This window comes from Mercenaria mercenaria, chromosome 4 (assembly GCF_021730395.1).
Source record: "Mercenaria mercenaria strain notata chromosome 4, MADL_Memer_1, whole genome shotgun sequence".
Classification (NCBI taxonomy): Eukaryota; Metazoa; Mollusca; class Bivalvia; order Venerida; family Veneridae; genus Mercenaria; species Mercenaria mercenaria.
Window position 1 is genome coordinate 46114351 of NC_069364.1, and position 72089 is coordinate 46186439.

At 34.5% G+C, this 72089-nt stretch overlaps 1 protein-coding gene across 1 annotated transcript; it reads left to right on the forward strand.

Moving 5' to 3' along the window:
• Positions 1–13307: 13307 nt before the first annotated feature.
• Positions 13308–41318, forward strand: LOC128556343 (arylsulfatase B-like). The gene is made up of 3 exons (XM_053541082.1): positions 13308–13507; positions 38074–38185; positions 39744–41318. Exons 1-3 carry the CDS (start codon positions 13382–13384, stop codon positions 39848–39850), a joined length of 345 nt encoding a protein of 114 aa, XP_053397057.1. The 5' UTR covers positions 13308–13381; the 3' UTR covers positions 39851–41318.
• The last annotated feature ends 30771 nt before the right edge of the window (positions 41319–72089 follow it).

The following is a 72089-nucleotide window of genomic DNA, read 5'->3' on the forward strand; positions in this document are numbered from 1 at the left end:
TTTATCCGTTAAAGTCATGGTTTTTTCCCCAAAATTTTTAAGATTGATCGCTAAAGTGAATTTTTTCCTACTCAGTAAAGGGACGAATTCAGAAACAAGTAAACAAATTTGTATCGTAATATACGAGAATAAGGTACATAATTTTAAATTATTCATTTTGGGTTTAAATAGCATGTTTCGTTTAACTTCTTCGAAAAAAAGGACACGTAGGAAGTGTAAGTCCCAAAAATGTAAGACAAAACTGTTGTTGAAAATTTTATTTTGACGAATTGAAAATTAAAACATTATTGTTAAAAATACTTTTTTTTGATGTGCAATTTGCTTTTAGGATTTTAAAAAATTTGGGCGCGCGACTAGGGTTTATTGAAAATTCAAAAATTTAAAAGTAAGTAAAATAATTAATAAATAGCCGTAATGTGCTTCTGTCAAGAATATTCTTTTACTCTTAATCGAAGGTATGTTAAATCCAAAATGTCTATAAAAGCAAACAAAAAAATAAAAAAAAAGCAATTGGACAACAGCTTCGAGCCATTAGTAGCAAAAAAACGGTGAAATAAAAAAAAATGGTGGAAAAAAAAACATCAAACTGCTCTCAAACTATTTTAAAAATACAGGAAAAATGAAAATACAAGTTTCCCCGTTTTTAAAATGAAAGCCCCAAAAAATGTTTTAGAAACAAAAGTCTGGCCCTACAAAAAAAATTTTCCCCCTTTTAAAATCTGAATAAAAAATACATAAATAGCCAAACGCTGTATACAATTTCTTTACTAAGGGGAAAAAGACAAAAAAAAACACATTTTAAGCGGTGAAAAAGGGAAAAAAAAAACTTCGAAATGTATCGGTCCAATGGACACATCAAAGTTTGTCTTATTTTTTTTTTTGATTATTATTGGGTAATTAATATGAACTGTTTCCCTGCCTTCCTCTTTTTTGGAATTGAAAGGTTGCTTTAGAATTAAAAAAATAGGTATAGAAAATAAATATTTTTCCCTAAATTTTCTATTTGTTCAAATTTATATGTCAAACTCAAAAAAATACAAAACCTTTTTGTCCATATTTTCTTTTCGAGTTATTAAAAATCAAAACAATGTACAAAGAAAATGTTTTAAAAGATTCAAAATTTTGGGGGTTAATGTTAAAAGTATTCAAAAGCTGTCAGGTTAACTCATTTTGTTGATATTTTAAGGGCAAGAAAAGTTTTTTCCATTCCCGCAAGTGAAATGTATTAAAAATTGAAAAATTATTTGGGTATGAATTTAAAAAACTTTTTCTTTGTTTTTTTAAGGTTTACTAAAATCACAATAACAGAAAAATGAAGTAAGCTTCAGCAAACTTTAGGTTATACGCGAAACATTTATAATAACATGTTGGTCTATGATAAACAAGACTGCTTCGTCTACTTTTAAACAAATACGGTGCGTGCGATAGAATTTGTGTAAAATTAAAGTCAACGTTTGAAATTTTGTTATTTGATTTTTGCCTAATAATTTCTGACGAATCGGTTGAGTCTGATAAAAAAGAAAAGCAGAAATCAAATTTTGTATCAATATGTTGAAAACAAAAATTTTTTATCGTGCGTGTATCTTGATTATTTCCATAATGTACCTTTTTTTTTTGGACCAAAAGGGTTCACTTTTCCATCCTTCTGTAATTCCGTCCATCCATCCGACCGCAGCTTCATGTCCGTCCATAACTTTGTCATTCATCAAGTCATTTAACTTTTACTTGCCACAAATGTTCCCCATGATGAGACGACGTGTCAAGCGCATGCTTAAAGGTCAAGGTCACACTTTGTTTAACATGGCTTTTTTCCATGAAGGGATTTTATGATATGTCGCACAAATTTACTCCATAATAAGACGATGTATCATGTACAACTTTCAGACCCATAGCTTAAAGGTCTAGGCCATACTTAGCAGTCAAATGTTAACATGGCACAGTGTCTGTTTCGTGTCCAGTCAAGAGCTCTGTGATCCAACAAAGGATAACAATATAACTTGGCATACATAAGTACATAATTATATTGCAATCATGCGGGATGTGGGAAAATGGAAGATAGTAACTGAAGTTATTGGGAATAAAGTTGGGTGTAGGATTACTTATTACTGACATTTTCAAACAAAGTTAAGCAGGTTGATTTGTAATGCCTATTTTACGTTTCTATTAATAATTTGGTTGATATACAAATGTATACTAAAACTTTGCTCTAAAATGTAAACAATACTGATACCTTAAACTTAATTAATGTTAGCATGGAAACGAACCCCTATTCCCATATATCTGAATAAAAAATTCAATTGCAAAGACACTGTTCTACTTAAGCAACACAGTTTCAGCTCTTTTTCTGTATTCCATGAGAATAATAATTGCAAGGGTAATACTTTGTCCGAGAAGTAGCTGCTGTACCTATCTAAACTTTGATATTTCTTTGAATATAGGGATATAAAATGAACATATTAATTACTTTAGAATTGAAATGTTTTGAAGCTACATTAACTTATCTAATTTGTTTTCTAAGAAATAACGATTAAAAGCAAGGCAAAGATCCTGTTGCGCTGATACCTTTAAACGTTAATATAGACAGGGTAACATGCAATACATTTAATATTCTGCCAATGAAATTAGTACCCTAACCTTCTTAATTATTACTGAAGCATTTAAAAACCCCATTGTTATACATAATTGTTTAAGAATGAGAGAAAATGCGTAACCACAGAAATACGAGTCCCACGGCATATACAATGTACATTTTAAGCTGGTATTAGACATCTAACGCGCATGCTCATAAAATTATCAACAACACAAACTTCTAAGGAGCACCCTGAAACCAATATACCAATATAAACCTTTGTATTACTTGTTAATATAATATTTTATTTATTTAAATATTTAAGTTGCACAAGCAGGCGTCAAAAGATGATAAAATTAAACAGAAATATTTTAGCTAAGGAATGGAAAGCTAAAACTAATGTGCTGCAGTATGTTTTCGTTCCTTTTGGATCATGGAGTCCATTCAACGGTGCTAGGGGGCATGAGATATGTAGCACATTTCATTACCTCTCAGAAACATGCTCAGTCTAGCATATTATGCTTCCAAAAAGATCTTTTTTACAGATTTTGTTATTTGAAAAGAGACAGTCCTAAAGATTAATGTGAAATGTGCCTGATGACTTAACATCTTATCTGTACTCGTTCCTAAGTAAGGAACTGGAACCCGTTACCTAGGGTCTAAGTGTCAGACGCTATAATCCTACACCACTGTGCCGCCCTATCATGTTTTGTTATTGCTTGCTTTAACTTTATCATATTGCAAACAACTTTAATAATGAATATTTTTTGATGATGTTATGCTAGTTAACTTTGATATCTTTTGTTAGGATTTCTTAGTGGTCATTCCGACTACTACACACATGTTACAGGAAACTACCAGGAGAAGCTTATGATCGGGTTCGACCTTATGGAAAATGACCGACCTGCAAACATATCGAAATACAATGGTACTTACTCAACACATTTATTTGGCTCGAAAGTAAAGATATCATAAATGGACATGGCCTTGAAAGGTAAGAAACAATAGTTTTCGTACAAGATCTAAAATACTAGAACCAGTTTTTTATAAGTGACCCCAGAAATCTATAAACAACTCTGACATGATATGCAGAGCTTATAAGTAATTATGCTGAGCAAGGATATCTGGTAGAATATTCAAAGAGCTAAATTATTGAAATCCAAAGGTATTTAAGAAAGCAATATTTCTCCTGCAGTAATAATGTTGACTTTTAATTTGTTGTTATTAATATACTCCCCGAAGGGCTTGCATACAGTTGCCGCTTTGTCCGTCCTTTCGTCCGTCCGTCCGTTTGCCTAACTTATGTCCGGAGTATAACTTGAAAAGTATTAATGCCACTTGATTGAAACTTCACATAATCATAGACGTCATTGAGACAAAGTGCAGTGTTAAAGAATCATAACTCTATCTTACCTAGTTTTTGAATTATCTCCTTTTATCAAATAAGACTTGTCCAGAGCATTAATTGAAAAATATTAATAGCATTTCATTGAAACTTCACAAAATGATAGAGGCTATTAACGGAAAGTGCAGTTTAAGAACAATAATTCTACATTACCTAGTTTTTAATTATCTCCCTTTGCTATACAAATAAGGCTTGTCCGGTGTATAACATGAAAAGTAATAAAGATATTTGATTGAAACTTCAAAATCTAAGAAGTTGACGAGAAGTGCAGAACAAGGCTATTGGCGAAAAGTGCAGTGTCAATGAACTATAACTCTACCTAGTTTTTTTAATATGTTATTCCCCATATTAGGGCAAGGATATGCATCGGGGAACATCATTCGGTTTTACCGATTGCTTGTTTTTTATTGTTCTCATTATTCTTCCAATTCAAAAACAATTAATAATAGCTCATACATAGATTGTTAAATATTATTATGTTTCATAATTGTGCTGAATTTTCGTGCTTTTCAAATAAGTACAATCACGGCAGTATTTTGTATGTGCACAGCCTTTGGATATAAGAAGTTCAGTGTTTGTAACATATTCCATTTTTATCTGATAGATAGAAAAGCTGGTGACCTGAATAAAAATTACTCTTAAGGTTCCGAAGCTGGAATATTTAATCAAAATTATCCTGGCCAAACAATCCTAAGCCATTCTCGTCCATCGACGATTGATTACGATATCGATTAACCAAAGAAACTGATCCGTTAAAGTCATGGTTCTTACACAATTTGATAAGATGATCCGCTAAAAGTGATTTTACCTACTCAGTAAGTGCACGAATTCAGAAATCAAGTAAACAATTCAGTATCATAATATACGAGTAATAAAGGTACATAATATTTAACATTATACCATTTGGCTTGAAATAGCACCTGTTTCCGTTGAACTTCTTCGACGAATGTACACGTCAGAGAAGTGTAAGTCCGAAAGATGATAAGACAAGACTGTTAGTTGAGTTATATATTTGAACGAATATGATAATTAATACATTATCTGTTAATAATATTTTTTATCGATGTGCAATTTCGTATTTGATGGATTTAAAAATTGGACAGCGCGACTAGGTTCATTGCAAATTCAAATAATAGAGTAAGTAAAATTAATTAATAAATACGCCGTAAATGTAGCTTCTGTCAAGAACATTCTTTTACTCTTAAATCGAAGGCTATGTTAAATCCAAGGTGTCTATAACGCAAACAAATAATAAAAAGAACACAATTGGACAACAGCTTCGAGCCATCAGTAGCAAAACATAACCGGTGAATATAAAAGAATAATGGTGCGAATAAAACATCAAACTGCTCTCAAACAATATTACTAAAATACAGGAAAGTGAAAATACAAGTTATCCCTGTTTTAAGATGAATGCTCAACACATGTTATAGAAACAAAAGTCATGCGCAGTACAAAACACAATTGCTCCTTTAACAATCTGAATAAAACATACATAAATAGCCGAATACGCATGTATACAATGCATTTACATAAGGGAAAATGACAAATAAAACATCATTTAATGCTAGATGAAACAGGTAAAAAAATCTTCGAAATGTATCGGTCTCAATGGACTATCATCAAAGTTTGTCGCCATCATGTCATATTTTTTAATTTTGATTATTTATTTGGGTAATTAATATGAAGCATGTTCCATAGCCTTCCGTACTAAATTTGGAATTGAAAGTCGTTGCTTTGAGAATTAACAAAATACCGTATAGAAAACAAAATATCCATCCGTAAATATTTCATATTTAGTTCAACTTCATATGTCAATCTCAAAATAATACAAAGCCTTTCTGTCCCATATTTTCATTTTCGAAGTTATTAAAATATCACAAACAATGTACAATGAAAATGTTTAATAGCATTCAATTTGGTGGGTTAATAGTTATAAAAGTATTCCAAATGCTGTCAGGTTAACTCATATTTGTTCGATATCTCTTAAGGGCCAAGAAACGTATTTTTCCATTCCCGCAAGTGAAATGTATTAAAAGTTGAAAAGTTATTGAGCATATGAATTAAATAACTTTTACTTGTGTTCTTTCTAAGTGTTTTACTAAAGTCACAATAACAGAAACTGAAGTAAACTTCGGTCCAAACCATTTAGGTGTATACGCTGAACACATTCATGAATAACATGTTGGTCTATAGATAAGCAAGACTGCTATCGTCTACTTTCAAGACAACATACTGGTGCGTGTCGATAGAACTTCTGTGTAAAACTTAATGTCAACGTTTGAAATTATGTTATTTGATTGTATGCCTACATAATTTCTGACGAATACGGCTTGTAGTCTGCATCTAAATACGAAAAAGCAGAAATCAAATTATGTATAGCAATATGTTGAAAACAAATTTTGTATCGTGCGTGTATCTTGACTTATTTCCATAATAGTCACCTTTTGGTTTTTTGGACAATAGGATTGCACTTTTCCATCCTTCTGTAATTCCGTCCATCCATCCGACCGCAGCTTCATGTCCGTCCATATTTTTGTCATTCATCAAGTCATTTAACTTTTACTTGCCACAAATGTTCCCCATGATGAGACGACGTGTCAAGCGCATGCTTAAAGGTCAAGGTCACACTTTGTTTAACATGGCTTTTTTCCATGAAGGGATTTTATGATATGTCGCACAAATTTACTCCATAATAAGACGATGTATCATGTACAACTTTCAGACCCATAGCTTAAAGGTCTAGGCCATACTTAGCAGTCAAATGTTAACATGGCACAGTGTCTGTTTCGTGTCCAGTCAAGAGCTCTGTGATCCAACAAAGGATAACAATATAACTTGGCATACATGTTCTCCATAATCAGACAATGTGTCATATGTAACACTCAGACGCATAGCTCAAAGGTCCAAGTTGCGCTTGGAGATTAAAGGTCAATAGGATTTTCTTTTGTGAATAACTTGTCATGTGCAAAACCTAGACCCCTATCTAAAGGTGACATTTAGAGGTCAAAGATCAATAGAGTTTTATTTTCTTGTCCAGTCCATAACTCTGTCGTCTATTCAGGGATTTCAGTTTTACTTGGCAAAAATGTTTGCTACATTAAGACAAGGTGTCTTGCGCAAAACCCATATCCTTAGCTTAAATGTCAAGGTCACAGTTAGAGGTCCAGTGTTACACGTTTTTTTCTCCTCTTTGGTCCATAACTATGTCAAATATAAGGGAATCTGATAGTACTTGAGATAAATGTTCCTCACAATGAGACGATGTGATATGTGCAATACCCAGGCCCCTTCTTAAAGGTCAAGGTCACACTTGTGGGTCAAAGGTCAAAATTGATATTTTCTTGCCGGGTCAAAAACATTGTATGTATGCTCATGTGTCATACGAACTCGATAAAAATGGTATTGTATTTTCCACGGAAATACTTCAATATGATGCTTTCTTACATTTTGTCATAGTTTCCCAGATTTTCAAAATGATTTCAAAATTGAAATTTAATTACTTTTTTATATTTATAGATGGTACATGCAATCAACTGCTCTAGATTTGTATGTACGCGACTTTCAATCCAAACTTTGTGCTATAATATATTGGATATATAGTGCGATATTGTTTATACATCATTAATAGATATCAGATCATTATATCATTACAGTATACAGCAGTAGAGAAAAGTAATTGCCTACAGGAAGAAACTTTGTATTGCAAAACTTCATTCACTTGTTGTTCATGACCCAGTGTAACAGAAGAAATCCCTCCCCCTCCCCTGAAAATACCCCCTCATACAAAACTTGTTAAGTCAAAAAGAGCCATAATTTAATAAATTTTAAAATGAAAATTGACTTATTATTGAATCTGGGTACTACATATCAGATCATCAAAGTGAACCCGTGTTTCAATCAAGTCCCATAAACCAGCCTACACACAAAACCAAATAAAAAATTACTTAGTCGAAAAAGTGGACTTTGTAAAAATACAAAACAGATTTATGGAACCTGTGCAGTGCCAGCCATATCATCACAATGAAACAATGTGTGGAGCTGCAATTCATTCCACATGTTGTTATGAGATACCAATTAACGGTGGAACTTTCTGGCTGGGGGGAGAATCCTTGGAATTTCCCCTAGGAAGGAAAATTTTCAGGGGTAATATTTACTGTTACACCGGTTCTTCTGAATGTAGTTCAGACACTTTGTAAAATGAACAGCTTCTCTGTCGCTATCCTTCTAACCATGGAATCTGTTCATTAAGTTTAAACACATAACTACGCTCCCCAATCAGTGAACCTCATCTGTATATGAAAAGCAGAAATTTAATGTGCATTAAGAAAAATGGCATCATGACGTTCTAAAACGTTTAATTAATGTTAGGAGTTCATGAAATGAGTATTGCATTGTCCTACAGTAGCTTAATCTAGAACAATGAATTCTGTTTTCGTAGATTTTACCAGAGCGAATCTAACTCGGCGTTTGCGCAGCTCGGGGATTCCATAAGAGTAAACGACAACATTCTAGCGAAGCTTCTGTTCCGATATCGCTATCATACACATTGGTTGACGCTAACGATAAAATAGAGCAATCGGTTTGGAATAACGTGCACAAACAAAACTAAAATCTGTCACATCCCAGAGGTCATATGACAAAACTACGGCTCTTTTCGGCAAAGTAACCATGGTTTGATGAATTAAAAAGGTCATCCAAAAGAAATTTACCATTTCTTTTCTGTCTTGCCAAATATCAAAATAAACGGCAACTTATGTCTCCCACCACACAGTTGTGTGGGAGACATATTGATTAACTCCAGTATGTGTGTGTGTCGTGTCTGTTACAAAGCTTGTCCGCACTCTAAGTCAAACATTTCTCATCTGATCTTCACCAAACTTGAATACAATGTGTTTGACTAATAGACCTCGGCAAAGTTTGATAACTGGCCAAATCCGCCCAGGCACTTTTGAATTATGGCCCTTGAATTACTGATTGGTTCCACTCGCCCAGACTATCTAATTGGATCCACTCGTCTAAACCATCTGGAGAAACTAGACATTTGCCATAGGGGCAGTTGTGGGGGACATGCGCTTTTCTTAAACCTCTAGATTACATTTCAAACGGTAGTCTTCCATTGTAATTGCTTGTCGCCATTGGAGTTTGCCTTCTAAATTTGAAGTATTACGGGAAATGTTTCACGTGAATTCTATCAGGAGTGACTCAAACTCATTTTGTTTACATGCGAGTGCATGAGTGAACTGTAATTTCGTCATTTTTGAAGGAACAATGAGCAACTTATTTAACAATAAATGGTAATTGACTCACTGTTAACCTATGAAAGATGTAGTCTCTCTCAAGTAATTCCAAGTCTCCAGCAGCTCTATCTGTATCGACAAATAAAATCCGCGATAAATAGGTTGTAAACAAACAAATCTTCACTGTTTGCCTTGTTCTCGGTGCTTCAGAGGCATCTACTTTCTAGATTTTAGTCTCTTTAGGCACCAATCAGATCATGCCCATAAAACGATGATTTGTTAAATGAAATATCATTTTCAAAAGCATGGTTTAAAGATAACCTGTATTTTTAGTATCCTTATTGAAGTATTTTCAGTCCGCTATATCCAATTCCTTTAACATCATCAGACAGTTTTCAATGAAAATATTTCTTTTATCGCGCCCTGTTTGTGAAAGCAAGAACATTTAAATTATTTTCTCGGAAACAAACGTACGACACGAATGACGTAAGAAAGCCATGGTCAATTGCAAATATATACGAGGCGCACAAGAGAAACAGTACCATTCACAACCTTTCGATATAAGATTCATGAATCTTTTCGCATACTGTGAAAGCATTTAAATTCGTCGGCATGAAATTTCGTGGTTTTGGCTAATACGGCTGTTTCGTGGGGACGTAAATCCGTTGATTTCAAATTTTTGATTTTTTCTTTTTTTTTTTTGCTTAATTTCCACAGGACTAGATTTAGTATATTATTTCGTTCTTACATGTGAAACCTACACGTGTCAAACTGCGCAACCATGGTTACCAAATTTGCAAGATATGCCGCAGGAGATTAGCAAGTGATCATGTGCCAATTAACGACCGCGTTATCTTATACAACCCCTAATTTGCAAAACTTAATGAAACTAAGAATAGTTGGTGCCAATTAAAAAGTGTCAACACTGTAGCACCCTGGATATAGTCTGGTAAGAGTGAGATTAGGTGCACCATAAACCGGTTCAAACTCCCCAGTGGTGGTTTTGCCACTGATCGTTCCAAGGCGGTGTCCCACTGTGTTCCTGTATTTGTTTGTTTTGTCCTGTGGTGTGCGAGTGTTGTTCGTGTGTGTCTTTGGGGAGGCTGCGTTTTTTGGAACGTGGCTTTCCCTGTTGGATATTCTTCTTTGTTTTTTTGCACATTAAGCATTCATAATCGAAACAAATATCCGACTGTTTTTTTTTTTGCAAAAAGAATGCGCATCTGCATCTGAAATAAGAAGCTGTTTAACTTGTGCATGTGTTATTTCCTGCCGAGAAACGTGTAAAATGAATTGGGTAATAATGCATCGGACACAATTCTAGCAGTTAATTTATAATATTTAATACAGTTCCAAAGAACTAGTAGTTGACTACACAAAATCCAGGAAAATTAAACCCCACGATATAAGACTTCACAGTACATGGGTAGAAAGGATTTTATCCTGTGACTATTTTCACCGCAGTTATAGCGTTTTGCTATATAGAATATAGAGAAAAATCTTATGTGTCCAACTCCTCAAATTCTATGAAAGGATATGCTTGAAAATTTCACAAATAAAGGACATTTTTGTAAAGATGACCATAAATAATGTTTTTTTGTTTTTGTTTTTTTTGTCTGTGGCTATTTCTTCTAGAATTATTTTTTTACAAAAAGGAGCATAGTGAAAAAATGCAATGCTGAACTTCTCATACACATTTTGAAGGAATGGAATCAAAGTTGTTCAGCTGCACAACCTTATCTTAATACGATTTGCCTAAAGCATTTAGCTGAACATCCTTCATATGAAGATGGTCTGTACTTACAACGTTGCTAGTTGGAGGATGGCACAGTATGTGGGAGTATATAAATAAAAAGATAAGATCACTTTCGCTGGTAAGGACAATTTAATTGATATAATACCAGTAACTAAAGGATTTATGCAAAACATGCTTAAAATTATTGTTATCAGAAATTATGAGATGCACTTTACATACTCCGTCTTTCATCTAAAACGAAAGTGTTGAAACTCGACAGTCAATTTACATGTATATGCATTGCATATATATCATTTTTATTGTTATTATGCTACTTGTAAGTCGCGGCGATCAACCGCAATTCACCGCGAACCAACGGCAAATCACCGCGATGCGCTGCAATTTGTTCTTGCAACACACCGCAATCGATTTATTGCTTTTGGTCACGATGGAATTTGTGAAATGTTTTACGGGAATGCATGAAGAAATTTGCATCCCCATGACTCGTAACTCGTAAGCATGGACATCGAAATGACCGCGAGCCAGGGACTGTATTTTGGAGTTTGTTTTTCTTTTCTTTGATGAGACACTGTACGGTTTTACTTTCAAAACATATATTTTATGAGGTAAACAAAACCTTGATCAGATATTTCTCGACAATAAAGTCATGTTTAATCTACTTTATGTTATATATTTCTCAGATCTATGTACTTTTAAACTTGATCGGGTCTACGTCAGTCACATTCAAAGAGGTTATATTATGGTTCCTGCTAATTGATATTTGATGTTTCTGAAACAGGTTGATCAATCTTGTAAAATATTTGCCATCTTGATATGATAGTCCACTTAAACTCATTTAATAATAGCAAAAATGTTTAGTTTGCAAATAAATAATATATGCGTTAAAGCGTGATCCTAAACTAGCCGCCAAAGGGTTTTTGCGAGAAAAATATGAGACAAATCGTTATGTAGTGAAATTTTGAAAAGGACCAGTACATAATTATATTGCAATCATGCGGGATGTGGGAAAATGGAAGATAGTAACTGAAGTTATTGGGAATAAAGTTGGGTGTAGGATTACTTATTACTGACATTTTTAAACAAAGTTAAGCAGGTTGATTTGTAATGCCTATTTTACGTTTCTATTAATAATTTGGTTGATATACAAATGTATACTAAAACTTTGCTCTAAAATGTAAACAATACTGATACCTTAAACTTAATTAATGTTAGCATGGAAACGAACCCCTATTCCCATATATCTAAATGAAAAATTCAATTGCAAAGACGCTGTTCTACTTAAGCAACACAGTTTCAGCTCTTTATCTGCATTCCATGAGAATAATAATTGCAAGGGTAATACTTTGTCCGAAGAAGTGCTGCTGTACCTATCTAAAACTTTGATATTTCTTTGAATATAGGGATATAAAATGAACATATTAATTACTTTAGAATTGAAATGTTTTGAAGCTACATTAACTTATCTAATTTGTTTTCTAAGAAATAACGATTAAAAGCAAGGCAAAGATCCTGTTGCGCTGATACCTTTAAACGTTAATATAGATAGGGTAACATGCAATACATTTAATATTCTGCCAATGAAATTAGTACCCTAACCTTCCTAATTATTACTGAAGCATTTGAAAACCCCATTGTCATACATAGTTGTTTAAGAATGAGAGAAAATGCGTAACTACAGAAATACGAGTCCCACGGCATATACAATGTACATTTTAAGCTGGTATTAGACATCTAACGCGCATGCTCATAAAATTATCAACAACACAAACTTCTAAGGAGCACCCTGAAACCAATATACCAATATAAACCTTGGTATTATTTGTTAATATAATATTTTATTTATTCAAATATTTAAGTTGCACAAGCAGGCGTCAAAAGATGATAAAATTAAACAGAAATATTTTAGCTAAGGAATGGAAAGCTAAAACTAATGTGCTGTAGTATGTTTTCGTTCCTTTTGGATCATGGAGTCCATTTAACGGTGCTAGGGGGCATGCGATATGTAGCACATTTCATTACCTCTCAGAAACATGCTCAGTCTAGCATATTATGTTTCCAAAAAGATCTTTTTTACAGATTTTATTATTTGAAAAGAGACAGTCCTTAAGATTAATGTGAAATGTGCCTGATGACTTAACATCTTATCTGTACTCGTTCCTAAGTAAGGAACTTTGCGGAACTGGAACCCGTTACCTAGGGCCTAAGTGTCAGACGCTATAATCCTACACCACTGTGCCGCCCTATCATGTTTTGTTATTGCTTGCTTTAACTTTATCATATTGCAAACAACTTTAATAATGAATATTTTTTGATGATGTTATGCTAGTTAACTTTGATATCTTTTGTTAGGATTTCTTAGTGGTCATTCCGACTACTACACACATGTTACAGGAAACTACCAGGAGAAGCTTATGATCGGATTCGACCTTATGGAAAATGACCGACCAGCAAACATATCGAAATACAATGGTACTTACTCAACACATTTATTTGGCTCGAAAGTAAAAGATATCATAAATGGACATGGCCTTGAAAAGGTAAGAAACAATAGTTTTTCGTACAAGATCTAAAATACTAGAACCAGTTTTTTATAAGTGACCCCCAGAAATCTTATAAACAACTCTGACATGATATGCAGCTTATAAGTAATTATGCTGAGCAAGGATATCTGTTAGAATATTCAAAGAGCTAAATTATTGAAATCCAAAGGTATTTTAAGAAAGCAATATTTCTCCTGCAGTAATAATGTTGACTTTTAATTTGTTGTTATTAATATACTCCCCGAAGGGCTTGCATATAGTTGCCGCTTTGTCCGTCCTTTCGTCCGTCCGTCCGTCCGTTTGCCTAACTTATGTCCGGAGTATAACTTGAAAAGTATTAATGGCACTTGATTGAAACTTCACATAATCATAGAGGTCATTGAGACAAAGTGCAGTGTTAAAGAATCATAACTCTATCTTACCTAGTTTTTGAATTATCTCCTTTTATCAAATAAGACTTGTCCAGAGCATTAATTGAAAAATGTTAATAGCATTTCATTGAAACTTCACAAAATGATAGAGGCTATTAACGGAAAGTGCAGTTTTAAGAACAATAATTCTACTTTACCTAGTTTTTTAATTATCTCCCTTTGCTATACAAAATAAGGCTTGTCCGGTGTATAACATGAAAAGTAATAAAGATATTTGATTGAAACTTCACAATCTAAGAAGTTGACGAGAAGTGCAGAACAAGGCTATTGGCGAAAAGTGCAGTGTCAATGAACTATAACTCTACCTAGTTTTTTTAATATGTTATTCCCCATATTAGGGCAAGGATATGCATCGGGGAGCATCATTCGGTTTTACCGATTCCTTGTTTTTTATTGTTCTCATTATTCTTCCAGTTCAAAAACAATTAATAATAGCTCATACATAGATTGTTAAATATTATTATGTTTCATAATTGTGCTGAATTTTCGTGCTTTTCAAATAAGTACAATCACGGCAGTATTTTGTATGTGCACAGCCTTTGGATATAAGAAGTTCAGTGTTTGTAACATATTCCATTTTTATCTGATGGATAGAAAAGCTGGTGACCTGAATAAAAATTACTCTTAAATTTATAGGTTCCGAAGCTGGAATATTTAATCGAAATTATCCTGGCCAAACAATCCTAAGCCATTCTCGTCCATCGACGATTGATTACGATATCGATTAACCAAAGAAATTGATCCGTTAAAGTCATGGTTCTTACACAATTTGATAAGATTGATCCGCTAAAAGTGATTTTTACCTACTCAGTAAGTGCACGAATTCAGAAATCAAGTAAACAATTCAGTATCATAATATACGAGTAATAAAGGTACATAATATTTAACATTATATCATTTGGCTTGAAATAGCACCTGTTTCCGTTGAACTTCTTCGACGAATGGACACGTCAGAGAAGTGTAAGTCCTAAAGATGATAAGACAAGACTGTTAGTTGAATTATATATTTGAACGAATATGATAATTAATACATTATCTGTTAATAATACTTTTTATTGATGTGCAATTTCGTCTTTGATGGATTTAAAAATTGGACAGCGCGACTAGGTTCATTGCAAATTCAAACAATAGAGTAAGTAAAATTAATTAATAAATACGCCGTAAATGTAGCTTCTGTCAAGAACATTCTTTTACTCTTAAATCGAAGGCTATGTTAAATCCAAGGTGTCTATAACGCAAACAAATAATAAAAAGAACACAATTGGACAACAGCTTCGAGCCATCAGTAGCAAAACATAACCGGTGAATATAAAAGAATAATGGTGCGAATAAAACATCAAACTGCTCTCAAACAATATTACTAAAATACAGGAAAGTGAAAATACAAGTTATCCCTGTTTCAAGATGAATCCACAACACATGTTATAGAAACAAAAGTCATGCGCAGTAAAAAGCAGAATTGCTCCTTTAACAATCTGAATAAAACATACCTAAAAAGCCGAATACGCATGTATACAATGCATTTACATAAGGGAAGATGACAAATAAAACATCATTTAATGCTAGATGAAACAGATAAAAAAATCATCGAAATGTATCGGTCTCAATGGACCATCATCAAAGTTTGTCGCCATCATGTCATATTTTTTAATTTTGATTATTTATTTGGGTAATTAATATGAAGCATGTTCCATAGCCTTCCGTACTAAATTTGGAATTGAAAGTCGTTGCTTTGAGAATTAACAAAATAGCATATAGAAAACAAAATATCCATCCGTAAATATTTCATATTTAGTTCAACTTCATATGTCAATTTCAAAATAATACAAAGCCTTTTTGTCCCATATTTTCATTTTCGAAGTTATTAAAATATCACAAACAATGTACAATGAAAATGTTTAATAGCATTCAATTTGGTGGGTTAATAGTTATAAAAGTATTCCAAATGCTGTCAGGTTAACTCATATTTGTTCGATATCTCTTAAGGGCCAAGAAACGTATTTTTCCATCCCCTCAAGTGAAATGTATTAAAGGTTGAAAAGTTATTGAGCATATGAATTAAATAACTTTTACTTGTGTCCTTTTACTAAAGTCAGAATAACAGAAACTGAAGTAAGCTTCAGTCGAAACCATTTAGGTATATACGCTGAACACATTCATGAATAACATGTTGGTCTATAGATAAGCAAGACTGCTATCGTCTACTTTCAAGACAACATACTGGTGCGTGTCGATAGAACTTCTGTGTAAAACTTGATGTCAACGTTTGAAATTATGTTATTTGATTGTATGCCTACATAATTTCTGACGAATACGGCTTGTAGTCTGCATCTAAATACGAAAAAGCAGAAAACAAATTATGTATAGCAATATGTTGAAAACAAATTTTGTATCGTGCGTGTATCTTGACTTATTTCTATATTAGTCACCTTTTGGTTTTTGAGACTATAGGATTGCGCTTTTCCATCCTTCTGTCCGTCCGTCCGTCCATCCGTCCGCAGTTTCATGTCCGTCCATAACTTTGTCATTCATCAAGTCATTTAACTTTTACTTGCCACAAATGTTCCCCATGATGAGACGACGTGTCAATCGCATGCTTAAAGGTCAAGGTCACACTTTGAGGTCAAAGTTTAACATGGCTTTTTTCCTATCCGGTTTGTAACCCAACAATCCATGAAGGGATTTTATGATATTTGGCACAAATGCACTCCATAATAAGACGATGTATCATGTACAACTTTCAGACCCCTTAAAGGTCTAGGCCATACTTGGCAGTCAAATGTTAACATGGCACAGTGTCTGTTTCGTGTCCAGTCAAGAGCTCTGTCATCCAACAAAGGATAACAATATAACTTGGCATACATGTTCTCCATAATCAGACAACGTGTCATATGTTACACTAAGACGCATAGCTCAAGGGTTCAAGTTGCGCTTGGAGATTAAAGGTCAATAGGATTTTCTTTTGTGAATAACTTGTCATGTGCAAAACCTAGACCCCTATCTAAAGGTGACATTTAGAGGTCAAAGATCAATAGAGTTTTATTTTCTTGTCCAGTCCATAACTCTGTCGTCTATTCAGGGATTTCAGTTTTACTTGGCAAAAATGTTTGCTACATTAAGACAAGGTGTCTTGCGCAAAACCCATATCCTTAGCTTAAATGTCAAGGTCATAGTTAGAGGTCCAGTGTCACACGTTTTTTTCCTTCTCTTTGGTCCGTAACTCTGTCAAAAAATAAAGGAATCTGATAGTACTTGAGATAAATGTTCCTCACAATGAGACGACGTGATATGTGCAATACCCAGGCCCCTTCTTAAAGGTCAAGGTCACACTTGTGGGTCAAACGTCAAAATTGATATTTCTTGCCGGGTCAAAAACATTGTATGTATGCTCATGTGTCATACGAACTCGATAAAAATGGTATTGTATTTTCTTCGGAAATACTTCAATATGATGTTTTCTTACATTTTCTCATAGTTTCCCAGATTTTCAAAATGATTTCAAAATTGAAATTTAATTACTTTTTTTATATTTATAGATGGTACGTGCAATCAACTGCTCTAGATTTGTATGTATGCGACTTTCAATCCAAACTTTGTGCTATAATATATTGGATATATAGTACGATATTGTTTATACATCATTAATAGATATCAGATCATTATATCATTACAGTATACAGCAGTAGAGAAAAGTTATTGCCTACAGGAGGAGACTTTTTATTGCAAAACTTCATTCACTTGTTGTTTATGACCCAGTGTAACAGAAGAAACCCCTCCCCCTCCCCTGAAAATATCCCCACATACAAAACTTGCTAAGTCAAAAAGAGCCATAATTTAATAAATTTTAAAATGTAAATTGACTTATTATTGAATTTGGGTACTACATATCAGATCATCAAAGTGAACCCGTGTTTGAAGTTTCAATCAAGTCCCATTAATGAATACTTAGAAACCAGCCTACACTCAAAACCAAATAAAAAATTACTTAGTCGAAAAAGTGGACTTTGTAAAAATACAAAACAGATTTATGGAACCTGTGCAGTGCCAGCCATATCATCACAATGAAACAATGTGTGGAGCTGCAATTCATTCCCACATGTTGTTACTGAGATACCAATTAGCGGGGGAACTTTCTGGCTGGGGGAGATATCCTTGGAAATTTCCCCTAGGAAGGAAAATTTTCAGGGGTAATATTTACTGTTACACCGGTTCTTCTGAATGTAGTTCAAACACTTTGTAAAATGAACAGATTCTCTGTCGCTATCCTTCTAACCATGGAATCTGTTCATTAAGTTTAAACACATAACTGCGCTCCCCAATCAGTGAATCTCATCTGTATATGAAAGGAGAAATTTAATGTGCATTAAGAAAAATGGCATCATGACGTTCTAAAACGTTTAATTAATGTTAGGAGTTCATGAAATGAGTATTGCATTGTCCTACAGTAGCTTGATCTAGAACAATGAATTCTGTTTTCGTAGATTTTACCAGAGCGAATCTAACTCGGCGTTTGCGCAGCTCGGGGATTCCATAAGAGTAAACGACAACATTCTAGCGAAGCTTCTGTTCCGATATCGCTATCATACACATTGGTTGACGCTAACGATAAAATAGAGCAATCGGTTTGGAATAACGTGCACAAACAAAACTAAAATCTGTCACATCCCAGAGGTCATATGACAAAACTACGGCTCTTTTCGGCAAAGTAACCATGGTTTGATGAATTAAAAAGGTCATCCAAAAGAAATTTACCATTTCTTTTCTGTCTTGCCAAATATCAAAATAAACGGCAAATTATGTCTCCCACCACACAGTTGTGTGGGAGACATATTATTTTATTATTATTATACCAGATTTATATAGCGCCCTTTTCATGATCAATTTCACGTTCAAAGGCGCTTTACATAGTTCAAATGCAGCCACACAGGGCGCATAATTCATCCTCTACTAGTACAGACACAGAGCGATCTGACCAGAGGGACAGAGTGAGACAAAGCCCCCACGACAGAGAGATCAGAAATCAGATACAGGCTTGTCCGGCTAACTTAGCCTAGCTCGTTGCGAATAGACAGCCTGGTTCTTTAACGTGCCCAGTGTATAGCACTGATACACGCAAGGATTGCCTGGGTTCCTGACCAGTACACCTCTAGTTGGGTGGGAAACACTGAAAAGCGTTTCTGAAAATTCCCGAGTAGCTGCCGGGGATCGAACCCCCGACCTCAGGATTGGAAGGCCAGTGTGCAAACCACTGAGCTATCCGTCCACCACATATCGATTAACTCCAGTCTGTGTGTGTGTCGTGTCTGTCACAAAGCTTGTCCGCACTCTAAGTCGAACATTTCTCATCCGATCTTCACCAAACTTGAAAACAATGTGTTTGACTAAGAGACCTCGGCCAAGTTTGATAACTGGCCAAATCCGCCCAGGCACTTTTGAATTATGGCCCTTGAATTACTGATTGGTTCCACTCGCCCAGACTATCTAATTGGATCCACTCGTCTAAACCATCTACAGAAACTAGACATTTTCCATAGGGGCAGTTGTGGGGGACATGCGCTTTTCTTAAACCTCTGGATTATATTTCAAACGGTAGTCTTCCATTGTAATTTCTTGTCGCTATTGGAGTTTGCCTCCTAAATTTGAAGTATTACGGGAAATGTTTCACGTGAATTCTATCAGGAGTGACTCAAACTCATTTTGTTTACATGCGAGTGCATGAGTGAACTGTAATTTCGTCATTTTTGAATGAACAATGAGCAACTTATTTAACAATAAATGGTAATTGATTCACTGTTAACCTATGAAAGATGTAGTCTCTCTCTAGTCATTCCAAGTCTCCAGTAGCTCTATCTATATCGACAAATAAAATCCGCGATAAATAAGTTGTAAACAAACAAATTTTCACTGTTTGCCTTGTTCTCGGTGCTTCAGAGGGATCTACTTTCTAGATTTTAGTCTCTTTATTTCAAACATGGATGAAATTTTAGGCACCAATCAGAACATGCCCATAAAACGATGATTTGTTAAATGAAATATCATTTCCAAAAGCATGGTTTAAAGATAACTTGTATTTTTAGTATCCTTATTGAAGTATTTTCAGTCCGCTATATCCAATTCCTTTAACATCATCAGACAGTTTTCAATAAAAATATTTCTTTTATCGCGCCCTGTTTGTGAAAGCAAGAAAATTTAAATTATTTTCTCGGAAACAATGTTTAGGGGGTTTGCGGGTGTCCGACCACAGCCGATGGTTCAGAATGCCTCATGAGGGCCCCGTGCCAAGTTTGAGGTAACCTCATGGGTTTAATCTCACCCAACTCTTTAACGTGTATTTTATAATATATATCCCTGTATGTATGCATACCGCTGACACGTTACTATATATTGTAATTTAAATTTTTGCGGTATTTGCGTTGTCAATTAATGACGTATTTTTTGTCAATTGCTGACGTATTTTTCCATAGTATGAGCAGTTGTATCGTTTTATAATTGATACACTGGTATAGGATTGGAAGATTTTACCAGGAAAACAATATCCTGACGCAAAAGCGCTTTCGACCCGAAGGTCTTCTTCAGTTGCTATAAAATCTAAGTCCTACGTTAGTAGAATCTTATGGATTTGTATTAATATTTGTATTCATTTTTCATTTAAAATTATTAATCAATATATTACGTGGATTCACGTTAGATCTTATTAAAGCCTGTTATTGTGTTAATGCTCTGTCAGGGTAGGTTCCTGAATATCCAGGTGAAACCTGGTGTAAGTGAGCTCCGCTATGTACGAGGTAGGTTCTCATTATTTTGTATAACGTGTAAAAATGAAATAGTAATGAAGGCTTTTTTGCATTGTTAGTAAGATCTAACAAACAATAGATTTACTATCTCCAAGGCATGCTTTAAAGAAAATGTTAGCCAAAATAATTTAGCTAGTACACAGTCTACATTAAAATATAGAACTGCGAGTATTCCTTGAGACTCTGGCATATTTATCTAACGGTACCCACATAAATTGATACCTAGGGATGTAACATTTTAGCCATGGTGAGATATTCCTTTCAAGATCATACGGTACAAATGCAGACTAATTGGTGTTATTAATCAGCACCCTTGTATTTGTTTAGGGGGTTTGCGGGTGTCCGACCACAGCCGATGGTTCAGAATGCCTCATGAGGGCCCCGTGCCAAGTTTGAGGTAACCTCATGGGTTTAATCTCACCCAACTCTTTAACGTGTATTTTATAATATATATCCCTGTATGTATGCATACCGCTTACTACTGGTAAAATCTTCCAATCCTATACCAGTGTATCAATTATAAAACGATACAACTGCTCATACTATGGAAAAATACGTCAGCAATTGACAAAAAATACGTCATTAATTGACAACGCAAGTACCGCAAAAATTTAAATTACAATATATAATAACGTGTCAGCGGTATGCATACATACAGGGATATATATTATAAAATACACGTTAAAGAGTTGGGTGAGATTAAACCCATGAGGTTACCTCAAACATGGCACGGGGCCCTCATGAGGCATTCTGAACCATCGGCTGTGGTCGGACACCCGCAAACCCCCTAAACATTTTGTATCAGGGACCAAGATTATCCCGAGGGCGGGCACCCCTTAACCTGTTACGCAGGGGTTGATGACCCTCAGAATGCTATTCCTTTTTAATCATACTAAACAAACTTCGACACACTGCCTTAAAAATACCATAAAATCAAAATCCGTCTTTGAACAGTTAATTCTGTAGCTCTTATATAAACAGTGGAATGTCGAGAAAATGATAACAGACATGAGAAAAGAGCAATACCTCCTTAAATAAAGGAATGACTAAATAAAAGATGGCCAATTGATTGATAAAATGATTGATTAACAGATCGATTGACTGATGATCGACTAATTAATTGAATAAATGAGCATTTTGTAAATGACAGAACACAACGGAATGAATAGAAACTATTCAAACGAAGAACGATACTAGTTGACAGACTAATAAACTGATTGATTGATTGATTGATTGAGTCGCTGATTCAAAGAATGAACGAAAATCAACAAATGGCACTATATGAATAAGTAAACGATTAAACAAAGCATTGGCATTTTTGTTGGTACTAACGGATTCAGTAACTGAATGAATAAATGATGATTGATCAAAAACTTGACTGACTGACTAATAGAATGATTGATTGAATGAATAATGATGTAATATTAAATGAACAATCATCAAGTGCATGTATAAGCATAAGTCAATGCAGAAGTGACTGAATGATAAAAGTGCTGACTGATTGATTGATTGATTGATTATTTGATTGATTGATTTCATCAGTAAATAAATATTCACAAGTTGCTATAAATAAAAAAGAAAACGAGTCAACAAAGTATTAAATTCATTCCTGTGGCAACGAACCCAAATACAATACAACTAAATCGTAAAGATAGAATCTGTTTAATAACTAAATAAATGACAATTGTCATAATTATGAAATGAATATGGAGGGAATAAAATAGACAATGTCAATAAATCTATCAAAATGCGATTTTATTCAAAGTATAATACAATGTCTAGACTGATAAAGTCTTCCTCTTACAGTCAAAGATTATGAATTTAAATAGTTAAATAAGACTTTATTTAAAGTATAATACAAAGTCAAAACGGATAAAAGCTTCTTCTTACATTCAAATTTAATATTAAATATTTGAATTAGAGCGCGAAGGAAAAATATTTAAGTACAAAAACAATATTCGATATGCGTAGTAAAAATCGAAAATGAGCATTAATTCATCAATTAATTACGGCCACCTTTGAATCTCTTTGACAAGGGTGCTGATTAATAACACCAATTAGTCTGCATTTGTACCGTATGATCTTGAAAGGAATATCTCACCTTGGCTAAAATGTTACATCCCCAGGTATCAATCTATGCGGGTACCGTTAGATAAATATGCCAGAGTCTCAAGGAATACTCGCAGTTCTATATTTTAACGTAGACTGTGTACTAGCTAAATTATTTTGGCTAACATTATTCTTTAAAGCATACCTTGGAGATAGTAAATCTATTGTTTGTTAGATCTTACTAACAATGCAAAAAAAGCCTTCATTACTATTTCATTTTTACACGCTATACAAAATAACGAGAACCTACCTCGTACATAGCGGAGCTCACTTACACCAGGTTTCACCTGGATATTCAGGAACCTACCCTGACAGAGCATTAACATAATAACAGGCTTTAATAAAATCTAACGTGAATCCACGTAATATATTGATTAATAATTTTAAATGAAAAATGAATACAAATATTAATACAAATCCATAAGATTCTACTAACGTAGGATTTAGATTTTATAGCAACTGAAGAAGACCTTCGGGTCGAAAGCGCTTTTGCGCCAGGATATTGTTTTCCTGGTAAAATCTTCAAATCCTATACCAGTGTATCAATTATAAAACGATACAACTGCTCATACTATGGAAAAATACGTCAGCAATTGACAAAAAATACGTCATTAATTGACAACGCAAATACCACAAAAATTTAAATTACAATATATAATAACGTGTCAGCGGTATGAATACATACAGGGATATATATTATAAAATACACGTTAAAGAGTTTGGTGAGATTAAACCCATGAGGTTACCTCAAACTTGGCACGGGGCCCTCATGAGGCATTCTGAACCATCGGCTGTGGTCGGACACCCGCAAACCCCCTAAACGTACAACACGAATGACGTAAGAAAGCCATGGTCAATTGCAAATATATACGAGGCGCACAGGAGAAACAGTACCATTCACAATCTTTCGATATAAGATTCATGAATCTTTTCGCATACTGTGAAATCATTTAAATTCGTCGGCATGAAATTTCGTGGTTTTGGCTAATACGGCTGTTTCGTGGGGAGGTAAATCCGTGGATTTCAAATTTTTTATTTTTTCTTTTTCTTTGCTTAATTTCCACAGAACTAGATTTAGTATATCACTTCGTTCTTACATGTGAAACCTACACGTGTCAAACAGCGCTACCATGGTTACCAAATTTGCAAGATATGCCGCAGGAGATTAGCGAGTGATCATGTGCCAATTAACGACCGCGTTATCTTATACAACCCCTAATTTGCAAAACTTAATGAAACTAAGAAAGTTGGTGCCAATTAAAAAGTGTCAACACTGTAGCACCTTGGATATAGTCTGGTAAGAGTGAGATTAGGTGTACCATAAACCGGTTCAAACTCCCCAGTGGTAGTTTTGCCACTGACCGTTCCAAGGCGGTGTCCCACTGTGTTCCTGTATTTGTTTGTTTTGTCCTTGTGTGTTTGTTTTGTGTGTGTGTGTGTGGTGTGCGAGTGTTGTTCGTGTGTGTCTTTGGGGAGGCTGCGTTTTTGGAACATGGCTTTCCCTGTTGGATATTCTTCCTTGTCTTTTGCACATTAAGCATTCATAATCGAAACAAATATCCGACTGTTTTTTTTTTGGCAAAAAGAACGCGCATCTGCATTAGAAGCTGTTTAACTTGTGCATGTGTTATTTCCTGCCGAGAAACGTGTAAAATGAATTGGGTAATAATGCATCGGACACAATTCTAGCAGTTAATTTATAATATTTAATACAGTTCCAAAGAACTAGTAGTTTACTACACAAAATCCAGGAAAATTAAACCCCCACGAATAATAAAGACTTCACAGTACATTGGGTAATAATACATCGGACACAAATCTAGCAATTAATTTATAAGATTTTTAATACAGTCCCAAAAAACTAGTAGTTTACTACAAAAAATCCTGGAAAACTAAACCCCCACGAATAATAAAGACTTCACAGTACATGTCACGCTATTAAAATGTGATAAAAAGTATGGTGGTATAGCTATGCTTTACATTTTACTTTTTGAAATATACATTTGAACAATATTTGGATATCATTTTATCAATTACTAGAATCCATATGTTTTATTTCATTTTTTTTTAAATTCTGCTGTTTATATGAAGGCATGACCCTTCAAGAGCCCGACTGACTTGATCCGAAGGTTGCTGATTCAAATTTCTTTGAAAGCGAAATCTGACCGCGAACTCATTCTCTCTATTTGAAATAAATAACTGGTAACAAGTCCAGAAAGCAGTCATAGAGCGTAGAATATTTATTTATTTATATATAGAAACACTGATCTATCATTTTGTCAACTTTTATTGTCCATCAGACCAGACCTGTGTCCAATATATCTACATTAATATAATGCAACAAATTTTGAAATATATAACAGGGTAACTTTTTATAAAAGGAGCTTGATCTGCGATGATAAAAGATTAATTGCCAACTGGACAATGCTTAATATACTCCTTGTACAGCTCGTACTCTTGCAAGAACCGATAAATACGCCATGTACTCATTGCTTTCAAAGACATACATGTACAAATTGCGAATCAAATCGGATACGATTAACAAATATCTCTATTGAAAATTATTTCTTCGGAAGAAAGACTATGGCCCATTCTACATTTTATGCTCAGTGATGATTTGCGGAACTACATAATTTGTAACTTTACATTTGAAATGAAAAAAATGTTTTTAAATTCAGTTTTTTGTATGTTGTCCGAATACTCGTCTAGGGCAGGTACCTAAAAACTGGACATTTCAATAGGACGTTTCCTGAAACTGATATTTCATTATAAGATCCTAAATGTATATTAAAATACAGAAATATTAACAAGTTTATTTAGGAAAACACTACTTCTATTTCCAGTAGATCAGCATCTTGTAAACGGTCACGAGGGCCTTTTTCAGTATTGAAAAATGTCCAGCCAGGGCTAATATTTCGAGTAATAATCGTTTTTATACTGTCATATTCTTATGTTAAAAAGTAAATTATAAATGCATTTTCCTTTCCATTCAGATTAATTTGATTGGAAAGGAAACATCCAGATGGACTTCGAAGTTAAGTTTCCGCTTTTATTTAAAACGGGTGATGTCAAGAATCCCTAAAAATACTTCAAATCCCGATTTGGCGAGGGGTAATATTTAGGTTACATCAACTGAAATGAAGAAAACTTTTGAAGTTAAAGAAAATGCCGACGTGTTATCAAAATAACGAGGCGTTCGCATGCACACATTTTTGGAGATTTCTTTTCGTTTACTCCTTGGGGTTTTCTGTTTATTTATTTATTTATTTTTTCATTTTTGACGTTGAGATGGCCTGTACATAAAGTCCAAAGTATTAACTCGATATGATAATGTAAATTCCCAAACTAACACAGTCTTGTCAAATATGAACTCGGGCATCTTAATATGGAGTTGACCCCTAGTTTATTGCGCTATGGGCGCTGCCATATTGGAAAGCTGACGTAACGTCATTTAGCATTACGGTCTATGGGGAAAAAAGCAAAAAGTAAGATTATTTTTTTGAAGACTGACTTCATTGAGAAAACTTTTTAAAAAGGTCTAGATATATTGATGTATGGTATATAAAAATGCTTTCTAGGACGACTTTACCGACACGGATAACTCAGAAACGAGGTAAACGTAATGGATGGGACAGTCTTTAAAACAAAGGATACTTTTATCACAGATACTTTATTGCATAAAGAAGTTCTTAAATAAATCTTGTGAATTTTATCCTAATGGGCGATATCGGTCAGTTAATTCCCCTGATAAAACAGGTGCGCGTATAGGTGGCGCTACATGCGAATAGGTCCTAGAAAAGTGTGTATACATTATTTACATCGTTATACAGTCGCTGACACTTCAAAATATTAGTAGATTTGGAAAGTATCCGACAAAGTCATCAATGTTAGTTGTTTATCACTTGAGCAAAATTTTGATTGAAGATCTTTATTCATATCTATGGATATTCTATGCTGTAGACTGTTTTAAAGTACATTTTCTGTGTGCCAGTTAATTCATGGACTGTATGATTGTCATATTTGTTAATAGTGGCAATAAGTGCTTTATTTAGCTTTAAAGTATTTTTTTTTCAATATTAAATGCCCTCCTTGGAAAATCCATTTATCATTTTGCAAGTATTCAGACTATATTCTTTAAATAAGGATCAGTATAGACAGTATATAGTTACAATTTAATCGGGAAGATCTGCATACTCAGCTTAATGCAATGAGGTCTTGAATAATATAGAAATTATAATAATAATTACTGTAAAACGTTAAAATATACGCCCTTGTGATAAGATGTCCCTTCAATTTTCCATTAACCCAGTTAATTATCACAGTTGTTTTCTCATATATTTTATGAAAATATCATCCATGAGGCATAAATGATCTCTATTGACAAATCAACTTATCTCGTGTTAATTTAAATTTTATGGTGCTGCTTCTTTAATTTTCAGTCAATTCAAATTCACAGCAACTTGCCCACATAAAGTGAAAAACAAATTTCCAATAAAATGGTCATTGGTTCAATCTCAAATTTTTGTCTGGCCTAAAGCATCGCCTTTTGAGATAACACCCTAACAATCAGTTGAAATGTTTTTAATCAACAAAAAACCCTGACACGTTTGTTTCTTAGGCCACACCAAACTGATTACCTGTTCGTCGCATTTCCCGCATCAATTTGACGGGAAATGAAAAAAAAATAATTTGTTTTTGACCGCCCGCACCATGCGTATTTTTTGCGCTGGGTCGAAATCAGTAGGAACGAAAAAAAGTGGAAATTCCGAAGTTTAAACGCACCTTGCTTGTAATTTATCGGAGCATCGGAAGAACATGTTCTCTAATACAGTCACCGATTCGACTACGTAGTCTCCCTACCGCACAGAAGGGATACCTACCCCGGTAATATCAGTTTATTCGATTAAAATTTAGTAATATTCTATCACTAAAACAATCGGGCATAACAAAATGGCAGCCCCCTATGTCTTTTTTGTCTCATGCCGAGATGACGAACGGCAGGTATTTTCAGCAACAGCTGTTGAGATTTCCCCGAGCTGCAGTTTTACAGAGTTGTTAGGGCTGCTGCGCTATACAATAAGATGAATCTTTCCGCAGATACAGTCGTGTAAAACCCGCCGGGGTTATGTGTGTTTCTCAAACGCAGGTTTTTGTTTTTGTTGATTGTTCTACAATTCTTTATTTGGTTTGAGTGATATTAAAGATGGTACATGACAATACATCAGGAATTCTAGACATTTGCTTATATGTCACTCAAAAGTGTCAACATTTGTTTTTGTTTACTTTGTATAGTCAAACTCTCAAAGTGCTGGATTTTCATTTGATTTCTGACAGTAAAACCCAGACCGAATAGTACCACCTCTGATTAACAGGTTCAATTGAGTGCTGTGTGATCTGCATTTGTAATAGATACATGTTGTCCAGCACTTCAAGGGTTAAAAGGTCTAATGTCACGAGCAGAGAAAATTGTTAAGTGATATGGGATAAATAAGACATTTCAGAATAATAAAAGCGCTGATATATTTCTTACTTTTTTAAACGTTCAATACTCCAAAGACAATGCTGTCTGAATGTTACTTCACACACATTTGTTTTTCCGGCTTATGAATAGAAATACACTTAATTTGGTGTTAAACATGACACAAGCGATTTTTTTTTATTTCATCGCTTTTCGCTCGCTTCAATAAATGATGATTTGAAAAAAAAATATTTTAATTTTTTTTTTCGCTCGCTCGCCCCAAATATTTTTGAAAAAAATCCGAAGAACAAGACATCAATTTGGTGTGGCCTTAACTATAGAAAACAAGGTAGAAATATCACAAGAATGTCAAAATATGAATCTTTTGAAGATTTTTAATATACAGACCACAGATTTGTAGAGCTTTGGAAATAATAAAAAGAAAACAAATGTGAGACCTATTAGACATTATGTCAAATCAGTGTTAAAAGTATTAAGAAAACTTATTATACACATTATATTAACACCAGACTGTCCAATATGTAACACTCACGTGGGAGCAGGAAATGTTAAGTCTGCTTCAAGGACATATTCTTTAACCCCCTAGAGTTAACAGGACACATGTCATGCACATTTTTATGATAACAATCAGTATGCAGTGAATAGGAAATTTTATGCAATCTTAATATCCAGAGTAACCATTGTCTATGTGGAACAAGGCATCCATACAGGGGTAAATTTAGCAATATGTTTAGCTAGCTAAATTAGCTAACCCAGCTTTGCTAAAAAAATAAATAACTCGCTTAAAAATAAATGCTACGACATTATTTCAGTTATATATTACTGGCCAGCATTTTGAAGTGAGGCTATAAATTTCCTATTAAAAACAGAAGAAACAGCTATCTAAATAGATGATATTGATAAATTACATGATTCTATCTTTTTAAATAATCTAAACCTAATCTTTTTTTAACACTATGATAAAAGCCGAGAGTACACCGCATGATAGGACATATTCGCCCGTAGCGACACCTGTTAAATGATTTGGGAAGATAACCCGCCGAATGCTGCTATTAAAAATCATACCGTGTTTAAGTGTGGATATGTGGCAACGTCTTGTGACAGCAGGTTGAGTTGTGGAAAGTTCTACGTACATCTTATAAACTCCTACGCGGGGGCCTCCGTCAGTGTGTAGTTAAGGTCGCTGTCTTCAAATCATTTGCCACTAATGTGGGCTCGGGCCGCACATGGAGCGTAGAATTCTTCATGTGAGGAAGCCATTCAAATGGCTTAGGGAAGGTCATTGGTTCCACTCTGGTGAAGTTATGCCAGGAGGGGCACCTGAAATCTTCTTTTGAAAGCTGGAAAGTCGCCATATGATCTGTAACTGTTTCAGTGTAACCGTAACAGCCCCTCTCCTCTACCCTGAAAAAAAAACAAACAAAGAAAATATCATCCTACGTTTAAGTGTGACATAATAACTCAATTCATGTCTTACTTAATCCGAGGTAGAATTTGCTAACTCCTGGGTAGGAAATAATAAATCCGAAATAAGACTTGCTTACGCCTACATATTACATAATAAGTCTTACGTAAGGCCAATCTTATTCCACGTACGACTTTTAATTTTCATAACGTATCAATGATTAACAAATGAGAACCTATTTCAGTAGAATTCCTATTCTACGGCTCGGCAGATTTCAACTGGCGATGCGTTTTGTACATTTTTTACGCCATTATAAGATTGATTGGTATTAATGGACAGCAAAATATGTGATGATATTCAATTTCAAGGCCAAGTATATATGTTATTATGCACCTGTCAATATTTTTCCCGCCCCGTTGGGGGGTCGGGCATACACGGGACTTTAGACAGAAGACCATTTCCGACAGGCGGGAATTTGACAAACAATATTGTCTACGGGTCCCGGGAATTAGACTTTGGCCGCCGTTTGCATCCCGGGACTCGGGAATATCGACACCGTATTATCAAAATGGGAGTAACCTCGTCTGAAGACCGAAAGACGACGGCGAAATGGCAGTGGCTAGAGAACCGGAATCGAATCCCTAAACAGCAAACTTATTCGTCCATCCCGGTTCTCTAACCAAAACAGCGTGCATAGGCTAGGGAGCCGGAATTTTATTTCTATGAATAATGCTGCCAAAATCCACTTTGTTTCTTGGTAAATGTCATGCATATTGTTATCTTAATTAATTTTACCGTGCCCTTGCATCTATCTGCGTTTACTGTCTGCCATATTGGAAAGATAAAAACAGTACGAATAAATGCGTGAAAACTCACTTTCCCGTTCTTAAATGTTATTTGCTTTCAACATGTACTATGTTAAAATCATTTCAATATAAAATAATATTGATTTGTATTTGTGTCATTACATGTTTATAGATGTTCATGCAGATTCTTTGATCCGTTTTTAACACATCGGCATTTCACGTTCAAAGATATGTGATCAATATACTAATTAACAGAAATTATTTAATTTGTTTTAAATGTTTCTTTTATTGTTTTAATTTTATATTTCAAGTTTATTTCGGCTTGTTCCAATGCGTACGATTTCCGCATTCATTCGTACTAGTTTATTTTATCATTCCAATATGGCGAACAGTATGCGGCGAGTACACTTTTGGAGACATGGTAAACACAAATAAATGAAAGGGCATTGCTTACTGAAAATTTAAATGTTAAATTCATTAAGATAATACATGCATAATACTTACCAAAAGAAACAAAGTGAATTTCGGCAGTTTTATGCATAGAAGTAAAATTCCGGTTCCCTAGTCTATGCACGGTACTTTGGCTAAAGAACCGGTTCCGGACGAATAGGTTCGCTGTCTAGGGAACCGATTCCGGTTCTCTAGCCACTGCCAACTATTCGGGTTGTATTTTTAAAATGCAGACGATGGAGGATTTTTCGAAACTTTCTTCGGAAAAAACCGTAAGATGGGACGAAGCCATTGCCCCAGAATTAGGAAAAATATTCAAAGGTATACCAGTGCAGTGATTGTATTCTCCATTTCTTTTCACATATATCCAGACTGTACTAATAATGCATAGTCTAGCGGTGTTCAGGTTTGTCATCTGTTTTCGCGATTAAAACCCCTTTTTAGCTCGACTATTCGAAGAATAGTCTAGCTGTTCTACTCACCCTGGCGTCGGCGTCGGCGTCGGCGTCACACCTTGGTTAAGTTTTTGCATGCAAGTACATACAGCTATCATTTAAAGGCATATACTTTGAAACTTATTTTTTTCTTTTTCTAGGTCAATTACCACAAACTCACTGGGTCAAGTCCCATAACTATGGCATGTATTTTTGAGCAAATTATGCCCCTTTTGGACTTAGAAAATTCTGATTAAAGTTTTACATGCAAGTTACTATCTCCAAAACTAATGCAGATATTGAATTGAAACTTCACATGTTTCTTCGGGGTTATAAAACTAGTTCAAGGCCGTCGCGGACGGGCCATGGCCGGACCACTTTTTTGTCCAAGCATGATATCGGCTGTAATCGTCCGGACCAGATTTTTGCATTAACTTTCATCTTTTGCTTTTTTAAAAGTGTCAAAATATTGCCTTGTTAATGTAACTATCCACCAAGAGTGGTATCGGTCATGAATGTCCGAAGGTGTGAAAACAACTTTGACACTTTCCGTGTCAAATTTATTAACCCTGCTTGACTGGATTCATCATAACTAAACAATTTTCTGATGGATCTTTCATCCAGTATGATATAAAGGACGATTTCTTTTATAATCTATAATAATTGTTTAACTAAAAAACATGCCATATGTTTAAAAAATGAAAATCAATTGTGTTTAAAACAAAACTTACCGAAAGCTAATTTCTTCTAATTATTACTTTCAGATATGATTATTTATTTTAAATAATGACGACATACATATCAACCATAATAAATACATCATCATTTATAGCAGTCTGCTTAAATTGGCCAAATGTTGGAAAGTTATCCTTGAAAAAATAACATGAAATTGACTGAAAATCTTAACAGAAACTGCTTTCGAGATGCACGAAAAACGTACTTACTGGCATCCCAAAGGTAAAAATTTTCTCGGAGTAAGAACCCCGAACCCCCTTTCAAAATAATGATAGGGTTGGGTTGGGGATCCACCTCTCGTGCTCCCTCACCCTCTCCTTCCTTCGGCACTCGCGAGACGCCATTTGGTAATATTTCAAAATATAATTATTTATCTTAAAAAGTTGCTTTTAATCAAACGAAATGCCGACATACATCTCAACTATAAAACAATACATCAACATTTAAAGCAGTCTGCTTAAATTGGCCAAATGTTGTAAAGTTATCCTTGAAAAATAACATGAAATTGACTGAAAATCTTAATAGAAACTGCTTTCGAGATGCACGAAAAACGCACATACTGGCATCCCAAATGTAAAAAAAATTCTCGGGGGGGGGGGGGGGGGGGGAGAAACCCCGAGCCCCCTTAAAATAATGATAGGGTTGGGGTGGGGATCCACCTCTCGTGCTCCCCCACCCTCTCCTTCCTTCGGCACTCGCGGGACGCCATTTGGTAATATTTCAATATATGATTATTTATCTTAAAAATTGCTTTTAATCAAATCAAATGACATACATCTCAACTAGAAAACAATACATCAACATTTATAGCGATTTGCTAAAATTGGCCAATGTTGGAAAGTATTTTCTGTTAAAATTTTCGATCACTTTTATGATATTTTTCAAGGATAACGTTCCAACATTGGCCATTGTTTTGTCAATTCTTTCGCTTACAGCTGTACATTTATCAATTACACACGTTTCGAATGAAGAGCGTGCATATGTCTTATTTGCGCAACCTTTATTGACTATGATGGCGGCTTTTGATTGGTTGAAAAGTGTGAAACCTGTAAGGTTCAAGAAGACATCAGCTAATCGGTTAAAAATGTGTTTCCTTGGATCATTAGTCATTAACATATATTTAAAACCTTTCAGTGTAATGTTGTTTTTTTTTTCTCTTTTTTTTATGTGCAATTTGTATTTTAAAGCTGCCTGGGTATATGAATAAAATTGATTCTGAATTTCGCAATTTTGTTTGTGCCATTGGTAGTTTTGAAACATGATATTGCCTGTTGAAATAAAGTCGAATATGCAAGAAAAACGCGCTTATTTGCATCCCAAATCTTGATTTTTTCTTGAGGGAGAACCCCGGAACCTCCGTTAAGAGAAGAGAGAGGATAGGGAAGATGAAATCACTCTCTCCTGTCTTCAGCACTAACGGGACGCCGAAGGCCGGACCACTTTTACGAAGCCGGCGACGGCCCTGCTCTTACACGGAAAAGGTGCTTACAAGTGTTGCCGTAACACTATGGAGGTTACTAGGCCAACCTGGCTCAGAATGTATGTCTGAAATCTCAGCCAAGCTCAAAACTGTTTGGTCAATGTCTGCACATGTTGTTGCGAGTGTGCGAGTAGTGTGTCCTTAATTTTTAGTGTTTACACATATATGGTTCAATCTTAATTAAACTTGGTCAGAATGTTTTTCTGAATGGTCTTACCATCCTGTAGAAACTTGGTCATGTGGGGCAGAAACTAGGTTACTATGTGTACATATTATTTTGTAGCTCGATTTTTCTAGGAAAGTTATAGCTTATACAATCAAAGATATTCAGTTGAACCTAGGTGTTTGTATTCAGTTTGACTAACGCTACCATAAATTATAAGCATTATTTTCAGAATTATGCCCTTATGTACTTGAAAATACCTATTTCATAAGGTTTAAGTTTTTTCTAAGTTTAATCATTTGAATATGATCCTTTTTATTATACTGAAATTCTAAATATATATTCATTGGGACTATACCTACCTTTCTTAAAATGCCCATTACTCTGGAATCACTATTTTCCAAATAATTATTGTGTACCTTTTTACTGAATTTTTCTTTGTTTTCTCATAGCACCTTAATGAATTGAATAAGCTCTTAATATAGATATTTAAATCTACCATTTTACGTGGTTGGTGGTCATTAAGTTCAAGGCCTCTACCCCTGGGGAATTTCATGTGCCAACCAGGCTCTATGGTGGGGATTTAGACAAAAAAGGTTGTCTCTAGGGTGGGGATTTAGACAAAAAGGTTGTCTCTAGGGTGGGGATTTAGACAACACAATTTTTGAAATGTCAAATTCCCCTGGGTCAGCCCGCCCCCCCCCCCCCGGGCGGGCAAAATATTGACAGGTGCATAAGTCCCGTCCTGGTTAAAAACTATAGGACTATAGAATTGCGCCTCCGTCTGTCCAACGGTTATTTGCAAAACCCGGACCACTAGCTCAAAGGTCTTGGTCACACCTGGAGGTCAATGAACATCAAGGCTGTGCGGTCTGTAGCACAACAATTAATGTAGGAATTTTGATATTTCTTGGCACAAATGTACACCAAAGTAAGACAATGTGTCATGAACAATTTTCAGACCCCTAGCTTAAAGGTCAAGATAGCACTTGGCAGTCAGATGATAACATAGCATGAACCAGATCTCTCACGTGTCCGGTCCAGACCTCTGTCATACATTGAGAGATTAAACATTGGTTAGAATTAATTTTCCCCATAATTAGACGACGTTTCACGCGCAACACTCAAAACCCTAGCTCAAAGGCCAAGGTCAATGTCAATATTTTTCCTGTCCGGAACATAACTTGTCATGCAATACAGGCTCAAATATAAGTTGGCACAAAAATCCCCCTGGCTGTTTTCCTGTCTGGCATGTAACTCAACAATCCATAAATGGAATTATAATATAAGTGTAGTGGAAATGCATGCTACCGTCCACGCCTTCTAGTCCCGGGTTGAGCATAAGTCAACATTTACACAAGCTACAAGTACAAAAAAAACAACATTAAAAAAAACAAAGAACAAAACACACACAGACACACACACACACACACACACACACACGCACACACACACCATGCCCACCCGCTTAGCTCAGTACGGAGAGCGTGGATCTACGCATCTCTTGGACGTGAGTTCGATCCCGGGAGGGGCGTATGTTCTCCGTGACGATTTAATGAAAGACATTGTGTCTAAAATCATTCGCTCTCCACGTCTTATTCATATGGGGATTGTTGGCAGATACCTGCGAAGAACAGGTTTGTACTGGTACAGAATACAGAATCCAGGAACACTTGTTAGGTTAACTGTCCGCCGTTACATAACTGAAATACTGTTGAAAAACGGCATTAAACCCAAAACAAACAAACAATAAAAACAAAAGCAAAAGCAATTAAGAGACATCCGCAGATGATTTCATACGGCGGTGCACATGGAACCTTCAATGATGCACCGGCATGTAATTCCATGAAAAGCGATCCCCAGTTAAAATAATGGGTACGCCCTAAACGAAGAAACAATGGACCGAACTAAACAAACTGGAATTTAGAAAGGGGATCTGAGGTTATGGAGTCTGTATATCATAGGAACTGCCTAAAGACAAAGTTAAAAAGTAGGCACCATATCCAAGGGTGATTATACAATACCCAAAGCTATGAAAGCGGGAGTATTGGAAGCACCCAGTCCGAAATATTGAAGCTGAGAAACTAAACAGTACCAATAACACGACATAAAAAGTCGTGCTGAACGGTCTGAGAAGATCAAAATGTAACAGCCTTGACTGTACGGGGAGACTTTTTACGGCCGCCACACGGCACAAACAACGCTACCGTGATAATTAAATACACAGGTCGCTTAACACGTTAACGCCCGGGTTGAGCAGAACTCACAATTTATATATGCTACAAGTACAAAAAAATAAATTTAGACACCCGCAGATGTGTACACGGAACCTTCAATGATACACTGGCGTGTAATTCCATGAAAAGCGGCGTATGGTCCCCAGTTAAAATAATGGGTTTGCCCTAAACGAGGAAACAGAGTTTTGATTGTGATTTCGAACACAGATGGTCTTACTCTGCTTAGCCTTAAATTCATTTAGCATTTACAAACACCTGTCCAGTAACATTTGGTTGTGACCCGCATTCCCACTCCGCTGTCGTTCGTATATTTTTACGGCTGTTTGTGTCAATAACCAAGATAATTCCTATTGAACAATAAAACTTAATGTACATCTATATTAACTCTCCTGCTCACTAATTAGATAACTAAAGATGTACTTTGGAAGCATATGAAACATCTTCCTCATATTAACTAGCAACAGCTTCAGGGGAACTCTATTTTACAAGAAAATCAGTGGACAGTTCTTCTTCCGGGTAAGCGGTGATACATTAACAGTTGCTTTGATAGTTAATTCTACCAAAGTGATTGATTTGCTCTGTTTTTTTTACGTTGCGAAACTGTTACTATGCTACATTTCGCTCGTAAGACTACTGCCTGCTACAAAGTATTGCGCTGTTCTAGGTAACAATACCCAGCAAAGAAAGGTCGAGCTTATGCCTTGAAAATTATAGTTTGCGAGTACAATTCTGAACTAGATACATTTTAACTTTGGTTACAATTTGACAGACACCAACAGGTTTAACACCAGGCCTGCTTCATCTCTAATTCAATTTGAATCTAGGGACTAGGGCTAGATTTACTGAAAACGTTTTTTAACTCATTCATGCCTATACTCTAAACTTAACCTCCAGTCAGAACTATTCTCTGCAACTTAAGTCTAAAGATGATTAGAAATGTAATAACAGATTCATGCAGAGAGTGTGTGAAATAAAACTGCATTTTTTAAACCAGAACTGCTAGGTCATTGTGCTAGATTAAACTAACCAAATCTGGACTACCTACAGCTCATATATTAATCCATAGCTCTGTTAGCGCCTTGTATCTGCAACATGAAAGTATGACGGGGTTTATCATACCAGTGGCGTAAAATTCTTTCACTCAACCCGGCAATTAGGAAAATTGCATTTTTAGTCCAGTAGTCGTCAAGTGGAGGAGCCTGGTATGATCCAGTTATAAACTACAACCTAAGGAATACCTTTATTACCAATGCAATGGTATTCTGCCTTAGCTCGAATCTGTTTGACTGCATATATATTTGTTTGAGTGAAAGTTTTCAAAGAAATTTAATGTGACAGTTCATCAGTCAATACATAAATCGGATTGGGCGTTGATGCATAAAGAAAATACAGTGACAAGTGGAAGTTGCTTCGATTAAGCTGTCTGTTTTTATTCCTGCCTCTTTCCGTGATCGCTGATTCCCTCCTCAGATTGAAACGTCTTCGTCAGACACTGCTGCTGTCGTATAAGGAAATTTTTGATGTATTATTTTTATTGTCATTTGTACCTATTCAATCCCTGTCAAACTCATTATCGACGCTAGAACTGCCCACAAAATTAGGCGCCACAAAATTATTCTCCATTGTGACAAAATACCTCCTCCTTGTGTTCGTATCTTGCGCTCTTTGATAATGAACGCTAAGCAAATCTTAGTCTCTTTTCAATAATTTATTCATACATATATAAATTATATTCTTAAATGCTTTAGATTATATAAATAGTTCATTGTTCTCGAAGAAATTCCTACATTAAACCAGTTTTGTTTTGTTTTGTTTCTAGTGTTGTAAAGTCGGGACGGTAGGCGTGATCCAATGTTGGAAACAGAAATAATAATACGTGAAATTCGATTTCTCTTAAGGGGGGCTTAATTTTTTCACGATTTTAAACGGGATTCAGCCTGAATGAGGTAACTGGAAAAAAAACTAGCATATTCAAGGTATAAATACTTTAGATGTTTGTTGATATGTTTCAATAAGATACAAATAAGATACCTTTTATAGCCGATGTTCATCTACATATCATTCCAAGCTGTCCATGCACCATTGCAAGTTCCAGAAAAATACGTAAGACAGTACAACCATATAAAGGAAACAAACAGGAGGCAGTATGCAGGTAAAGTTAATGTCTTTATTTCAAACATTTAAGCTATTTATATCCACGCGTCAAAATGTAATGTCATCATGTTTATTTTTATATATGCAGAAATCACAACAATGTTTGAGAATAACATAATTGCACTGTAATACAAATACGAACTGACGACATCACACATCACCGACTGCAACCCCGATGTAATTATTATCAGTAACAGTAATTGGCTGTTAACAATTTCGTAAAATTAACATGATTTATCAGTAATCAGTCACTTTTGATTACATGTTATAAGAATGTATAATGTTTACTTACAAAGGAGTAGTTTAGTAAAATAATGTTAGATCTTCACATATGAATTCCTTCAAAAGTGGAAGCTTCACAGATCTCCCATCACGACGAAAATGAATATGTTGCAGGCTCGGTTAAAGTCAGCCCGTTCATTTACCTCAGTGCAAATGCATGCTACTGGTCAAGCGCTCTATCCCCGGATTAAATGTGCTCAATATTTGCACATGTTAAAAGTATGAAATTACAATTTAAGACATACGCTGACATATCACAGTGTACAAAACGTTGTGTACAAGACGTTGTTTTGTGTGTGTGTGTGTGTGTGTGTGTGTGTGTGGTGGTGGTGGTGGTGGGGGGGGGGGTGTATGTGTGTGTGTGTGTGTGTGAGAGAGAGAGAAGCTAGTAAATATGTTTGTGTCACGAATTGAAAAGGGAAGTAGCTTTATTTCTATTCTTTAAAGTGTTAAATATTTCATTAATATGACAAAGTTGTCTTACAAAACAAACAAAGACAAGCATAAAGTAGCAACAGTATAAGCCAGAAGTTTATATGTACGGATTTAGCAATATGTTCCGGTATAATAAAACTTTAATTAAATGATTTAAAGACATTAGTATAAACATAAATTAAACAAAAAGCAGTCAAGGAAGTCACAGGTTTAGAAAACAGTTGAGGAAGTCACAGATTAGAAGGATTTGTAGCCAAGATTGAACATTTTTACTAATCTGTTTGCAGAATGTAATTCTAATAATGAGTCAGATACAATATGCAATTTTTAAGTGATCTATTTTCAACCTCAAGTTTTATTATCACGTTATGATTGGCATACTGTAATCAAAATTATTTTGAAGCTGTCATAATTATTGTTATTAAAAAATTCATTGTTTTAGTACAAAGAAATATTTACAACCTATTTTGAAGTGTTCTAGAAAAAGTAAATTTGTGTAATCCGGTTTCAAAGAATGACCCGACATCAATCATAAAATATTAATATTCAATAAAATCAAATCTGTAAACCATTAGTAAGCCTGAATATTATCCCATGCTCCATTACTGTCGATGAAACTTTAAAGATAATTTACTACAATGTTCAGCTTTAATTTTCAATATCGAAGTATTCCTCGCGGTTTTCAGGCAATATTCACATACATAGTTTATGTTGGTTTTTCCATTTTAATATTTTTCGAAGAAATTGGTTTAGTTAGAACTGTCTAATGAAAGTTATAAACATATTGTGTTAAGCATTGTAAATTTAAGTAAATGTTATCTTTTTCTAAATTATTATAGGAATGGTGTCATGTATGGATGAGTCCATAGGCGAGATAGTGGATACAATGAAGAAACGTGGGATGTGGGATAACACATTGCTTATCTTTACCACCGGTATTATATAGATATTTATACATTTTAGAAAGAAAATGTTTAGTAAATCCGTGTAATTTCCCCTGTGGGTTTTGTTTTACTGAACGTGCATATGCGGTGACCCACTGTGTTCGTTTATTTCTTTGTTTTGTCATCATGTGTTTGCTTTGCGTGTGTGTACGTCTGAACGTAAAGCCTTAATAGCTGTTATTCTTGCTAAATATTTTAGTTTTCTTCTCTTCCAATAAGAAATGGTGTTCTCTATACTTGTTGTCTTTTTCTGAAAATCCAGTTCAATTATTTTATTTATATCAATATCAAATTTGATACCAAACAGCATAAATTGTGTATCTCCCCAAGAAAGTTTCAGTTTCATTTCATTTTGATCGACCGTGTACTATACTTTAAGGAACCAATCCAAACAATTTTTGTTTTGTCAAAATTAACTTTTAGGCCGGATATTAAAGCGAGCTGATTTAGCAGATCCATATAAAAACAGTTTTCAGGGGCTTTTCTGAGCCATCTAAAAGTAGGGAGGTGTCGTCAGGAAATTGTAAAATGACGTATTTCTCTCCGTTTATTTTGATACCTGAGATATATATATACATTGCTTTATTTTAATACTTAAAATTTCAGCACAAACGATAAAAATTTACGGCGATATTGGGTCTCCTTGTCTACAGTCTCGTTTAACTGAGAAAAAAAAGCTTGACAAAAAACCATTAAGTGATACACAAACCTTAGTATTAAATAAAAAAAAAACAGCTTGACCAATCTTATAAACACTTCACAAAATTAAAAGAATGACAATGTTTTCCCAACGGAACTAAAGGATAAAGAGTCAAAAGCTTTTTCAAAATCAATAGGCATCATTAATCCAGGAATATTTTTGTCTCCACAATACTTCATAATATCATAAACTAAGCGAGTATTTCACCAATATATCTATTCTTAATAAATTCAGTTTGATCATTAGACACTAGAACACTTTTTTAAATTCATTTGATATGTTACCTGAAGGTGCCCGCCCGCTTAGCTCAGTAGGGAGAGCGTCGTTGGTCTACGGATTGTGGGGTCGCGAGTTCAATTCCCGGGCGGGGCGTATGTTCTCCGTAACGATTTGATAAAAGACATCGTGTCTGATATCATTCGTCCTCCACCTCTGACAATTCATATGGGGAAGTTGGCAGTTACTTGCGAAGAACAGGTTTGTACTGGTACAGAATCCAGGAACACTGGTTAAGTTAACTGCCCGCCGTTACATGACTGAAATACTGTTGAAAACGGCGTTAAACCCTAAACAAACAAACAAAAGCTACCTGAAGGTAATTTTATACTACTTTAAACAATGTTATTAGCCTCTAATTCTTGAGATAATGCATTAGCTTATTATCTTTTTGTAATTGTTACAAGTTTCATATTTTTAGGAAAGGGGTTCATAACAAAGGCCTAATGTAATGTTCTCACAATAAAGTTTTCAATTCTGTTCCAAAATATTTCGAAAACGTATTTATGACAACGGTTTTGGGGGATAGAATTCTAAAATTACTGACTGTCATTACAGGTCCGCTACCTTAATTACATCATATAATAAACTATAATACAATTACTCTTACCTATTACCTTTCTTCTTTTGATTTTCCAAAATTTTTCCATCTTGAAACTTTCAAATTGTATTTCTTCTCCAATAAGCACAAAATTCACACTTTCTAAATGCATGTATCATTGTTTCCTCAGATGGGGAGACATTCCATTTAGCTAGAAACTCGATCAGATGGCATTCAGTATCTCCAACTGCAAGAAAGGCAAACGGAAACAAGAACCGGAAGTAATATCCATGATGTGAGTCAGATTACACCAAAACTCTTTGCAACTGCCGATGATCCTGAACGCTGTCCAGTAGAAATGTACAAATTGTACAAGAGTAAAAGGCCGCAAACATTTTTTGAACCAGATCATCATTTTTATATCGCACCTCGCACAAGCTCCCAGGTCACTGACGACGAACATTGGTTCATGAAAAAAGGCGTGAAGAAAGGAAACTTGGCTGTTTATTGAAGATAATGGCTGCTGATTGAGGGCTCGATGAAAGTAAAAGATTGACCATTCATTTAACCCCCAAGCATCTTATCCAGTCTGTGATGAATTACTCCTCCATGTCCGAGGAAAAACACAAGCAGTGCTCAAGAATTCTTTTCACTGTAAGACCAAGTTCTGACAGGCAATCATCCTCAGCCAGCTGCTCAAGTGCCAGTGATGGTGAACTTCCTGACATTAACCAACCATGTCAGTCTGCATCATTTGTTTAACCTGTGGCATCTGCTAGCTCAAGTTCATGTTCTTGTACACTGTCACATAATATGTCGCTTACAAATCTTGAACCACGAAGTGACTATGAGAAACTTTCAGCATTAATAATCACCAAGTTCGTGCACAAGAATATCAAATTCAAAGTAGGCCTAACGTACATGTACCAGTGACAGTACCCGACCCATGTCCGGTTTCTTCCAATTCTACTAGAAACTCCATTTTAGTTGTAAACAACACACAGCTGGATTCTCTGTTTTCTGGTGCAATGTTGCATATCCAAAACTTCAACATGTTCATGAAATAAAGTTGTACTGGATATTAGACTCAAATTGTATTGGCAAGATGGCTGTGACCTCGGTCGTGATTTGACCTGATTTGACACTTGACTTGTTTGAAATTCATTCACGAATCTTTAAATGCATTGATATTTTGACTGATCAAACTTTATGACATTTTATCAATGTTCCCGCTTACAATGCCTTTAAGGTGTATATCTTAAAACCTAAAAAGGGTATCAACTAGAATTATTTCTTCATGCGCGAAAATCATGTCGCCATAATACCGTCTCAATATTACGTCACGATAGAAGGGATACAACTCAGGAAGTATCTGTGTAAAGGTAGCAACCCTAATGAACTGAAAAAGGGTGAAAGGATAAATAGAATAATAGGCTGGTGCCCTGGATCGGCTCCACAATTTATCGGGTGAGCCTATGGCTCACCCGATAAATTCTTCCGCCTCACAGGATAACTTTCTCCATCCACGACACCAACCTATTATTCTCTATGTCTATAAGGCGTACTGTTTGTTCTGTCTTCAATATAACATGGTGATTGATCTTACACTGAGGTTATTGAAATGGTTTCACAATTTGACATTAATGTAAACAATAGAGCGGCATCCCGCTCAAGATGGTGATGCGTTGCATATAGGTCAAATTTACTTCATGTACTCTCCAATATTGCATAAAGGGTGGTAATATACTTATAAAATATAAGACTTTGTTATTTAGATAAGTGGATTGAGGATGAAACTATTGATATAAAAAAAAAGAAAATAGGAAACAGAAGGGAAATATACAGGATTAAAGCAATATGTATTTTTGTATAAGTAATCTAGTTTAATCATAATATATAGTAAATTGTAGAGAAAGAACAGAAAAAAGCTTTTGTTTTATTTGGCTTAAACAACGCGATTGATGGATTCAAATAGCATTGAATCTTAAATATAAGAGATCTTTAAAAATGAACAGAAACCGTTCTGTTAACGACACTTTCCTCCTGACTACGGAAAGGTCTCATTCTTTGCTCAGATTATACGAGGGCTATTCTTAAAATAATGGCATTCGTGCTGGAATGTTGTACACAGTGTACTTCAAATTTAGTTTATCCCTTCAATGGATTCGCCTTTCTCTTCAACGCACTTTCGCTGTCGAGAAATTGCAACAGGGTAGTCTCCCCATTGTGTTTAGTAACAAAATTACAACTCCGAGGGTTTATATTTGATAAATATTTGCGCAAAACCAACACCCTTTTTAGCTTATATGTGCGGAAGTGTCTCTTATGCATGTTGAAATGCAATGCACATGTAGATCAGCAAAGCTATATATTACTCACACTGTGACTGATAACGATGAATTTGGAACGAGAACAAATGTTTCAAAGGACTTAGATCTGGTTAATAAATTGAATGATTGATTTGTAACGCTTCATCTCTTAGAAACCTTTGGACAAATATCTTATACGTATTGTTTAAAGCTTTTTTACGCGATGTAGAACGTCTCGACAATAATAATATGAAAAATAAATTGGTTATGTATTTTTTACGAACATTTAAGTCAAGTTGTTTGAAAAATTTGAAGAAAAGCGAGAATTTCAACGCGATAAAAAAATAAGCAACAGTATATGATATTATTAAAAAAGTCTTAATTCTTTTACCTATGCAGAACTTTAGAATGATACACATTTTATATGTTTTCCTTTTTGAAGAAGAAAGAAGACATGTATGTAGTTTATCGCTATTTTAAATTTTTAAGTCCCAACCTTGTTAAAACAGATTTTCAAAAGCAGAAAAAAAGATTGAATTTAATTTTATTTTCTTAACTTTCCTTTTATAAAAAAGAGCTTTTACGATCAAGTACCATTTTCTTGGCTTTTCTGCTGAGTAATGTTTGAAAACTAACACATACGTTTGAGAATGTCTTCGTCGGAACCTGTCATTGTATTAAACTATTTCATCTATATAATACAAACTCAGCATAATCGAAGCATGGACAAAACTTGATTCACGAACATGCATCATTAGGAAAAGATAAATTTTAGCTTGGTAAAGGTGTTTCAAAACAAACGAAATGGATTTTAAACTTTTATAACAGGTAGTATTGAATATGATCAATGTTTGCTAAGCTTTTATTTTATGCTTACTGGTGAATAGCAGTTGGATATAAATCAATATCACCCAGTGGTGTTGTTGTTTCTGGACTACTTTTCTGAATATGTAAAAAACCGGATTACTTCCCTTGCTAATATAACGTAATCGGTAACTTCCTTTGAATGCCGTCTATCGTAACAGATACTGAGATAGTCAATGATGAATCTCCTTAACAACGATGACAAAAATGATGATTAATAATCCTGAGTCGTTGTTACTTGATGATTATATGATGGAAAATTTGTTTGATTTTTCTGCTGTGGAGATAGACATTAACACTTTACCCAAAGTTCCCTCTGCCCGGAGGTTTCAAGCTATATCATCTGAGGATGTATAGAATTTCCTATAATTAAACCAATCCAAAAACGCAGAAAGGAAGACAACAGGTGACATGAACCTATTTCAGTATTTTTTACTGTCAAAAGGTTATCTTAGAAAGCTAGAATTTGTCCAGAGACAAATCAGTTAAACCAATATTTGTGCGGATTTCTCCTGTCCATACCAAACAAATAAAAATAAAAATGACTGAGAAGTATAATTGGTTCAGTTAAGGACGCTCGCTACAGTTTCGTAATTTTTTTCTCAATAATATATTTTGATGAAATGTTTTGTATTAAAAGATCATGTTATGATGTATTGAAAAATGAAATAAAAACACTAGGTCACCAGTTTTGTTTCAATTTAATTTGCCCCTAGATATGGTGCTATTTTAAACATTTTTCACAATTTCTGTAATCCTAAAATATCTCTCAGTAAAGTACAATAATCAGCATAAATTTGATTATCTAAGCATTTTTATAACGGGAAACAATATATCTATTTGAAACATGCTCAGAGAAATCAAAAGAACATGATTTTGTAAAGAAATGAATACTTGTTCAGCAGACCCAAGGGCTATTGTTGCATATTTTTGTCAGTTTTAAGTTGGTACTTCTGCTATTTTATCGAGTTTCACATAATAGAATTTAATCATACTCTGCACATACCTTTAGTTATGACTACCTAATCTAAAACAAAAAGAAAATTGATAGGTCACCATATTAGATTTCGCTTAAATCAAATTACAACGAGGTGGGGTGTGGCGGGCATTTCAACGCATGTTGGTACGAAATACTCATTCAGTGTTTGAGTAAATGACTTAGAAATATATTATATAAAATTTTCAAACGGCAAACTTCTTAATAAGCGGATTTGTAGGTGTTTCTGAACCTTTTTTTTATATGGCATAGAACGATGAAAGTTTCCGCTCTTTTTTTTAAACAAAACCTATAGTTTACGAATGTACGGTACGGGATTAGAAACAGCTGTGACTCAATGCAGAGTTTGAGCCCTGGTATAAATAACAGACTCCAGTATATGTCGGACTGAAGCAATTTGAACAAAAGTACTTTAAATGTATATATTTTGTAACCATGGCGATACTTACCCTAACCTTTAGTCAGTATATTATACATTTTGTACATTAAATGCATGCGAACATACAATAATTTGCGCATTTTTACCGTACGCGATATTAGATAATTACTTCCGGGCATGCGCAGAAGACCGCACCAAGTCTGCAGTGAGCTACATCACAACCAAATTGGCACGGTGTTGGGGTAAATATCGACCCGTCCGGAAAAACTGTAGCGAGTGCCTTTAACAGGTATTCACGGTCGACGAATTAGCAGTATTCAGTTATATCACGTTGAATTTGCCAAGTCCAGGCAAGTGTTAAAACCTAAAGTAACATCTTAAAAGTATAAGAAAACTCAACAAGTCAAAAGCTGCTGATCCACTGGATAAAGAATTGATAGAAAAATTCTATTGATATGGTACACTTAGTGGAGAGATCCAGGAGCACACCTTCATTCAGTGTGGATGATTTGTACCCTCCATTTTGGTATGAGAACAGGGCAAGAAGCTTTATATATTCGATTTAGTAATATTCAGTTGAAAAAGTACTGGGGGAGTATCTTATTTAGAGAGACAAACCAAGACGAGGACTTGGACCAATTTGCGAGATATCAGGTACTTAAAACGCTTTTATAACATTCATGAAAATATTGAACTGTCTCCCTATTTATAAAATATATCTCACTATTAATTCAATGTATTCTAACGAAAAATGTATAATAATTAATTAATAATATCACTGATCTTTTAAAATACATTGTTCAGTATTGTGACAGGATGGACGAACACAGGACAATAACTACCAGAACAACTTAAAAACCATTACAATATTTAAAAAAATATTTACAGAAAATGATTATTTACAATGAATGAAGGAAGAAGAAAAAAATATTATAAGAAAATAACGAACAGAAAAAAAATCTGAGCTCAGTATCTATTTCTAGCAGATGTAAAGTCCTAAAACTAACAGTTCCTTTCTAACATCACGTAACACAAGTGTTTTCTTTTACTTCAAACTTAAAGTAGGACTAACTAAAAACTAAACTTAAAGTAATGACCCGCTAAACCGTGAAAACGTTGACTCCTTTTTAGCTCCCTGTGCTGGTAGGTGTTTGTATCCCTGAGCTGTCTGAAAACAAATTAACCTCGGGTATTGTACTACAGGGTCGTGACATCATCACCAGGTAAAAGTCGTCTGGTGGAAGAACCTAAATTTATAACATATTGTAAGCCCCATAGCAAAAAATAAATAAGGGCAGAAAACTGCTCCTTTGGGTACACCATACCTCCGTAGGCTCCCATAAATAATACGTGCTATTTATACAAAATGTATGTGCTGCTAAGTTTATACGTCACGTGATAACAATACGTCACTTATTACTTTCATTATTTCTCAAATAAACTACTTACTAGTCTAAAGTTTAAGTATGAAAAAGATATGAAAGATTTATGATGAAAAATTATAGATAAGGAAATGATAAACTGCAGCTATTATTTACAACTTCAAATTAACATAAATGTTATACAATAGCTAGTATGAATGTTATATCAACTACCATACAACAAAACGGACATTGTATAGATATGCTATAGACTGGCACACAACTGTTTTAAATTACAATTACAGATTAGATACACGGTACTATACTTGCCAACATATACATTTATATGTTACTATGCAATGCAGTACCGGCGTTCCATACTTTACAATATGAAAACATTTACATATACGATTTATGACTAAGATACCTTACAAATTATCATGTTACAAAATTTTCAACATAAATCTTACAGCTTATACAAACGAAATATTTAGATTCCTCTTTCGAAATAGATAATTTAGAAAAGTATGAAAAATTTAATAACTTGTCCTGACATACCGAAACTATCTAATTTCCTGCCGAAAAGTAAATGTTTTTTACAAAATTCTGTAGAATTAACAAAAATTTACTAAATAAAAATCGTAATTCAAAAATTAAACAAAAATCAAACAAGTAAATTTCTTTCCTCGATCGAGCAAATTTTTCTAGCAACAAAAATCAAAGTCACGTAATTTCGTCTAATGTCGAAAATGGTGTGCTGTAAATATATAAAGTCCTGTCTATTTGTTGGGTTATGTCTCGCCAAATACTAGATTTCATGGGACTCACGACATATGCGTGTACTCTGACTATTTTCAGTTTCAAGGGAATCACGATAAAGCCGGGAAATTCAACTACTTGGCGCGGATATGAAATGGACAATTTAAGGTGGAATGCGCCCCATTTTTTTTTTTGCCGAATATTGGCATGAAATTTATACTGTACAAAATTCAGGATATATGCGATTGAGTTCCGGTTTTACTTTTTCGCCTTATTGTTCGTGATTTTTGCTATTGTGTAAAAAAAACATGGCCCCTGACGTTATGCTAAAAAAATTAGGGTAGGTAGGTCGGATTTTTTTTTATTTATTTATTTTTTTTTTTAATTAAGTGAGACTTTTCGGAAATTTTTTTTGTGTCAAAAAATGAATACAAATAAGGGGGTTATGTTCGTGCAACGCCCAGTTCCGAGTGCTTTCGGCATTTTTCCTTTCCCGCGCTCTGAATGTCATATAAATGAAAAATACAAAATAATTGTCACTTTGCATTCAGAAAATGCTAATTAATGGTATAAAATTCAACGAATTAAGATTTACGCATAGGACGTCAGAGACGATATTGTGACGTCAGAACGGAAAATCTCACATCAAGTTTTGTTACAACTTTTGCCTTAAAATCCAAATACGACGAGAAATTTGACATATACACATCATACACTTGCTGAAATAAAGACTGCAATGTACAAATAAGCATCTGCTTCCTCTGTGAATTATTTTAACAGAATATCAAGGTACGAGTCGCATATAAGAAAAGGAAATTCGTGTATGTTTTCAGAAACAAGTAATTTTGGAACGGTGTATTTTGCGTATTTTTTAAATAAAATATTATTTCAATATTTAATTGCAGGTACGTATAGCAGTGAAGATTAATCATGCTAGCCAGCCACCGCTGCAAAATAAACTGTTTGCAGAAAAATTGCATCTGTCGCACATATAGATAGGAACATTTTAGCCAAAACACTGCAATTTTTTTTTTTAAACTGGCACCGGCTGTACACTACAACCAATAGGACAGTTATGGTTTCATAAAGTGTACCGTCCTAAAAATTATTTTCTTTGACATTGCTGCAGTCTATCAGATTTTGAATTTAACATACCCATCTATTTCATAAATTTATTTTCAGGACAGTTGTCAAATGTACTGAAAAATAGCCTTACGCAACGGCAAATACAAATCGACAACCACTTTTTATATATACCAACATGAGGGGTCCGCTGAAATGAAATTCTTTTAATGGGATAAAGCATCCCAGCAAAAACATGGAAAGTAAGATATGTATAGCTGTTCAGTAATGTTAAACGCAGACATGACCTGCAATTTCAGATTTAGTTACTTGAGCAACCAAAATTTGTTCTATATACTATTTTTAGAAATCTTCATTTTTATCAAATCAACGAGCATCACTTTTTGATTGATTCTTACAACAATACTTTATGATAGATAATTGATAATTGTATGTTTAGGCTTTAAAAGCCTAAAACAACTAAATTTTTCTTATATGCAATTTATAAACGAAGCAAAACAGCTAGACAAGTAGGACAACACAAACAAAAGAAGATGAACACAGTGAGGCGCAGTTCATGGACGGCCTTTTGCAAATTCACTGGTTAGGAGCTTCAGACAGCTTACGGTTTGTATTTATCCTTACTCAATAGTAAACAGGAGAGGGTTGGGATGGCAAAAGTTTGGCGAGTAAGAAAATAAGAAACAGCGCCAGCATACAATAAAATTTACATAACATAAGATATCATTTTATATGGACAAAAAGCATGTTGAAAGTAAGGACACCACCTTGGAAAAGTCAGTAAACTATAAATAGAAGAAAAACGTATTATTTAAATGACATCCAAATACATTAAAATGCTGATTCTGCAAGTGGCCTACCCTCAAAAGTGAACGTGTAAGTTTCTACAACATGGTATATAGAAGGCAAACTTTCATTGAAAGTCGACTTAAAAGTCAAAGTAAATCTAAAATAATATACGCGTTTGCTTAACCTGAAATAACTTTCTTCGAAGAGAAATTTATACTAACAAATCACCACCACGATATATTAGACCAGTTACGGTAAGGCGCCTAGCACCCCAAACACCTTGCATATTTTCACAATAAGTCCACTAACCCAATAAAATTAGTTTCGATGCTGCTTTATCTACACTCCCAAATTGCACTACACATTCGTAGATTTCGTAGATACTAATTTGTTTTAGCTCGATTGTGATAAAAGCTTCAAGCTTATTGGAACCATTCTCCAGTCATATGAGAAGTCATGGTCGTGACCCCAGTGGGGCTCGAACCCACGACCCCCCTGGATTGAGCGGCCGACACCTTATCCACTAGATTATTGCTCCCCATTTGAATATATACTCATACTATGGAATACCGGTGCGACATGCATTTTGCTAATTGCTTTTTTTCTACTTGCATTTCATGTTTTGCTGTTTGCGTTTTACTTTTTTCGACGGTTGTGTTTAAGATACAGTCCGTGCCGCTGAAATTCAAGATCTGCTCGATTTTATTTTTACAAACTTGTTTACATAAACGTTATTGTAAACATAGTAATTATAATTGTATTTATTTTATCTTTTTTAGATAAGAAGCACAATCAATCTGACTGACGTTCACAATCTTACTAATGTTCAGTCAGACTGAAACACAATAAGAAAAACCATAAACGCAAAATCAAATAACAAAGAGCAAAACGCAAGAAACAAAGAGCAAAACGCAGGAAACAAAGAACAAAACACAAGAAACAAAGAACAAAACGCAAGAAACAAAGAACACAACACAAATAGCATAACGCAAATAGCAAAATATATGTCGCACCAAAATTCCTAAAAAAAATCAATCAACAACAAGAATGGCAAACTGTCAAAAAATAGGCCTGCAAGACAAAGACTATCTAGATGGCTATCAAACTTGGCAAAGATAATATGCCAATAAACATTCTGACAACGTTTGATGAACACTGGATAAAAACTGCTTAAATTATTAAGTGGACAATGTCAACTTTCCCAATTCTACGTAATTCAGTGGCCATAACTGAAAAGTGACTGTGAGTATTCGGCAGCCTATCGAACTTGTCTGAGATATCATGTCCATAAATATTGTAAATTTTGAGATTAATGGATAAGAACTGCTCAAGTTAGAGAGCAAACACTGTCAATTTGCACAAAAAGAGCAGACACAAACAATTTGCACAAATTTAGGTAAATCAAGGACCATAACTTCCGACAGACTTGAAGGATACAGCTGATTATCAAACTAGGCCGGGAGATTACACTGTAAACAATAGGATCGAGTTCGTAGAACATTGGATAAGAACTGCTCAACTTGGAGAGCGGACACTGTCAATTTTCGCAATTTTGAGTAATTCAGAGCCTCCAGAACTACTAGGACAAACCAGCTGGTTATCGAACTTTGCCGAGACATTATCCGCATAAACTTTGCGACCAAGTTAGTGAATATTGAATAAGAACTACTAAAGTTAGAGAGCAGACCACTTTAGTGGACGCTGCACGCCGCCGCAGGTGTTCCAATAAAACAAATACGTCCCGTTTCATGGGCGTATAAAAAGTAGATAGCAAAAGACGCATATGAATTCCATAAAATACAATTGAGTTCACTGCCAAGTTTAAGATTCATATTTTAAAAACCCGTTTAGAGTCTTTATAGCTTTTAGCTGATGTGTATGTTATAGCTTTCAAAAAGCAAAACGCCATATAACAAAGACATATAGCAAATGGCAAAAAAGGAAAGCGCAAAACGCAAAACAAATACGAAACGCAAATAGCAAAAACCAGGTCTCACCTGGATTCCATAATGCTCAAATCTGTGTTATCATGTCTCACAAAAAATCAGCAGATGATATCAGACGTTAGTACCTAGTAATTATCCCATATTAGAATTATTTTAAGTTCCTATGTACAAGACATCGACTTTAAACGTCAAATAGATAAATAAGAATATTTACAAATTCCGTATCTGCAATGTTTTGACCTATATTTTGTAGTACTTGTTCTACGTTTATGCGTGTTGTTTTCAAATCTGATTGTGCAAATGATGTTAAAAGCACTAAACTATTAGTTTCATATTCAACATTTTGCAATGGCAACCAAACATGTAATATGAAATGATTATATCTTACTCTCATGTGTTCTCAATCAAATAGATCGGAGGTGCAAGCAGTTCTCACACAGAAGGATCTAAATGAACACTTAGAAAAAGAAAGTGGTGTTTAAGATGGTAGAAATTTAACATACATGGGAGATGTTGAGGCAGTAACAAAGGTTTTGTATATGACATTCGGCAATTTCAAGTTTTAAACAATACGCGTGTTTCTTTTCTTTACATTCAACAGCAGCATATTAAACTTAACATAAAATTTCTTTTTTAATCTACAATATTTACGCGTTGTTTTTATTTGGTAAGGTAACACACAACCAATGAAAAATAATCAAAACAAAAAAAAACATTTACTTTAATATTTCTAACTAAATCCTTTATTTTTTTTTTTTCCATAATGCACAATAATGTTTAGTGCTATTTTTATCTGTACATACATTTGAGGCATGATGTTAGTTCACAGCCAAATGCTTGCGAGTGTTTTTTTTTTAATTACTTTTACTGTTCGCTGAACACTAATTCACATTATGCGCAATTTTCTAAAACAGTGTCAAGATGTTCATCTTTAATAATTGCCAAGCACTGAATCAGAACAAAATCATATTTTTTAAGACTGACCCGTTTTATTATAAAGTGATGTCTCCGATGCAACATCATTTGGGAGTCTTTTCTGAAATTACCTATATATAAAATTTGGCATGACTGGTCTGGATTTAAAAAATATGCTAAAAATACATTTTAACTTATGCCTCGTAGCGTCTGGTCACAGTATCCACGGGTCCCGAACGATCTTTAGAGGGTACAATCGTAGGATATCCCGGTCGTACCTCGTAATAAATAAATATTTAAAATATATTCCTGTTTTATACCACATTGAATCACCAACGAGTTCAAAAAGTCCGTACGACGCTCGTACGAGTCAACGATGCCCGTACGTACGTCGTAAGAGTTTGCCAAAATTCGACTGAAAACATTCTAGTACGGAGCTCTTACCGTTCTTGTGACAGGGGTATTACAAGTTTATAAACAATAATTTCAATTCGATCATTTTAACTTATTATTAAACTGCCTGATTTGTGTGCAGGGTTTGGGAGTGGCGGGGTACTGCTGCTATAGAAAAGTATGTGGTGGTGTAGAAAAGAACGTTATTTGACTTTCAGTAACACAAAAGTTCAATACTACTTGTCAATAAGTGGTAGTTTTAGTCTGCTCTGAAAATGGAACATAGTGATTTTGCAAAGCCATGTTCAGACACTTTAACACTATGCTTCATTAGTATCAATACATATCATCTAGCGCTCCTCTGATATCTTTGTTAATATCTTTCATATGTCAAAAAGTACTTTTTTTTTTAATTCTTACTTATGTAGTAAAATATGTTTAAAATACATGTGCAAATTCGGCGACATCAGATTATGCTTTGGTATCAGTGTTCTATTCTACGGGCTCAAGCCAATTTTTGAAAGTGTCAAAGATGCATGAAAATGAGTACAATTTATAAACGAGCGAATTATACTTAAATTTTATAAAAAATAAATATAAATGTAATTAAAATACACAAACTGATGAAAAAAGGCAGCAAAAAATCAGTGATGACGCAAAGGAATATATTTAAGTCCTGGATAAAATAAAGATTTAGAATGTAAGCTTCGCCCATATATCAAAGAAATTCCCCGTTTCCCCTTAATTCATGCAAGCAATTTTATAACTTTTCTAACAATGTGCAAATTGATACTATCAGTCGAACTGCTATTTGTAGCTATTCTAACATGCAGTAAGCATCATTAATTATGGTCGATAGGATTAACAATTATGTGCACTGCTCTCCCAAATGATGTGATTATGTGATAAACTTATACTTCTGGGAAATTTAAATAACATATATATATAACTTTATTCTTTGCTCGAAATTATATAAGAACAGTTTTTGATTACAATCACCTTGGCTTAGCCATATATCATAAAACCCAGAAGTAGACAATAGTGTCATAACATTGGAAATCCAGTTTGCTTTTCCTAAATCTGACTCTCTTTTTAATAATTTATAAATAACCTTAACATATTTGTTATGAGAAATATTGCAGATCTTTATCCAATATTTTGCTATATATATTTGTCTTTTAACAGATAAGGGTAATCTACCTAAGTCACCATACACAAAACTGTTTTGTGTGTTAATTTTAACATCAAGTTGTCGTTTGCAAAAATTTAAATGAATTCTCTATCTATCTATAAAGATATTATACCAGATTTATATATCGCCCTTTTCATGATCAACACGTTCAAAGGCACTTTACATATAGCAAACGCAGCCACACAGGACGCGAAATACATCCTCTACTAGTACAGACACAGAGCGATCTGACCAGAGGGACAGAGTGAGACAAAGCCCCCAGAACAGACAGAGATAACCTTTTAGATACAGACGTGTCCGGCTAACTTAGCCTAGCTCTTTGCGAATAGACAGTCTGGTTCTTTAACGTGCCCGGTGTATTTCACCGAAACACGTAAAGCCTTCTTTCCTGGGAAGAACCAGTACATGCTTCTAGTTAGGTGGAAGACACTCAAGAGCATCTCAGAAATTCCCAATGCCTGGACAGGGATTCGAACCCCGGACCTCTGGATTGACAGTCAAGCGTGTTACCACTAGACCACAGGCCCACCTAGGTAGAGAACCACTAGGTAATGCAACATTCCAAATATAAAAGGCTATAGGCCTTGTTGTTTCAGACAAATATTTTTTTAAAGTTTTTTTCCTATATAAGTCAAGGTAAAACTTGTGACACTCCGGGCGAGGCCACTTTTGACCAAAGGGGCATAATTTAAACATTTTGGAAGAGGACCACTAGGTAATGCTACATACCAAACATCTAAGGCCCAGACCTTGATGTTTCAGACAAGAAGATTTTTAAAGTTTTTTTCCCTATATAAGTCTACGTAAAACTTGTGACACCCTGGGCGGGGCCACTTTTGACCCCAGGGGCATAATTTGAACAATCTTGGTAGAGGACCAATAGGTTATGCTACTTACCAAATATCAAAGGCCTAGGCCTTTTTGTTTCAGACAAGAAGATTTTTAAAGTTTTTTCCTATATAAGTCTATGTAAAACTTGTGACCCCCGGGCGGGCTACTTTTGACCCCAGGGGCATTATTTGAACAATTTTGGTAGAGGTCCGCTAGTTAATGCTACATACCAAATATCAGAGGCCTAGGCCTTGTTGTTTCACACTAGAAGATTTTTAAACCTTTTTTTCCAATATAAGTCTATGTAAAACTTGTGACCCCCTGGGCTAGGCCACTTTGGACCCGAGGGGCATAATTTGAACAATCTTGGTAGAGGACACCTAGACAATGTTACATCAAATATCATAGGCCTAGGCCTTGTGGTTTCAGACAAGAAGATTTTTAAAGTTTTCACCGAAAAAATATATCTTTAACTCCTTTGACCTACTTTTGCAATGGACCGGAACGATTTGAACAATTTTGAAAGAAGACCACTCAAGGGTCATTTGTGTGAAGTTTGGTCAAAATCCATTCAGTGGTTTAGGAGGAGATGTCGTTTAAAAAAAGTTGACGGACGCACGCACGGACTGACGGACGTACGAACCCAGGTACCTGTGTGACCTATTTGTTAGTATAATTCCTACTTGTGCGACTTCATTCCTTACAATCTACTACTGAAATTAAATGTTGTCTTGTGCGATTTACTTTTGTGACTTTTTCAGACGAAAAGGTATAATAACCAAATAATCAAAACAAGCTATGCATGGGTATTTCGTGCAGCGCATTGTAATATAAGTTCACAATGAATATGATAACTTTAACTCACCTTCCAATCAGACAAAATAGGTTGACCATTTTGAACCTTTTTGAATCTTCTCCAGACTTAGAAATAACATCAATTTCGGGGATAGCGTGTAGAAATTCTGAAAAAGTAAAGTTCGCCAAATCACTATAATTTTTACACATTTAAATAGTTCATAGTAAAAAGTTAAAAAAATAAATTGGAAAACGTATGTCAATTCCGCATAAGTATGCCTGAAATTTTACTGGTCTCTTTAAACAAGAGCTATAAATGAAAAGTACGGATGCTCTCTCAATGGCAGCCTTGTCAAAGTATGAAAGGACCATAACTAATGATGGTAAAGATAAAATGCAAACATTTATGCCTCTTGCACAAGTAGGCAGAAATAGTAATGAGTGCAGAAAGTTTTACTGAATTCTGCATAGTAATAAATGAAGAAGTGATATCACAAAAAAATTGATCATGTAAATACCACACTTGTGAATAAAAGTACAAAGCACAATAGTAACGAACAGTAGAAAAGCCAGATGTCTAACATGAAATGTTAAATTCTTTTCTTCTTGTACAAAAAGGCATCTATAGCAGAGGCCATTGTTTGTATGAATTCTTTGTGATTATGAATGTGGAGTTGAGATCACAAGAATTTGCACTGTATGTAAATAGAACATGGGTATCAAAGAGCTATATCTCCGAAGGTGTTGAGCATATCTAAATTGTTTTCTTTCCTACACGAAAATGTGTCAATAGAAAGCCATTGCTGAAACATTCATTGAATTCTAAGAAGTAATTAATGAGCAGTTAAAGTGTATAAGTTTTTTAAGCATTTGATAAAACATTATGGACTGACTTCGCCACAATGCAGCAGATACCTATGTTCTATTTGCATACAGTGCAAATTCTTGTGACCTCAACTCCAAAAAATTATTCATTAAGGCAAAGCATCAAAATAGCTTACTACTTGTGTACAAACCTTGAATGATGCATTATTATTCTATTATGCCACACTTAAAAATATGTTTGTTTGGCATGCCAAACAAGGGGATTTAAGCAAAGATACTTAAGGCAAATAATTCTTTTTTTGAATGACAAATGATTACTTTAACAATTACAAATGTGAACGTTAAAATGCCAAACAAACATATTTTCAAGGGTGACCTGATGCATATAAAATAAATACCTAACAGATAAACAAACAGTAAAACGAACAATGAACAGTGCAATTATGCACCTGGTTCTTTATATACTGTTTTTTTTCAATATTTTTCTGAAAAAAAAACAAAAAAAAAACATAACACCTGAAGGTCACTCTTGACATCATTTAAAAACAAGAGTGGTTCGTAAAACCGCAAGCTCGACTTATCTCAGAGCTGGATTTTGTTACAGTTGAAGCTTTAATTATGAATATGTTTGAAAAAATTTGAAATAAATGAGAAAATGACCCTCCATTCTATGTACTAAGTTGATAAAGGTCAAATAACTTTGAAAATATAGGATTATCTTCCTTGTCATAAATCCCCCTTGCAGTAGTGGAATGACTATTCTGAGTTTCAAGTGAGTATATTTGTTAGTTGTTAAGAAATGAACATTTAAGTAAACTAAAATTCTAAGTGAAAAAAAGCTCTTATAAAATGCTGGATAGAGTTGTCTCCTCATGTCAGTAGAAATATGTCATCACTTGTATCAAGTGCATTGAGTTTCAAGTAAAAAGCTTTGATAGTGTTTGAGTAAATAGGACATTATTTCTATGTACTAAGTTGAAACAAGGGCATATAACTCTGGATATACAGGTCACAGGATAACAGGCCATGTCACTATCAACTCCTCTGTAAATAGTGCATAATTTTTCTTATTTTCCATGAAAACCTTTGATAGTCTTTGAGAAAATGGCACCAACAAAAAATTTAACCAACGCACGCAGACAATCAGGTTATGACATAAGATCCACTTTTCTTTGAAAAGTCGAGCTATAATCATTTGAGTTGTGTAGACATTTTACATTTCAAATACTTTATTTTTAAATCAAATACTAAGAAAGAAAGTCAAATTGAAAATCCACAGGATTCTTTCCGTGATACGTAAGCAAACTGAATAATGTTTACATGTTTAAACTCTTCCTGACCATTTGTTACGAACGGACGGACGGACTAACGGACGACAGTTTGAATTTAACATGCCTCCCTTCGGGAGCATAAAATGATAGGTACCTTACAAACATCAAGTTAATATTAAAGTGTTTCCAAATATGATCTAAACAAAGATTTTGTCGCACAAAATGGCCTAGTGATTATGTTTTATTCAGTCTTAGTTTGATAAAACATTTTTGTTGTCACAACAAATGTATGACATGTTATTTGGACCAAATGTAATTCATATAATTATTATTGTAATCATGGTTTCAGAGAAGATATATTTATGTTGTTTTTCTTTTAGAATTTAATGACTTTCTGAAATCAAGAGCCATTATAATAACAATTTTTCCTGGTCCTTTCTCCATGGAACATTCCGACATCCGTAGTCATACCGAAGTTCCGACCTTAAGGCAATATCCCTCAGCACAAAAATACACCAAGTCTAGGAACTCCATCCAAAATGACTTTCCGAATCTTGCAATTTGGTTTGGTTTTCCAGTCAGTCCAGTTCATTGATAAAACGTCCAATGGACACATTGTTTGTTGCATCAATGCTTAAAAAGAATCAATCAAAACAAAAGAATAAAAAACATAGTATAAGAACTACAATAAATATCATTAGCAAATAATTCAGCAAAGAAAATAATAAAAAAGCTACATGACAAACTTTTGGCCCGGGTATTTCAAAATCCTGGCATTGATCCCTATGGTAATAACTGTATTGTGTTTGACAAACCATCTAAACATGGTGAACATTTGTGATTAGCCAAGCAATTTTTATCCACAAGTCATTTTAACCGATTTTGAGGATTTTTTCCATTTTCTCAAAGAGCTATATGTGCAGAATAATAACGGAAAACTTATAGTGATTATCACTAAAATTTATAAATTTCAATAAAAATTTGAAAACGGTAAATACATAGAAATGTTTCCACCACGTCATATTTTGACGTCATTTTATCGCAAATGACGTTGACTGCCAGTGAGACTTGTGGATAAAAGTCGCTTGGCCGGTCACATTTGTGAAAAGTTATCTGAAAATCCACAAATGCAGAACCTAGTCCAGACATCTGCATTATGACTTTATTTTACCTTTGACCATTAAGTGTGGCCTTGATCTTTAAGCTGGGGACATGTGTAATGCATGCGACAAGTTGTCTTCATACAGTCTAAGAAATTAGCACTAGTCTGCATGTAAAAAACTAGTGGAGTTTATCATTGATATAGTATAAATATTTCTAAAACCAATAATTTGGGCAAGTGGATATCATAATTTATGAAATCTTAAAATAAAGACTGAACAATTGTGCTAAGTTATCTCAAAATCCATCTCAAACAGTAATCAAAAATAGAATTTGAAGTCATGAGCCACTTCGAGTCGCAGTGTAGGAAAATCCAAGAGCCGAATGTAACATATACAAGCTGAAAATTTTGAAACAGAAATAATGATCTCAGTAGATTTATGAGTCAAATGTAATTTTTGGTGGCCATAAACACAGGGTAGGAACGACGTCACACGGGAAGTGGAAATGGGACTACCCTCCTATGGAAGGTTTCATAAGAAAATGGAAACGAAACGACCCTGTAGACGACCTCTACAGGGTCGTCTTGTTTCCATTTTCCTGTGTGACCTTCCATAGGAGGGTCGTCCCATTTCCACTTGCTATGTGACGTCATTCCAAACCTGTGATAAAGGGGTGGCTCGCTCGCACTTATTTCGATCACTGCCCTAAATTGCAAAAAGAGGCTAGTATACATTTACTATCTTACCAATACTCATTGCCCTGATGCTGGAAATAGTATGTATACGTAGTGTCAGGGATATCAGTGTCACTTGTCAAGAATGGTCCTCTGTACTCTACAATGAGTTAACCTTTGGATATAGCAGTTTTGGCAAAAACACCATAACCTGTTTAGATAACACAAAATTACTTTTTTCAGATAAAATCACAGAGTTATTCTTTACTTTAAACTTTTACATCTAAATCTTGAGACAGACTATGGTTATGAATATTATTCTAAATGACCTATATGGCCCGATTACTGAAGTGTTCGGTCTGATTTGTATTTGTCTGTATTTGTTTGTCCGCCTCCATAGCTCAGTGGTTAGAGCGACGGACATCTAAGCTGGCGGATTTGAGTTCAAACCCCGGCAGAGACGGACATGTTTATTGCAATGTTGGGGTCATGAAAACCTCCTGGCTAATAAACAGGGCTCCAGATAAGATGCGTATTAGCGTAAAATTACGCTTTGTAATAATGCATATACGCATGTGCGATCATTTTTAAGTGTATAAAAACGTATAAGAAATTACAGAAACTCCTGCAATGACTTTTTACTAGCGTAAACAAAATCTGAATCATCTAAAGGCTTTATGTAACAAAGCACGGTCAGCATTAATTCTCCCACACAGAACGTACACACGCATTGAATGGTACTTTATAAGTTAAACTATATGATATACCCAATGCATTCGTAAATCAAATAGTTGGGAAACAACAATATTGATGGTACGGTAGTGTTTTTTAAAGCGGTGTCGATTTAAAATTTCAACCTCCGGTGTGGAGTATACAACAAAATGTCTCTTTCTAAGATTGTACAAAGTAAACAAACACTCTACGCATCTTTAAACCAACAAGAACGATCATTAAAACATATATATGAGCTATTTTCAGTATTCTATTGGATTCAGTAGCGGTGTTTTAAGCCAAAGTAAGCCAATGGAGAAGAAAAAGTAAAAACTTGAATGCTGAATTGAACTGCAAACAAATTCATGGGTGTTACACCAAATTAATAGATATGTTATACAACCGTTTTCTTTTCTTTCTTTTTTCACATTTACAAATTTTCAGGAGTAAAATTACTCCTAGTAAATTTCAGATTTTATCATTTTACTTATTCACAATAATTATGACGGGTAAATACTCATAGGCCAAAAACATTATTTGGGGCCCTGTAATAAAGGCTCTGCCCGGCACGGCACGACTGTACTTCCAGTTTTAAAAAGAAAACATATGGCCATCAATTGTGATAAAACCTGTTTAATGCAAATTTTCTCAGATACAAACTGTCTTTAGATATAGTTGGATATATCTACATGTATAGTTATACAAATCAGCTGGAGTATCTATTTTAAATTATTTTCAAAGACTACTCACCTACTACTGTGTTTACAAAACACACTCTCAATTTTGCCCTCTTCATCTCCTCAGTATTCTGCCACATAAGATCTTCATCCTGGACCTTTGTTCTTGCTCTACCATGACTGCTAAAATTAAACATTACATTATGATGCTGTATATTCAGTATGCAAAGTATACCAACAATGTACCGCTATCCCATTTAAAAATCTTACAATACACAATTATAACAAAACTGCCTTTATAGCTCAGTAGGGAGAACCGTTGGTGAAAACTTAAACCATGAGTGTAGGGGTCATGGGTTCAAGACCGGTTTGAGACATTATTTTTTTTTTGCGACATTATTCTTTTCACCTTTTTCCTTCAGACTCCTTTTTTCATGTAATATTCTTACATTTAATGGCTGGTATGTTTGTAAAACATGTGACATCAACATCATTTGGCAGTTTGTGCTGGTTTTCACATTAAAATATAATACCGGGTAATCGTTGTAATAGTATCAATATAATAACAAATTATATAAGGTCGAAACAAATCGACGTCATACGTGGATGTGTCGCATGCATAGATACGACAACAACTGAAATATTAAAGTTAAGATATTAGAGCGTAGGAACGTACTTGTTGGCATTCTGAATACTCCAAAGCATACTGGAGATTAATGCTGGACATTGCATCATACTCTAATTACAATACAAACTAGAACTTTAGGGTTCTTTATCACCATTTTGGGAACATGGCCCATACCCCTGGGATCAACAATTTTTTAATAATGTTGATGAAAACTCGAAAAAAAAACATAAACTGATTGTATGTGTGGTGTGATTATCTCAAGACAGTCATGTATAATTTATTAAAGGTTATAAAATCAGTTACTTTAAAGGGACTGAACCAGCGATTTTTGAAGATGCCAATAAAAAATTATTTTGCTACAATTGCCAATAATAATGGTTTATGTACTTAGCTTAGGTGATACATGCAAGCATTTTATCAGCTGTACCATTTATCCCAAGAGAACACATTTTAATACATAAAATTACTGCTTCCTAGGACACAAGAATCACTTTTAGTGACTTTTTATCAATATTAAAGTAACTGAACTCCAGATTTAAAGTAAATTGTTTCATTTGACGGAATCAATGTTTAGTCATTCTAAAAGCAAAAAAAAAAACCATCATGTTTGCATCTAAGATATTTATAAAAATCAGAATAGCCAGGTTTCGAACCGGTGACCCCGCAGTAACAAAATATGTGCGTGATGTTACCTACTGAGCTACAGATCCATGCATACCAAAAGGATAGCTATTAAAGTTTTATACTGGTGACTTTACCCCGTTAGTCACGGGTTAACATTTTCGACAGAAACAAATAGCAACAAACAAAGCATTTCATTTGTTAGAAAATATGTCTGTTGACCATCTGGAGTTCAGTCGCTTTAAGGTTAATTATGGAGAGTAAACTTCAGTCAAATCACCACAAATAAACATCAATATAAGTATAATGAAATAGTGTAGTTTAAATCATATCAAATACAAAATAAGAAAATTTAATTTTTTCGAAAAATAGAGCTAAATGCTTCAGCCCCTTTTAACAATAAGTAGAGCGAGTGCACCTAATTTCCATAGCTGTCAAGACTCTACAAAGGCCACGAGTGTGATTGGGTTCCAAGGGCAGCTGAACGCCGTTGGGGTCTGGAAGGCGAAGCCACCACCCCCACCCCACCCCCCACCCCCACCCCCACCCCCAGAAGCCGGAGACGCCCTTACATTGAAAATTTAGTTTTTGTTTTTTTTTTTTCAACACAAAAAATATCTGGTTTTGAATCGTCTACCTCCATATTAATTTTTGTGATGTTTGTTCATGCGGTATGAAATACAAGTTGCACCTGCGATTATGAAAAACGGTATAAAAACGGTATAAACTGTATTTTGAAACGGTATAAAAACACCCTGTAAATGACGCCAGACACGTTTCGAGGGCTGACCGGGAAACTATTGTATCTGCATTTTTGTAAATTTTACAGGAGAAAGAAAAAACTGAATATTTTCTTAAAAAACACAGCTTAGTATTACCATTCTTAGTAAATCATTATCAATTGAAATAAGAAATAATATGTTGGCTTTTAAAATGTACTCAAATAATTTATTTTTAAGATTTAGCAAAAAGTGTCAGATACAATAGTTTCACGTTCAAAATGACGTTATTGAATTTAAAAAATTACCGTGAAACTATTGTATCTGCATTATTCATTAAATATTATTTATAAAATTCATATTGCTTTAAGCATAGAATTATTGTTTTACTTATAAATAACATAAATTACAAATATAAAATGAAAATAGTGTTAGATACAGTATTTCCTTTCTGATGACCGGGAAACTATTGTATCTGCACTTGAATTATTTTTTTCATTTTTTATTATTATCTCAATTGAATTATCGCTTATCTGTATTTATATTTTTGTATTTCCATTGATAAATTGGTAAATGAATTAAACTGAACAATACCTTAAGCCAGTAATAATGGTCAAATAAAATAAAAATATGTATGCATTAATACTTGACTGTACACATTTCATTCCATCCGGATATAAATTTCATACAAGAAATCAAGAAATTAATTTATGCTAAAATGAAGCTATACAAGGGGTAAATGAGCTGCAGCATGAGAAAACCAACATAGAGCATTTATGACCAGTGTGGATCCAGACCAGCCTGCGCATCTGTGCACATGCGCAGTCTGGTCAGGATCTTTACTGCTTGCTAACTGTTGTAGGTTTCTCTAATTGCAATAGGGTTTGAAAGTAAACAGTATGGATCCTGACCAGACTGCGCAGATGCACAGCTATGTTGGTGTAATTTGGACCGGTTTCACCCCTCCCAAATATTCAACAAGAATTTAATTTTTCAGGACAGTCCGTGAATTCCACTGTCATTATTTCAGTAATGGTACAGCACTTTTGTTTTTTAACTTATAGCCAATATTGATGTGCAGTGGCATGGTTACAGAGTTCTGTTGCTTTTGAAGTGACTGTGTAAGGCATAAAAAATTGTTTGTTTCCATTGTTTGTTTACAGTATTCCGACCTACCCAAAATGGTTGGTCCGACCCTAAAATTTTAATGTTTTTATGGCCTTAGCGAATTTTTTTTTCAAATTTTTAATAAAAAAATGCAGAACTGCACTTTTTATGCTTTAAACATTGTCATTGATGTTAGAAAGGAACTTATTGGTGCTCTAAAGACATAACCTCCTTATCTGTATTCATTTCTTGACATAAAAATAATTTCCGAAAAGTCTCAATAATTTTAAACAAACAAAAAGCATTTTCCAACCTACCTAACCTAATTTATTTTGTGCATGCTACCGAAAACAAAAAAAAATAAGGCCTAATTTACCTTTATGTGAACAATTTAATATGTGATTTTGTTCTCTGTATCACCTGTGTTCCAATTACAGTAGTATAGTGAAACTTTGGTAAAGACAGAATATTATCAAGAGTCATTTTAAAAAATTGCTGAAAACAGAGATTTCTACATGACACTGTCTCTTTTTCTTTTTTGGACAAAGGTATTCATATACACTCAAAAATTTAAATCGTTATAGTACAAATAAAAAAGGACAAAATCGACAAGATGTTTTTAACAGAACTTCAGTTTATTACAATAACTTAATCACCTTTATCAATATTTGAGGCTAAAATTTCAAAACTGACAGACAGCAAAATGAAAAGCCAGAAAGCAAGCACATGACCACATGCATGTGCGATAAATGAATAAAAACTTAGGCATTTTGTCATGTCCTTACCCTCTCCGAAGCATACAACCCTCCCATGTGACAGAACAGCATAATCCGAGAGGAGTCACAAAGGAAACTAAGGTAATGCATCATTGACCTAATTTGGTCATGCTGCCATTTTCAAAAGTAAAGGACAAGAAAAAGCAACAAGATAAGCCATTATGTCACATAACAGAATGACACATGGCTAACTCCGTCTTCTATATTTTCATAAAAGTATGTACAAAATTAAGTCCATAGCCATTAAAGTGTAAGCCATGACTGTATGAATTAACACGGTTATAATAGAGCCACGTCACACTAACAACTGCCTTTGGTAATCTTCAGGACTTTGCAAACAGTGTGGGCCCAGATCAGTCTGATCAGGGCCGACAGTGTTTGCTAAGTAACAAAAGACCTATGAAACTTTTTCAAGAAGCAATTTTCTGATCCTATTTCAACAACCTAAAAGCACAGAAAAGCCTGGATCTACAGTAAGTCTTGAAGAAATTTACTCAGTCATGAAGACACTTTTTTGCATGACATGGCTCAATTATGTAATAGTATTCAGCATTAATTTTTTGGGGAAATTGGCTTTGAAGCTTACAAGCCGAGTTCTTTCTGAACAAATAGTAACAATTTTCCAACAATAAAAATAACACGAGGATCCACAGAGTCATGAAACGCTCACCTCAGTGATACCAATTTACCAAATGTATATTAAAGCTCTTGGCTTCTTGGTTTTAGACTAGATAATATTTTCAAATCTTTTCCTACATAAGTGTATGTAAAAGAAGTGATTTTAAGAACAGCTTGAAATATCTTGGTAGAGGGTCACCTCACAAACATTTCTGGACAGGTTTTGTTTAAACAATTCATGCCTAACAATCTGCGAATGAGGACTTTGGCAAACGCTGAAGACCAACCTCAGATGCAACAGAATGTGATGTATGATTAGGGACTTCACTGTTTGCATGAAGGATTCACTTGTTCTAAGTAAATCAAGACCTGACACCCCCATACAAGTTTGCACATACAACATTTTATTTCATAACCAGTGTGTTTGCAGTTACCGTGAAACTATTGTATCTGTATCACATTATGTGAAAATGTTAATGTAAACTATTATTTATTTTAGTTCTTTAATATTAACATAAAACCTGAACAACAGTAACAAGTTTTCTCCTTGTTTGGTGTTTAAATTACAGACCATAATGTCGCAAATAATGTTTTTTTCAAATTGAGACTGTAACAGGAAAAGTTACCGGGAAACTATTGTATGTGCTAGGAGGCAGATACAATAGTTTCCCGGTCAAAGAACTTTTAAGAAGTTGATGGTTGCAGATACAATATTTTCACATTTTTAAAAAAAGAACAAGAAATTATTGGAAAGTTTTTATAATATTTTTGCAGTAGATGTATGACAATAAAAGGCTTAAGAAAATACAATAAAACCATTTTTGGTCAAAATGTCAGATACAATAGTTTCCCGGTCAGCCCTCGGTTTGATTCAATGATTTTCTACAAAAAAAAATTGATTGCTTCATTTCTTAAAATGCGTGTGACTTGGAATATTAGGCGTGTGAGTGTGATATAGGGCCAAAATGCGTGTGACACAAGCGCAATGCGTGTGCCTTGACAGGTATGAATTCCAAACAAATAAGCAATATGTTTTACTGTTTGGAAATATAGGCATTTTAGTGGTGATAATCGGACAGCATAATGATAATCGATTAATCGGATATAATGGGTAAACCTTCCAAGCGATTAATCGGAAAATAATCGGACTTTCACATTGAACCTTCTATAACATATTAACCATAAGCTCACTCGATATATTTAGCAGGAATAATGCATTTCTGTCAATGCACACATTTTGGCCCTAGATCACGCTCACACGCCTACTATTCCAAGTCACACGCATTTTAAAATAATAAGACAATCAATTGTTTTTCATAGAAAATTAATGAATCGAACATGCTCGACGACGTTAACACGGTGTTTTCATACCATATGATACAGCTTTTACATTCACCGGTGCAGCGTGAAATTTCTACGGCATGAATAAACTTCACAAAAAGTAAGCATGAAGGGAGGATATTCAAATCCAGGTCTATTTTGTGATAAAAAACCAAATTTTTCATGTGAGGGCGTCTCCGGCTTCTAGGGGCATCGTCCTCCAGACCCCCTGCGAGGGACAACTTTCCCTTCGAACCCTGATCACACTCGTGACCTTTGTAAAGCCTTGACAGCTATGGTAATGCAATTTGTGTGTGAAGTTTTAGCCCTTGTATGCGATATCAGAGTGGCTAATTAAAAAGTATCTTTTATTTATTGAGGTATAAGGTGGCATATTTGTATGATTTGCACCCAAACCTCTGTGGGACTATCAGGAGTCCTTGAGAAACTGACCATGCTGTCAGACCGAAAACACATATTTGCACAATTCTTTTTTATTTCTAATTTTCTATTTATAATTATTTCTTGTTTATTAAATTACACATCTACAGATGTATATTAATAAATAACTAGAAGCAGAATTCTGATTGAAATTATGAAGTAAATCAACCTACATTACGAAAATGGGCCATGTACCATTGTTTGCGGTCTTAATTGCATAACCGGCAAACAAAACACCCCATTTTTTAATTTTCTTTCTTACATGTCTTGTTGAATCCAAACTTCTTCCACACTGGTGGTATAGTATTCCCTGGATAGGGGAATATAGCTATGTTTGCATTATTTTTTTATCGAACACAGTATGCTTTGCCTCCGTTTGAAGAATGGAAAAGAAATGAACCTAAAGAGGAAATACCACTAAAAGGTTGCGTAACTCCCAAATATGCTTTAAACTAGCCTTAGTGTCAAATAATTGATTCAATGTTCGACAATCGATTGTCGGCGACAATCGCAACATCACTAGCATTTTTATCACTTTACCTAAAGAATAAAAATACTATGTACCATTTTCAAGGAACATTTCATACAATGAAAAATAAAGTCAACATGTGATATTTTCTAAATCATCCCATAACCCGTAATAGTTAAAAACGGCATCGTAGACGTCAAAATTAACAATGTCGCTAAGGATATTCAACTGTGACGAAACCTCATTTCTTTACCATTACGTCCTTTGGGAAAATATTGTTAATCTGTAATTTTGTCTTCATTATGCATTTAATCGAAAAATCCAAAAAATGACCCTCTTGAATTTTTCTTCCGCTTCTTTTGATATATTTTTATTGCTGTATGTTTAGTAATGAATCCAATATTCATGTAACAGGCCTGTCCAGGACCGAATCTGACCGATGGTGTGAACATGACCACAAGTCTGCATGTCCAATGGATGAATGGAATTGCCAGAATTTAGCCCAAACCGGAAGTTAAATTAGTGAAAAATATCCAGAATTTTTTCTTGTAAAATTTAACTATTTTGGCCGTAAATAAGTGAAAAAAATTGAATGAAAACCAAAATCTGGTCGGAACTTTCACCACAGAAAAGACCTTTCGTATGTTGTACACGGAGGAGGGATATTGACATGTACAAAAATTATCACAATATCGTGACAGCATACAATTATTTGGACTAATAGATGTAGATGAACAAAGTGATGAAAGTCTGTAAATCTGAATGTGTAAAAGTTCTCTTGATTAAGCCTAAAATTCTTGAAAAGCGACACAAAAGCTTTGACAGACTTTATGGAATACCTCAGGTGACTTGATACTTTCAGACTGACTTTGCACTGAAGCATCTTGTGTTCAAATTCATAGACACCTTGATTGATGAAATCGGTCAAGTAATCGCCGAGATATTCACGTTCACGTAGTTCATGTAGTAGTCCAGCCAAAACATCTATGTTTTAAAGCAAAGTTCAACAAAAATTCAATTTTACCCCACCAATCGTTTTAGGTAGTGACAACTCAGACCGTTGGCGATTTTTCTTATATAATGTCCGAAAGAAAGAAATATATACCTGATAAGTTTGTAATATCTTCCAGCTTTGAACTTTTCAATAAAAACGAAAAAAACACGCCTTGTCCTTGAAGTTCAAAATGACGGACGTTGCGCAAGACGTTCTTACCCTGACACCGGTAGCAGGTGCGCGTTTGGATAAAAGTGTGTACGAATCAAAAGTTCAGTTAACAGTGGCGTGTACAAAACGCCGGTGTAACACAGAAAATGACACATATTCAAAATTTTGGACTAACAAACAAAATATTAAGCTATTAAAATTTTAAAGGCATTATTAAAGTCACTACACGAGTGTATGTAGTGACTTTCCAAAATGTAGTTGTTTTTTTGGTGTGTTTCTAGGTTAATGAAGCGAATTTCAATTAAAAACACACGCACACACACACACAAATATTAAACTTAACAAAGTATAAATATACATACATTTTGAATGTTCAAGACTTTACGCGACATCGATGATGCGACTTTCATGTTCTCCAGATTAATTAACGATAGCCTGCAACAATTTTTCTAGTTTTATACGTTCTTTTGGTTTCCTTTGAGATTTCAACAATATCTCAGCTATTTCATAGACAGTTTACCGATACATCTTTCTTGGGAAAGAGTAGTGCTATGTTAATGATTTTAGACATTCAATGGAAGTACAATACAATTTCAGCTTCAGTGATGTTTGTGTGCGGTTAAGGTTCTCTCTCATGTAAACTGACGCGGCCGTAAAAATTAAGAATTGTAATAACACATGACCAACTTTGATAAATAAATAAATATGTACTTCTGTAAAGAAAATAAAAATTCTGCCTGAAAATGAATTTCATCTTTTAACTCATTAATACCTGCAGCCATATCGTCGCTTAATTACTGGTATCAATTATCCGAGATACATTCCTGACCACGTATTCTCAATTGATCTGCTTTGTAGGGCCTGTGGATGTTCACTTGATAATCAATAATTCGATAAATCTAGGCATATTTCCGTTGAGCAATATTAGGTGACAAACAACTGTTTATTGAACAAATAGGCATAAAACCTGAAATTTCAACAAATCTGAACTGAACGAGTTAGGGATCTATTCAATAATTATAAAATTTAACTAGTATTTTAATTTCAACATTTGTTTCATACAACATCAGGCCGACCGAAGTAAACATGAATATGGAAAACTGCAATATCCAAGGAAAGATTGGACATAAAAAACAGCCATTATTGTGGAGTGAGTTTAGAATTTATTCCATATATCATTTATTTTGAAGCTAGACCGTTTAAAGCAAAAGACAGTATTGAAAGATCAGAATTATATTTTATTTAATAAAATTAAAAATACTAATACTGAAACAAAAAGAAAGACTCTGCGGTATAATAGAATGAGAAAATAAAACAGGCAATACCTAGAAATGAACTACTTTTCCCCTTTTTGTCTAGTTCGATATTTAGTGGATGAGTATAATTGAAAAATACAATGCTTATATAAATAATAAATATTTTGATTGTTTCAAGATCGCTTATCTCTTGAGTTGTATAAATGCTTTTAGAGTAAAAGTTTTTCATTGGTTTGATTTTGACAATGCAGTCCCAAAATCGTTAGTAAAACTCTTACAAAAACGTGAAAATCCACGTCAACGCCGGCATACAGTCACCTTGCGAAAAAAGAGTTAATTTAGCGGGAGTGTACGGGATCCCCTATATTTACAAACCCATATACGGGGAAGAAATACGGGACAAAACTAAAATACGGGCGTGTACGGCGGGGCTTGGATAGGTAAAAGATTCCGTATACTAATAAAATACGGATTTCCGTAATACTATACTATGAAATACGAGACTTCTTTAGTATAAAACGATACTCCGTAATAGTATGGAAATACGGGAAATTCTAAAAAAGGGTTATTCTAATCTAATTCGTATACAACACCGAGTATATTTGTTCCCCGTATATGACCTGGGTGGGAACGGGAATACATAAATCCGTATATTTTAAAATTTACGAAAAGACGGGACGTCATATGTTCCTTCCGTATATGTTCATATACAAACGCCCCGATATTTCGCCCCCCCGTATATTCTGGATGATACGGGATATGAATAGTTTGTATATTGTCGAAAATACAGGGATGGCAATTTTCCCCCGTATATTCTGCGTATACAACGATAACTCTCCGTTTATTTCCCGTATATGCCGGAATACGGGATTTTTAAAATATTTGTATAGTGTTTTCGAAAATACGGACGGATAGTCCCGTATATATGCTGTCGTAAGAACAACTCCGTATTATTTTGCCCCCCGTATAGCCAGTAATACGGGAATTTAAAATAATTTGTATATTTTGAAAAGACGGGGACTTATATTTTCCCGTATAATCGGTTGGTAGACAACCTTCCGTATAGCTGCCCGTATATTCTGGATATACGGGATATGTATAGTTTTGTATATTTCAACCAAAAATACAGAGGGATTAAATTTCCCACTGTTTAAATTCTTCTTTCTTTCGTAGACAAACTTTTCCGAATTTACTGTATATGCGGAAATACGACGGGATTTAAGAATTTTATATATATTTCGAAATAACGGGACGTATATTCCCGTATTATAATATATGCCTTGGTATACAACTAACTCCGTATATTTTTTTCCGGAGATATGCCGGAAAATACGGGGGATTTAAAATAATTTATTATATATTTAAAAAAATGGCCGGGAATGCAAAAATCAATATGTGATGAAAATTTAAGATTCTTTTCTTTCTCCCGGTCTCAATTCTCCCTTTCTCTCTCTCCCCTCCCTTCTCTCCTATTTCTCCGGGTAAATTCTTCTCCGCTCATCTCCTTCCTCTTCTCTTCACTCTCTCCTCTAATTTCTCCTCTCTTTCCCCCCTCATGCCCCTCCGAATTCCTTCTCCTCTCGCCGATTCCTCCTCAATTCGTTCATTCCTCCCGGCGGCCATTTTCAAAAACAAAGGTCAAAACGGTTGTGCCAATTTTTTCGAACTTGTTACTTTGCGGAGGGGCGAAATACGGGATTCAGAAATGTGTATATAATCATACCATAGTA

What these genes read in the sequence shown, in the direction of transcription:
- LOC128556343 (XM_053541082.1), top strand. Translation starts at nt 13,382, where the DNA reads ATGATCGGATTCGACCTTATGGAAAATGACCGACCAGCAAACATATCG. An exon ending in ATGGACATGGCCTTGAAAAG is followed by an intron (nt 13,508 to 38,073) that starts GTAAGAAACAAT and finishes TACCTTTTATAG; the next exon opens with CCGATGTTCATCTACATATC. An exon ending in AAACAGGAGGCAGTATGCAG is followed by an intron (nt 38,186 to 39,743) that starts GTAAAGTTAATG and finishes AAATTATTATAG; the next exon opens with GAATGGTGTCATGTATGGAT.